At 44.0% G+C, this 72,089-nt stretch overlaps 2 protein-coding genes across 2 annotated transcripts; one reads left to right on the top strand and one right to left on the bottom strand.

Moving 5' to 3' along the window:
- Positions 1-31,480: 31,480 nt before the first annotated feature.
- Positions 31,481-32,396, top strand: LOC123427632 (36.4 kDa proline-rich protein-like). The gene has a single exon (XM_045111713.1). It carries the CDS (start codon positions 31,573-31,575, stop codon positions 32,050-32,052), a length of 480 nt encoding a protein of 159 aa, XP_044967648.1. The 5' UTR covers positions 31,481-31,572; the 3' UTR covers positions 32,053-32,396.
- Positions 32,397-35,051: 2,655 nt separating this feature from the next.
- LOC123427630 (coatomer subunit epsilon-1) lies at positions 35,052-39,068 on the bottom strand. The gene is made up of 7 exons (XM_045111711.1): positions 38,789-39,068; positions 38,619-38,702; positions 37,565-37,716; positions 36,983-37,118; positions 36,729-36,884; positions 36,547-36,626; positions 35,052-35,350 (listed from the first exon to the last, which is right to left on the bottom strand). The coding sequence occupies exons 1-7, from the start codon at positions 38,948-38,950 to the stop codon at positions 35,257-35,259; spliced, it is 864 nt and encodes a 287-aa protein (XP_044967646.1). The 5' UTR covers positions 38,951-39,068; the 3' UTR covers positions 35,052-35,256.
- Positions 39,069-72,089: the final 33,021 nt, after the last annotated feature.

The following is a 72,089-nucleotide window of genomic DNA, read 5'->3' as shown; positions in this document are numbered from 1 at the left end:
AACGAGGGGGACTAACACTTGTTTATAAGCCCCGTCGCAGCTACTCCATCGAGCTCCTCTCTAAAGCAGGCTTACGGGCCTAAACTGACTATAAATTTAAAAATTGAAACTATATTTGAAATTGTGGAGAAAATTAAACCTGAATTCAAAGTGAGCTCACTTTGAATTTAGGTTTAAGTTTCTTTACAAATTCTCATATAGTTTCAATTTTTTTCTATTTTCAAAATTAACTATTTTGTTATTTTCAATTAAAAACTATGTTTATTAAAATTCTTTTTGCATATTTGAGAATTTGACAAAACTATGATAATGAAAAGTGTTTGAAATTGAATAAATAATTTAAAACTATTTTCTATTTTCAAAAGTAATTATTTTGACTATCCAAACTATTAACTATTTTGTTATTTTCAATTAAAAACTATGTTTATTAAAATTCTTTTTGCATATTTGAGAATTTGACAAAACTATGATAATGAAAAGTGTTTGAAATTGAATAAATAATTCAAAACTATTTTCTATTTTCAAAAGTAATTATTTTGACTATCCAAACTATTAACTATTTTGTTATTTTCAATTAAAAACTATGTTTATTAAAATTCTTTTTGCATATTTGAGAATTTGACAAAACTACGATAATGAAAAGTGTTTGAAATTGAATAAATAATTCAAAACTATTTTCTATTTTTAAAAGTAATTATTTTGACTATCCAAACTATTAACTATTTTGTTATTTTCAATTGAAAAGTGTTTGAAATTGAAAAGCACAACAAATGAACTCTGAAAATGTTGAAAGTTGGCATACTATCATCATTTCACCCACATAGCATGTGTTAAAAAGTTGAGAGGGCTACGACAAAAACTGGATGCACTTCGTGTACAAAACGAACAATCTCTCTCGAAGTATCAGGGTTTCGAACGAGAACTCGTCTCTTACAAAGGGATTTCATTTTTTGAACTTATTTGAACTCCATACTTTTTGTGTGTTCAAAATGCACCATTCAAAGGCACATCAGAAAACTTCAACAATTTCTTACTTCATTTGGTATGCTTCGTGCATTTACTTATTATTTTTTTGAGCTAGTTGACCCTGAAATTGAAAAGCACTACAAATGAACTCTGAAAATGTTGAAAGTTGGCATGCTATCATCATTTCACCCACATAGCATGTGTTAAAAAGTTGAGAGGGCTACGACAAAAACTGGATGCACTTCGTGTACAAAACAGACAATCTCTCTCGAAGTATTAGGGTTTCGAATGAGAACTCATCTCTTACAAAGGGATTTCATTTTTTTGAAATTATTTGAACTCCATACTTTTTGTGTGTTCAAAATGCACCATTCAAAGGCACATCACAAAATTTCAACAATTTCTAACTTCATTTGGTATTCTTCGTGCATTTACTTTTTTTTTTGAGCTAGTTGACCCTGAAATTGAAAAGCACTACAAATGAACTCTGAAAATGTTGAAAGTTGGCATGCTATCATCATTTCACCCACATAGCATGTGTTAAAAAGTTGAGAGGGCTACGACAAAAGCTGGATGCACTTCGTGTACAAAACGGGCAATCTCTCTCGAAGTATCAGGGTTTCGAACGAGAACTCATCTCTTACAAAGGGATTTCATTTTTTTGAACTTATTTGAACTCCATAATTTTTGTGTGTTCAAAATGCACCATTCAAAGGCACATCACAAAATTTCAACAATTTCTGACTTCATTTGGTATTCTTCGTGCATTTACTTTTTTTTTTGAGCTAGTTGACCCTGAAATTGAAAAGCACTACAAATGAACTCTGAAAATGTTGAAAGTTGGCATGCTATCATCATTTCACCCACATAGCATGTGTTGAAAAGTTGAGAGGGCTACGACAAGAACTGGATGCACTTTGTCTACAAAACGGATAATCTCTCTCGAAGTATCAGGGTTTCAAATGAGAACTCATCTCTTACAAAGGGATTTCATTTTTTTGAACTTATTTAAACTCCATACTTTTTGTGTGTTCAAAATGCACCATTCAAAGGCACATCACAAAATTTCAACAATTTCTGACTTCATTTGGTATTCTTCGTGCATTTACTTATTATTTTTTTTTGAGCTAGTTGACCCTAAAATTGAAAAGCACTACAAATGAACTCTGAAAATGTTGAAAGTTGGCATGCTATCATCATTTCACCCACATAGCATGTGTTAAAAAGTTGAGAGGGCTACGACAAAAACTGGATGCACTTCGTGTACAAAGTGGACAATCTCTCTCGAAGTATCAGCGTTTCGAACGAGAACTCATCTCTTACAAAGGGATTTCATTTTTTTGAACTTATTTAAACTCCATACTTTTTGTGTGATCAAAATGCACCATTCAAAGGCACATCACAAAATTTCAACAATTTCTCACTTCATTTGGTATTCTTCGTGCATTTACTTATTTTTTTTTGAGCTAGTTGACCCTGAAATTGAAAAGCACTACAAATGAACTTTGAAAATGTTGAAAGTTGGCATGCTATCATAATTTCACCCACATAGCATGTGTTGAAAAGTTGATAGGGCTACGACAAAAAATGGATGCACTTCGTGTACAAAACGGACAATCTCTCTCGAAGTATCACGGTTTCGAACGAGAACTCATCTCTTACAAAGGGATTTCATTTTTTTGAACTTATTTAAACTCCATACTTTTTGTGTGTTCAAAATGCACCATTCAAAGGCACATCACAAAATTTTAGCAATTTCTGACTTCATTTGGTATTCTTCGTGCATTTTTTTTGAGCTAGTTGACCCTGAAATTGAAAAGCACTACAAATGAACTCTGAAAATGTTGAAAGTTGGCATGCTATCATCATTTCACCCACATAGCATGCACTACTGGAATCTGCTGGTTTGCCAACAGCGAGAGCTGACGGCAAAGGACAGTTTAACTGATGGCAAAGGCTTTGCCGTCAGTGAGCTGTCGGCAAAGGTGCCGGCCAAGATTTTATCGGCAATCACCTTCTTTGCCGACAGCCGGAGCTCCACCGACGGCAAAGACTTTGCCATCAGCTTTGTGGCACGGGCTGACGGCAAAGAGCAGTGGCGGGAACGGCACAGGCCGAGCTCCTTAGAAGGTTAACGGCAGGCTTTGCCCACAGCCGTAGCAAAGCTGACGGCAAAGCCTATCCTCTTTGCCCACAGCCATAGCAAAGCTGAAGGCAAAGCCGAAACCCCTAGGCCCCCTAGGTCCCCTCTTTGTGTTGGGGAACGTCGCATGGGAAACAAAAATTTTCCTATGCGCACGAAGACCTATCATGGTGATGTCCATCTACGAGAGGGGATGAGTGATCTACGTACCCTTGTAGATCGTACAGCAGAAGCGTTAGAGAACGCGGTTGATGTAGTGGAACGTCCTCACATCCCTCGATCCGCCCCGCGAACAATCCCGCGATCAGTCCCACGATCTAGTACCGAACGGACGGCACCTCCGCGTTCAGCACACGTACAACTCGACGATGATCTCGGCCTTCTTGATCCAGCAAGAGAGACGGAGAGGTAGAAGAGTTCTCCGGCAGCGTGACGGCGCTCTGGAGGTTGGTGATGATCTTGTCTCAGCAGGGCTCCGCCCGAGCTCCGCAGAAACGCGATCTAGAGGAAAAACTATGGAGGTATGTGGTCGGGCAGCCGTGAGAAAGTCGTCTCAAATCAGCCCTAATTGCTCCATATATATAGGAGGAGGGAGGGGGACCTTGCCTTGGGGTCCAAGGGACCCTCAAGGGGTCGGCCGAGCCAAGGGGGGGAGGACTCCTCCCCCCCCAAACCGAGTTGGACTTGGTTTGGTGGGAGGAGTCCCCCTCCCTTCCCACTTCCTCCCTCTTTTTTTTTCTTTTCCTTTGATTTCCTTCTCTTGGCGCATAGGCCCCCTTGGGGCTGTCCCACCAGCCCACTAAGGGCTGGTGTGTCTCCCCAAAGCCTATGGGCTTCCCCGGGGTGGGTTGCCCCCCCGGTGAACTCCCGGAACCCATTCGTCATTCCCGGTACATTCCCGGTAACTCCGAAAACCTTCCGGTAATCAAATGAGGTCATCCTATATATCAATCTTCGTTTCCGGACCATTCCGGAAACCCTCGTGACGTCTGTGATCTCATCCGGGACTCCGAACAACATTCGGTAACCAACCATATAACTCAAATACGCATAAAACAACGTCGAACCTTAAGTGTGCAGACCCTGCGGGTTCGAGAACTATGTAGACATGACCCGAGAGACTCCTCGGTCAATATCCAATAGCGGGACCTGGATGCCCATATTGGATACTACATATTCTACGAAGATCTTATCGTTTGAACCTCAGTGCCAAGGATTCGTACAATCCCGTATGTCATTCCCTTTGTCCTTCGGTATGTTACTTGCCCGAGATTCGATCGTCACTATCCGCATACCTATTTCAATCTCGTTTACCGGCAAGTCCCTTTACTCGTTCCTTAATACAAGATCCCGCAACTTACACTAAGTTACATTGCTTGCAAGGCTTGTGTGTGATGTTGTATTACCGAGTGGGCCCCGAGATACCTCTCCGTCACACGGAGTGACAAATCCCAGTCTTGATCCATACTAACTCAACTAACACCTTCGGAGATACCTGTAGAGCATCTTTATAGTCACCCAGTTACGTTGCGACGTTTGATACACACAAAGCATTCCTCCGGTGTCAGTGAGTTATATGATCTCATGGTCATAGGAATAAATACTTGACACGCAGAAAACAGTAGCAACAAAATTACACGATCAACATGCTACGTCTATTAGTTTGGGTCTAGTCCATCGCGTGATTCTCCCAATGAGGTGATCCAGTTATCAAGCAACAACACCTTGTTCATAATCAGAAGACACTGACTATCATCGATCAACTGGCTAGCCAACTGGAGGCATGCTAGGGACGGTGTTTTGTCTATGTATCCACACATGTAAATGAGTCTTCATTCAATACAATTATAGCATGGATAATAAACTATTATCTTGATACAGGAATTATAATAATAACTATATTTATTATTGCCTCTAGGGCATAATTCCAACAGTCTCCCACTTGCACTAGAGTCAATAATCTAGCCCTCACATCACCATGTGAATTACATTGTAATAAATCTAACACCCATACAGTTCTGGTGTCGATCATGTTTTGGCCGTGGAAGAGGTTTAGTCAGCGGGTCTGCTACATTCAGATCCGTGTGCACTTTGCATATATTTACGTCCTCCTCCTCGACGTAGTCGCGGATGAGGTTGAAGCGTCGTTTGATGTGTCTGGTCTTCTTGTGAAACCTTGGTTCCTTTGCCAGGGCAATGGCACCAGTGTTGTCACAGAACAAGGTTATTGGACCCAGTGCACTTGGCACCACTCCAAGATCCGTCATGAACTGCTTCATCCAGACACCCTCCTTAGCCGCCTCCGAGGCAGCCATGTACTCTGCTTCACATGTAGAATCTGCTACAACGCTTTCCTTGGAACTGCACCAGCTTATTGCACCCCCATTTAGAATAAATACGTATCCGGTTTGCGACTTAGAGTCGTCCGGATCTGTGTCAAAGCTTGCATCGACGTAACCTTTTACGGCGAGCTCTTCGTCACCTCCATACACGAGAAACATCTCCTTAGTCCTTTTCAGGTACTTCAGGATATTCTTGACCGCTGTCCAGTGATCCACTCCTGGATTACTCTGGAACCTACCTGCCATACTTATGGCCAGGCTAACATCCGGTCTAGTTCACATCATCGCATACATGATAGAACCTATGGCTGAAGCATAGGGGACGGAGCGCATATGCTCTCTATCTTCATCAGTTGCTGGGAACTGAGTCTTACTCAATCTCGTATCTTGTAAAACTGGCAAGAACCCTTTCTTGGACTGTTCCATTTTGAACCTCTTCAAAACTTTATCAAGGTATGTGCTTTGTGAAAGTCCTATCAGGCGTTTCGATCTATCCCTATAGATCTTAATGCCTAGAATGTAAGCAGCTTCTCCTAGGTCCTTCATAGAGAAACTTTTATTCAAGTAACCTTTTATGCTCTCCAAAAGCTCTACGTTGTTTCCAATCAGTAATATGTCATCCACATATAATATTAGAAACGCCACAGAGCTCCCACTCACTTTCTTGTAAATACAAGATTCTCCAACCACTTGTATAAACCCAAATGCTTTGATCACCTCATCAAAGCGTTTGTTCCAACTCCGAGATGCTTGCACCAGTCCATAAATGGATCGCTGGAGCTTGCACACCTTGTCAGCATTTTTAGGATCGACAAAACCTTCGGGTTGCATCATATACAACTCTTCCTTAAGGAAACCGTTAAGGAACGCCGTTTTGACATCCATCTGCCAGATTTCATAATCGAAAAATGCAGCTATTGCTAACATGATTCTGACGGACTTAAGCATCGCTACGGGTGAGAAGGTCTCATCGTAGTCAACTCCTGGAACTTGTGAAAAACCCTTTGCCACAAGTCGAGCTTTATAAACGGTCACATTACCGTCAGCGTCCGTCTTCTTCTTAAAGATCCATTTGTTCTGAATAGCCTTGCGGCCCTCAGGTAGTATCTCCAAAGTCCACACTTTGTTCTCATACATGGATCCTATCTCGGATTTCATGGCTTCTAGCCATTTGTTGGAATCTGGGCCCACAATTGCTTCTTCATAATTTGCAGGTTCATTGTTGTCTAACAACATGATTGATAAGACGGGATTACCGTACCACTCTGGAGCAGCGCGTGATCTCGTCGACCTGCGTGGTTCAACAGAAACTTGAACTGGAGTTTCATGATCATCATCATTAACTTCCTCCTCAACCGGTGTCGCAACGACAGAGGCTTCCCCTTGCCCTGCGCCACCATCCAGAGGGATGAGAGGTTCCACAACCTCGTCAAGTTCTATCTTCCTCCCACTCAATTCTCTCGAGAGAAACTCCTTCTCGAGAAAAGTTCCGTTCTTAGCAACAAACACTTTGCCCTCGGATTTGAGATAGAAGGTGTACCCAACTGTCTCTTTTGGGTAACCTATGAAGACGCATTTTTCCGCTTTGGGTTCCAGCTTTTCAGGCTGAAGCTTTTTGACATAAGCATCACATCCCCAAACTTTAAGAAACGACAACTTTGGCCTTTTGCCATACCACAGTTCGTATGGTGTCGTCTCAACGGATTTTGATGGTGCCCTATTTAAAGTGAATGCAGCTGTTTCTAATGCATAACCCCAAAATGATAACGGCAAATCAGTAAGAGACATCATAGATCGCACCATCTCTAACAAAGTACGATTACGACATTCGGACACACCATTACGCTGTGGTGTTCCAGGCGGTGTTACCTGCGAAACAATTCCACATTGTCTTAAGTGAGCACCAAACTCGAAACTCAGATATTCACCCCCACGATCAGACCGTAGGAACTTGATCTTCTTGTTACGATGATTTTCCACTTCACTCTGAAATTGCTTGAGCTTTTCAAATGTTTCAGACTTGTGCTTCATCAAGTAGACATAACCATATCTACTTAAATCCTCAGTGAAGGTGAGAAAATAACGATATCCGCCGCGTGCCTCTACGCTCATTGGACCACACACATCGGTATGTATGATTTCCAACAAGTCACTTGCACGCTCCATTGTTCCGGAGAACGGAGTCTTAGTCATCTTGCCCATGAGGCATGGTTCGCACGTGTCAAGTGAATCAAAGTCAAGTGACTCCAAAAGTCCATCAGCATGGAGTTTCTTCATGCGCTTTACACCAATATGACCCAAGCGGCAGTGCCACAAAAATATGGCGCTATCATTGTTTACTCTAACTCTTTTGGTCTCAATGTTATGTACATGCGTATCGCTATCAAGATTCAATATGAACAATCCTCTCACATTCGGTGCATGGCCATAAAAGATGTTACTCATAGAAATTGAACAACCATTATTCTCAGACTTAAAAGAGTAACCGTCTCGCAATAAACAAGATCCAGATATAATGTTCATGCTCAACGCAGGCACTAAATAACAATGATTTAAGTTCATCACTAATCCCGATGGTAGCTGAAGTGACACTGTGCCGACGGCGATTGCATCAACCTTGGAACCGTTTCCTACGCGCATCGTCACTTCATCTTTCGCCAGCCTTCGTCTATTCCGCAGTTCCTGTTTCGAGTTGCAAATATGAGCAACAGAACCGGTATCGAATACCCAGGCACTACTACGAGAGCCGGTTAAGTACACATCAATAACATGTATATCAAATATACCTGATTTTTCTTTGCCCGCCTTCTTATCTGCCAGATACTTGGGGCAATTGCGCTTCCAGTGACCCATACCCTTGCAATAGAAGCACTCTATTTCAGGCTTAGGTCCAGCCTTGGGTTTCTTCGGCGGATTGGCAACAGGCTTGCCGCTCTTCTTCGAATTGCCCTTCTTGCCTTTGCCGTTTCTCTTGAAACTAGTGGTCTTGCTCACCATCAACACTTGATGCTCTTTACGGAGTTCAGACTCTGCGACTTTCAGCATCGCAAACAACTCGCCGGGAGACTTGTTCATCCCTTGCATGTTGTAGTTCAACACAAAGCCTTTATAGCTTGGCGGCAGTGATTGAAGGATTCTGTCAGTGATAGCTTCTTGCGGGAGTTCAATCCCCAGTTCAGCTAGATGGTTTGAGTACCCAGACATTTTGAGCACATGTTCACTGACAGACGAGTTTTCCTCCATCTTGCAAGCACAGAATTTATCGGAGGTCTCACACCTCTCGATCCGGGCGTTCTTCTGAAAGATAAACTCCAACTCCTGGAACATCTCAAATGCTCCATGACGCTCAAAGCGACGTTGAAGTCCCGGTTCTAAGCCATACAAGACTGCACATTGAACTATTGAGTAGTCCTCCTTACGTGCTAACCAAGCGTTCTTAACATCCTGATCAGCCGTAGCGGGTGGTTCATCTACTAGCGCAGCATTAAGGACATAATCCTTCTTCCCAGCTTGTAAGATTAGCTAAAGATTACGAGCCCATTCTACAAAGTTGCTTCCATCATCTTTCAACTTAGCTTTCTCTAGGAACGTATTAAAATTCAGGATGACTGTCGCGTGAGCCATGATCTACAACACAAATATATTCAAAGTGGACTTAGACTATGTTCAAGATAATTAGAGTTTAACTTAATCAAATTATATGCTAAACTCCCACTCAAAAAGTACATCTCTCTAGTCATTCGAGTGGTTCATGATCCACTTACACTATCCCAAGTCCGATCATCACGTGAGTCGAGAGTAGTTTCAGTGGTAAGCATCCCTATGCTAATCATATCAACTATATGATTCATGATCGACCTTTCGGTCTCATGTGTTCCGAGGCCATGTCTGCACATGCTAGGCTCGTCAAGCTTAACCCGAGTGTTCCGCATGCGCAACTGTTTTGCACCCGTTGTATGTGAACGTTGAGTCTATCACACCCGATCATCACGTGGTGTCTCGAAACGACGAACTGTAGCAACGGTGCACAGTCGGGGAGAACACAATTTCGTCTTGAAATTTTAGTGAGAGATCACCTCATAATGCTACCGTCGTTCTAAGCAAAATAAGGTGCATAAAAGGATTAACATCACATGCAATTCATAAGTGACATGATATGGCCATCATCACGTGCTTCTTGATCTCCATCACCAAAGCACCGGCACGATCTTCTTGTCACCGGCGCCACACCATGATCATCCATCAACGTGTTGCCATCGGGGTTGTCGTGCTACTTATGCTATTACTACTACAGCTACTTCCTAGCAAAATAGTAAACGCATCTGCAAGCACAAACGTTAGTATAAAGACAACCCTAGGGCTCCTGCCGGTTGCCGTACCATCGACGTGCAAGTCGATATTTCTATTACAACATGATCATCTCATACATCCAATATATCACATCACATCGTTGGCCATATCACATCACAATCATACCCTACAAAAACAAGTTAGACGTCCTCTAATTTTGTTGTTGCATGTTTTACGTGGTGACCAAGGGTATCTAGTAGGATCGCATCTTACTTACGCAAACACCACAACGAAGATATATGAGTTGCTATTTAACCTCATCCAAGGACCTCCTCGGTCAAATCCGATTCAACTAAAGTTGGAGAAACCGTCACTTTCCAGTCATCTTTGAGCAAAGGGGGTTACTCGTAACGATGAAACCAGTCTCTCGTAAGCGTACGAGTAATGTCGGTCCAAGCCGCTTCAATCCAACAATACCGCGGAATCAAGAAAAGACTAAGGAGGGCAGAAAAACGCACATCACCGCCCACAAAAACTTTTGTGTTCTACTCGAGAAGACATCTACGCATGAACCTAGCTCATGATGCCACTGTTGGGGAACGTCGCATGGGAAACAAAAATTTTCCTATGCGCACGAAGACCTATCATGGTGATGTCCATCTACGAGAGGGGATGAGTGATCTACGTACCCTTGTAGATCGTACAGCAGAAGCGTTAGAGAACGCGGTTGATGTAGTGGAACGTCCTCACGTCCCTCGATCCGCCCCGCGAACAATCCCGCGATCAGTCCCACGATCTAGTACCGAACGGACGGCACCTCCGCGTTCAGCACACGTACAACTCGACGATGATCTCGGCCTTCTTGATCCAGCAAGAGAGACGGAGAGGTAGAAGAGTTCTCCGGCAGCGTGACGGCGCTCCGGAGGTTGGTGATGATCTTGTCTCAGCAGGGCTCCGCCCGAGCTCCGCAAAAACGCGATCTAGAGGAAAAACTATGGAGGTATGTGGTCGGGCAGCCGTGGGAAAGTCGTCTCAAATCAGCCCTAATTGCTCCATATATATAGGAGGAGGGAGGGGGACCTTGCCTTGGGGTCCAAGGGACCCTCAAGGGGTCGGCCGAGCCAAGGGGGGGAGGACTCCCCCCCCAAACCGAGTTGGACTTGGTTTGGTGGGAGGAGTCCCCCTCCCTTCCCACTTCCTCCCTCTTTTTTTTCTTTTCCTTTGATTTCCTTCTCTTGGCGCATAGGCCCCCTTGGGGCTGTCCCACCAGCCCACTAAGGGCTGGTGTGTCTCCCCAAAGCCTATGGGCTTCCCCGGGGTGGGTTGCCCCCCCGGTGAACTCCCGGAACCCATTCGTCATTCCCGGTACATTCCCGGTAACTCCGAAAACCTTCCGGTAATCAAATGAGGTCATCCTATATATCAATCTTCGTTTCCGGACCATTCCGGAAACCCTCGTGACGTCCGTGATCTCATCCGGGACTCCGAACAACATTCGGTAACCAACCATATAACTCAAATACGCATAAAACAACGTCGAACCTTAAGTGTGCAGACCCTGCGGGTTCGAGAACTATGTAGACATGACCCGAGAGACTCCTCGGTCAATATCCAATAGCGGGACCTGGATGCCCATATTGGATCCTACATATTCTACGAAGATCTTATCGTTTGAACCTCAGTGCCAAGGATTCGTAGTATCCCGTATGTCATTCCCTTTGTCCTTCGGTATGTTACTTGCCCGAGATTCGATCGTCAGTATCCGCATACCTATTTCAATCTCGTTTACCGGCAAGTCTCTTTACTCGTTCCGTAATACAAGATCCCGCAACTTACACTAAGTTACATTGCTTGCAAGGCTTGTGTGTGATGTTGTATTACCGAGTGGGCCCCGAGATACCTCTCCGTCACACGGAGTGACAAATCCCAGTCTTGATCCATACTAACTCAACTAACACCTTCGGAGATACCTGTAGAGCATCTTTATAGTCACCCAGTTACGTTGCGACGTTTGATACACACAAAGCATTCCTCCGGTGTCAGTGAGTTATATGATCTCATGGTCATAGGAATAAATACTTGACACGCAGAAAACAGTAGCAACAAAATGACACGATCAACATGCTACGTCTATTAGTTTGGGTCTAGTCCATCACGTGATTCTCCCAATGACGTGATCCAGTTATCAAGCAACAACACCTTGTTCATAATCAGAAGACACTGACTATCATCGATCAACTGGCTAGCCAACTAGAGGCATGCTAGGGACGGTGTTTTGTCTATGTATCCACACATGTAAATGAGTCTTCATTCAATACAATTATAGCATGGATAATAAACTATTATCTTGATACAGGAATTATAATAATAACTATATTTATTATTGCCTCTAGGGCATAATTCCAACACTTTGCCCACAGCCTTAGCAGAGCTGACGGCAAAGCCGAAACAACTGGGCCTTGGCCGCCTCTTTGCCGACAGCTGGAGCCCAGCTGATGGCAAAGCCGAGAATTTGGTATTGCCGGGATACACAGGCTACCGCCACGTGTCTTCTTTGCCGTCAGTCCACCGATGGCAAAGCCTTTGCCGTCAGTGAGCTGTAGGCAAAGACCCTCTTTGCTTTTTTCATATTTGTTTTCTGTTAATTCCCTGCATTTGCAAAACATAGATACAAACAGCAACATATATATATTGAATCTGCCCCTAAACAGCACCACAAGTGCATCACAAAGTGCAAAGAGCACAACACAAGTGCAAACAACACGAATATATGTCATTAAAGTGCAAACAAGATCACAAAGTATTACAAAGCATCACAAGTGCATCCACAAATACAATTGCATTACAAAGTTCATCTAGGACTACACAAGTGCATTACAAAGTCTCGAGCATCCATCCATGTGCCATGCTGCTTTATCAAAATCTGCATAATGAGAAAGAATTTAGAAGAAGAATAAAATAAGAAAGAAGTTATCTAAATTAAACTAAGCAATTAGAAGAAGAAGTGGAAGAAGAAGAAGAAGAACAAGAAGAAGAAGTGGAAGAAGTGGAAGAAGAAGAAGAAGAAGATAGAGAAAAAGAAAGAAGAGAAGTTATCTTTTTCTCCTCTTTCTTCTTATCTTATTTCTTCATCTCTTGTTTGTTCTTCTCTTCTGGTTTCTTTTAAAACTTTCTAAACTAATTATGTCATTTTTGAGCTCTAATATCAACTAGAATTTACTAAGCTAACTAAACCATGGCTAATATCAACTAGAATTTACTAAGCTAACTAAAGCCTGGCATAATCTAAGTTGATCTAAACAATAGGAAGAATAAGAAGGAGAGGAATAACTTACCAAATGCCAGCAAACAAAGGAGAAGCTGCATCTCCGTTGGTCGCTGGGTTGCTAGGGCTCTCACCAGGAGAAGTAAAGGGATCGTGGGATTCAACTCTTGAATGATGCTGCAACAAGGCAAGAGTTAAAATATGTGGTTAGCACGGCAACAGACAATGGTATAAGACCGTGCAAGGTTGGTCATTGAAAGGGAACTCACCGTTCCCACCGGAGAAGGCATCGGCGGAGGGGGCGGCAAACCTTGCTTCTCACACATAGCCTGCAAATTAGTTTTCGAGGAGTCAAAGAAATAGCCTTGTTGCGTCTCACACATGGCCTTGCTTCTCACACAACTGACTTACCGCAACGAAGTTGTGCATGGCCTTCGCATGGGCATTATTGCGTGCCCTCTCCTCGTCAAGCAACCTCTGCGTATTATACTAACTTTAAAATTTGTACAAAGTTGAGTCACTTATTTTGGGATGGGGGAGTAGTAAACAAGTAGCATGCCTCTTACATAACATATTAACACACTAACTTCACGTATCATATCATGTCACAATGATGAGCGAACAATTTAATACAACAGAAAATATAAATAAATGTAACCACTATGAAACAAACAGTACTGGAATGAACCATGTATCTATTTGACTGGAGTGATACATGAACATGCTACAGTAGACAATATTTCTTATCATATATTTCAACACTAATTTTCCATACTGTAAGCAGCTACCTATAATAGAAAAATAAACAAAAATGATGTTTTTTTGGCAACAACACCTTGAGATCACCGCATTGGCATGGATGACTTTCTAGTGCAATGATTATAAAGAGTTCTTTTAGTGATTATGCACACCGAAAGCAGTCTCGGCCAATATAAATTAAAACCAAGCCACGATCATTTAGATATTAATATGCACAAACCTATCTGGAGCGTGGAAAACTCCCTGTGGCTGTGTAGAGGTGCATTTTTGTGTTTGTTAAAGCTGATGAAAGATATTTATTTCACTGTAACTAAAGAGGGCCTAATTTGCAACTTGTAAGCAGTAGAACCTGAAAAACTTGTGCCCTGATTCCTTGCAAGCTGGGATGGCAAGACTAATATTGGTGGAGATCTGTTCATTACATGCAACAATGGTTGGTTCCAGAAAACGAAAGCCTCATAATTTATTAATATTTAGACCTATAATATTTAAAAGAAAACTGCTATCAAAACATAAACGAACGTTGGTTCAAGCCTCTAAGATGCAAGGATTTACTGGGAGAAGCATATAGATTTCCAAAGGAAAGAACGGAGCTCCATGTCTCTCTCATGCATTATTTGTTTTCATTACATTCAAAGAAAATGATTGCTGGGAATGTATGTTACGTTGTTTTGTGGCACGTAAGACTTCTCTGCTCAGACCTTGTAGACCAAAGCGTAAAATCTGAGATAGTGTTCCGAATAGTATCTAGGGGGGAGTGCATCTCGTTACAGAATACAAGCTTCTAGAGGATGGCGAGGGTGACGGTAGACCAAGTGTTGACGTAATATGACTAAAGAAGTAGGGATATATCAATAGAAACATATATAAAGCCAAATTGGAACAACATCGAGTGAGACATCAACATGTTGCGATCATAGTGCGGGGAGGAGCTCAACACCGTACCAAGGAGGGCGAAAGTGGGAGAGCCGGTCTTGCGGCACCATGAGGAGGGGAACAGAACTCGGAGATGACATTAGCGGCTTTGGCATGGGATCTACGGATGCAGCTAGGGAGGCGTACAGGAGGGGGAGAGACGGACGTGCGTGGGCCTCTAACGGATCGATCGTGGGCGGCATGAAGAAAAAAAATAGATCATGGGAGCATCCGTACCGAGAAAACCGATGTGCGAGACGAGGCGTACGTGCTCAAAAGGAGGTCGAACCATCACGACGGCTCGTATGTTGCCACGGGATGAAAAAAATCCTAGATCAAATAATTATGTTAGTTCAGAAATGTGTTGATTATGATGGCATGTTGTCACTTCTCCCCCCACGTAATTGTCATTTCATTGTAACCATTGTCAACTTGCAAGAAGACAAAGTAATATGTAATCTTCTTATGTTATCATTCCTTACCTTCATTTTCGATATTGTATTTCTATGAATATATATATTTATCAAATCAAAATATTTTTTGATTTGTATACCTGATGTGCGAACAACGAAGGATGTACTCAGTGAAAAAAAATGTTTGCCCCACCTTGAACTCAAAAGAATGTGCGGCTTATTTTTATTCAAGGACAATCACTTCAGAAACCAAATGTCTGCTAACTTCAACTATACACTTTAGAAAAGAGAGAGTTTGGAGCTACATCTGCAACATGAGGAATTTTTTTTCTTTATTATTTGAAAAAGGGAGAGACCTGCCCTGTTTTTATTGTATGAAGCAATATAGATATACTTGTGATCTACCTACAACACTAACCAAAAGGCACTATCAAACCGTAATATCGCTTATGATCATCTAACAAAGTAAAATCAACCGGAAACACTGAAAGCTACACAACGACATAAAAAGATATGGAAGAAATATGTACCTTTTTGTAGATAATAAAAGAGATAGTGCTCCTAGCCTCTTCATCGCGATCATATGAAAACTAAGAAATTACCCTGGCAGGTCTTATGTGCCTCAAAGAAGAATCAAGTTTCTTTTAAAGCTCCTCGGGCTGTTTTGAGTTTGTGATGCCGAGTGATCCAAGACCTTCATCAAGAAAATTTATGCAATTGTCCTCAAATTAGAAGATCTTTGAATTTTTTTCTCTAAACACATCTCATGTATTCTCAATACTAACTGCATTCACACATGAAGTAGAAAAAGAGGCGCAATACTGAAGTTGCTACAGTACATGTATCTTAGGAATACCAGTTTCAAACAGTATAGTTCCCCTTTTCCTTAATAAAAATTAAGTCAAGGCAACAATATGAAGAACCATCAGTATATCTATCAATTGGATGTGTATTTCATACTGTCGTGAAATAAATATTCTGTGAAGATAAAGAGGCAAACATGAGAAAATAAGAAGACTGGATAAAAAACATATGATGACTGGAAAACCCAAATTCATATTCCATGTCCTCACCATAATGTGATGGTTTTCAACGATACTGCTAGAGCATAATGGTTATAGGCATCCGAATGTTCTGATGCATTGTCAAGCTGCACAGAATCTCTGCTGACTTTGCTTCTAGAAAATAGCTACCAAATAGTATACTTCCGCTCCTTTCCTTTATAAAACTTTAGGCAAGGAAGTCACCGAGCTACATGTTGTTGGACTTTCATTTTTAAAATAGAGAGACCTAAAATTATCCTGGTTGTACGCAAGTTCCACCAGGTCAAGATAGATGAAAACATGAATCAAATTCTAATACACCAATAAAACTCATGTGTGTGTTTTGATTGCTTCAAGTAACACAATGTCTATATGGATGGTGCATATTTGTTTTCCAATGAAGATTACCCCACGAAATAGACAAAGTATTCGCAAGGCAGTGCATTTTCACAGAAATAAACATGCGCAAAATGTTGTTGTGGTCTACGGATGCTAGTATCTCATCTTCTCGAAAACTAATTTACTCCTGTACGTAGGGCTTGCCACTTTTGATCTGACAACGACTTTAGATCACAAATGCAACGGGGAAAGTAAATTTTGGTTTTCTAACACAAGCACTACTCCAAGACAAATGCAATCTTTCAGATCATACGTACACATGATTTTTCTGAAAATAATGGATGGAACAGAGGGACCAATGATGTGATTATTTACCGAGTAAGAGACTGACCAATCAGATGGTCAAAGCGAGAGGTGTGAGAGACGGAGAGCGTTGTATGCCGCCTCTTCCTAGCTTTCCACCAGTGACCATGTCAGGCTAGCTGCTCCTGCTCCTCTCATGGTCCCACCGCCTCTCGCCATCCAAAGGCACCAGCCAATCTCCCCAGGGCAATACACTCCCCTGCAAAACAGCAAAAGAAGGCAAATTTGTGAGCAGCAGGAGCAGGCATGCTACAAATTCCACGATCTGCAGAGAGAGAGAGGTCAAGAAGTACACGCAGAGCGGTACCAACTTGTGGAGACGAACACCAAAATTTCAACGCATCCATGTAACAAGTTGTGATCTTGGGTGCATCTGGGTTCCATGTCCCGTGAACACGGGGAGAAATTACAGAGACGAGCGATAGGGGGGAGTGGGCGTGCGGGGGGTTGGACCTGGAGCAGGAGAGGGGGCGGCGCAGGGCGGCGCGGGGCGGCGCAGGGCCGGGGCGGGCGGCGCCTCGTCGTCCGGCGGCTGGCGGCGGGCACGCGTCCGGGCGGAGCGGCGAGGGCCCGAGCCGGAGGGGGCGGCGCAGGGCGGCGCGGGCGGGGCGGCGCAGTGCGGGGGAGAGCAGTATGCGTGGGAGGGTGAGAGAGAGAACGGTGAGAGAGAGAAGAGGTAGGCACGGGGGGATAAGGCAGTTTTCTTTTTCTTTGCCCTGAGCCAGCTGTCGGCAAAGACAGCCGTTAGTCTTTGCCCTCAGCTGGCTGTCGGCAAAGAGAGCCCCCGTTTTTTTTCTGGTCGAGGCGGCGACTGTGTTAGCCCCTATGCCGTCAGCCTTTCTATGCCGACAGCTTTTTTGTCCTTTGCCGTCAGCTGGCTACCGGCTTAGATAAAGCGGACGGCAGAGATTTTATTTGCCGTCAGCCCCCCCCCTATGCCGTCAGCTTTTATTTTGGCTGAGGGCAAAGTCTCTTTGCCGTCAGCCCCGTGAAATTGCTGACGGCAAAGCCTAAAGTTGTCGGCAAACTAGCAGATTCCAGTAGTGATGTGTTAAAAAGTTGAGAGGGCTACGACAAAAACTGGATGCACTTCGTGTACAAAACGGACAATCTCTCTCGAAGTATCAGTGTTTCGAACGAGAACTCATCTCTTACAAAGGGATTTGATTTTTTTGAACTTATTTAAACTCCATACTTTTTGTGTGTTCAAAATACACCATTCAAAGGCACATCACAAAATTTCAACAATTTCTGACTTCATTTGGTATTCTTCGTGTATTTACTTATTTTTTTGAGCTAGTTGACCCTGAAATTAAAAAGCACTACAAATGAACTCTGAAAATGTTGAAAGTTGGCATGCTATCATCATTTTACCCACATAGCATGTGTTAAAAAGTTGAGAGGGCTACGACAAAAACTGGATGCACTTCGTATAGAAAACGGACAATCTCTCTCGAAGTATCAGGGTTTCGAACGAAAACTCATCTCTTACAAAGGGATTTCATTTTTTTGAACTTATTTAAACTCCATACTTGTTGTGTGTTCAAAATGCACCATTCAAAGGCACATCACAAAATTTCAACAATTTCTGACTTCATTTGGTATTCTTCGTGCATTTACTTATTTTTTTTGAGCTAGTTGACCCTGAAATTGAAAAGCACTACAAATGAACTCTGAAAATGTTGAAAGTTGGCATGCTATCATCATTTCACCCACATAGCATGTGTTAAAAAGTTTAGAGGGCTACGACAAAAACTGGATGCACTTCGCGTACAAAACGGACAATCTCTCTCGAAGTATCAGCGTTTCGAACGAGAACTCATCTCTTACAAAGGTTTATTAAAATTCTTTTTGCATATTCAAGAATTTAACAAAACTATGAAAAAGAAAAGTGTTTGAAATTTAGTACATTCCATACATGCATTACATAAAAGGTTTAATACATTATTACATTATTGCACCAATATTCCTATCTATTATTTCTGTTTTCTTCTGGGTCGTAGCCATGGAGAATCTTCATCATTTAGTAGGATGCTTGGGTCAGATTTCACTTTGAATGACGGAATTTCATGAAACTTATTATAATCTTCTGACATGTCTGTCTTGTCATCTACTCCCACGATGTTTCTTTTCCCTGAAAGAACTATGTGGCGTTTTGGCTCATCGGACGATATCTTCTTTTGCTGATTTCTTTTTCTCGTTTTTGTAGACATGTCCTTCACATAGAAAACCTGAGCGACATCATTGGCTAGGACAAATGGTTCGTCCATGTACGCAAGATTGTTGAGATCCACTGTTGTCATGCCGTACTTTTGGTCTACAACTACCCCGCCTCCTGTCAGCTTCACCCATTTGCACCGAAACAAAGGGATCTTAAAAGTAGGTCCATAGTCAAGTTCCCATATCTCCTCTATGTACCTGTAATACGTTTCTAAACAGTGCTCATTCTCGTCTGTTGCATCAAAGCGTACACCACTATTTTGGTTGGTGCTCTTTTTATCTTGAGCAACCGTGTAAAATGTATTCCCATTTATCTCATACCCTTGGAAAGTACATATAGTCGAAGATGGTGGCCTGGTCAAACAGTACAGCTGATCTCCAACGGTGTCGTCATTCATGAGATGTGTCTACAACCAACTGCCGAAAGTCTTCTCGTGTTCCCCTCTAATCCAAGAGTCAACCTTCCCCGGGTTTTCGGAGCGTAGAATATTCTTGTGTCTCACGATATACGGAGCCACCACGGTGGAATTGTGTAGAACTGTGTAGTGTGCTTGAGAGAAAGAATGCCCGTCCATACATACTTTTGCTTTCCTTCCTAGTGTGCCTTTTCCTGTCAGCGTACCCTCATACCGAGATTCAGGAACACCAATCGGCTTAAGGTCAGGAAGAAAGTCCACACAAAACTCAATGACCTCCTTTGTTCCATAGCCCTTGGAGATGCTTCCTTCTGGCCTAGCACGGTTACGAACATATTTCTTTAAGACTCCCATGAACCTCTCGAAGGGGAACATATTGTGTAGAAACACAGGACCGAGAATTCTAATCTCTTCGACTAGGTGAACTAGGAGGTGTGTCATTATATTGAAGAAGGATGGCGGGAACAACAACTCAAAGCTGACCAGACATTGGACCACATCAATCTGTAACCCTGATAGACTTTCTCGATCGATTACCTTCTAAGAAATTGCATTGAGGAATGCACATACCTTCACAATTGCCAGGCGAACATTTTTCGGTAGAATTCCCCTCAATGCAACCGGAAGCAATTGCGTCATAAGCACGTGGCAGTCATGAGACTTTTAGTTTTGGAATTTTTTGTCTTTCATATTTACGATTCCCTTTATATTCGACGAGAAGCCAGTCGGGACCTTGATACTGAAAAGGACTTCAAAGAAGATTTCCTTCTCTTCCTTAGTAAGAGTGTAGCTGGCACGCCCTTGAAACTGCCCTGGATGCATGCCATCTCTTCCTTTATGACTTTCCTGGTCCTCCCGTGCTTCCGGTGTATATTTTGACTTCCCATACAAGCCCGGGAAGCCTAGAATATTCACGCACAGATTCTTCGTCAGGTGCATCACGTCGATTGCCGAGCGGACCTCATGGACTTCCCAGTAGGGTAGCTCCCAAAATATAGATTTCTTCTTCCACATGGGTACGCACTTATCAGGGCCGTTAGGAACAGGTTGGCTGCCAGGACCCTTTCCAAAGATTACTTTTTAATCTTTGACCATATCAAATACTTCAGCACCAGTACGGATGACAGGCTTCCCCCGGGTTTCTACCTTGCCATTGAAATGCTTGCCTTTTTTCTTTAAGGGATGCTTGGGCGGAAGAAAACGACGATTGTACGGGTACACATTCTTCCTACATTTGTCCAGATATATACTTTCTGTCTGATCCAAACAGTGCGTGCATGCATTGTATCCCTTGTTTGACTGTCCTGAAATGTTACTAAGAGCAGGCCAATCATTGATGGTTACGAAAAGCAACGCTTGAAGGTCAAATTCCTCTTGTTTGTGCTCTTCCCACACACGTACACCTGGTTCGGCCCACAGCTGTAAAAGTTCATCAACTAATGGCCTTAGGTACACATCAATATCGTTGTCGGGTTGCTTTGGACCTTGGATAAGCACTGGCATCATAATGAACTTCTGCTTCATGCACAACCAAGGAGGAAGGTTGTAGATACATAGAGTAACGGGCCAGGTGCTGTGACTGCAACTCTGCTCCCCAAAAGGATTCATGCCATCTGTACTCAGACCTAACCATAAGTTCCTTGCGTCAGCTGCAAATCTCGGGAACTCTCTCTCGATTTTTCTCCACTGCCGATCATCAGCGGTGTGCCTCAACTTATCGTCTTTCATACGATCTTCCATGTGCCATCGCAACAACTTCGCATGATCTTTATTTCTGAACAGACGTTTCAACCGTGGTATTATAGGAGCATACCACATCACCTTGGCAGGAACCCTCTTCCTGGGTGGCTCACCCTCAATATCACTAGGGTCATCTTTTCTGATCTCATACCGCAATGCAGTGCATACCGGGCATTTATCCATATTCTCCTACTTCTCACCGTGGTAGAGGATGCAGTCATTAGGGCATGCATGTATCTTCTACACGTCTAATCCTAGAGGGCAGACAAGTTTATTTGCTTCGTACGTGCTTGCGGGCAATTCGTTCTTTCTTGGAAGCATCTTCTTCATCAGTACCAGCAACTTTTCGAATGACGAGTCAGTCGCACCGGTCTCTGCCTTCCACTTCAGCAATTCCAGTGTGCTACCCAGCTTCTTCTGGCCATCTTCACAAGTTGGGTACAACAATTTGTTGTGGTCCTGTAACATCTGCTCGAACTGCAACCTCTCCTTTTCTATGTCGCAACCTCGCCGTGCATCAGAAATGACCCGGCCAAGATCATTAGCGGGCTCATCTGGTTCCCGTTCTTCATCCTGATCTTCTTCTTCATTGTCTTCCATTGCGGTATCAGCATACTCAGGGAACATAGATCGGTAGTTGTCATCATCGTTCTCTTCTTCTTCATCGTCGTCTTCCATCATAACCCCTCTTTCTCCGTGCTTGGTCCAAACATTATAGTCCGACATAAAACCGGACCGAAGCAGGTGGCTCTGAATGACTCTTGAGGAAGTGTAATCCTTCTCATTCCGACATTCAACACATGGACAAAACATATAGCCACCACCATGCTTGTTCGCATCGGCTGCATCTCGAAAAGAATGCACGCCTTCTCTGTAAGCGGCTGTGCGTTGATCACCGTACATCCATGGATGGCTCATCTGTGTTATACGACGGTATATCAAATACAATCACGATCCTGAAAATTAGTACCGCACGGTCTAAACGAGGAAATATAGTTGCTAACCTTTTAGAATAAGTAGAAATAAAGAGGAAGAGGTTTAAGCATGGCTCAGGCATCTCATATCGTAGTTGTGTTCAGTGAACTGAAGCGGCATCGCTCTAACACACATTTCAACAAACACCTCTAGTGCATCAAAAAAAGTGGAGAGCTAGCACACACCCACAATCCTCCATCCAAGAAAAATGCAAGGAAGAGGGGAGAGGGGGGTTGTGCTATATATAGGCAGAGGACTTTAGTCCCAGTTTGAGACACAAACCGGGACTAAAGGTGGCGCACATGCGGGCTGCACACCGCGTAGCCCTTTAGTCCCGGTTTGGGACACCAACCGGGACTAAAGGCTCCTTACGCGTCGGGACTAAAGCCTCGAGGGAGGCATTGCGATTTGGGGCGACGTGGCCGGGCCTTTAGTCCCGGCCCAGAGGCAGGCCGGGACTAAAGGGTCCCGGCCAAAGGCCCGTTTTCCACTAGTGCTATCTTGGTCTAAATGAAATGTATTATTTCTTGTAAAACCTACGGTAAGTGTACTACCCTCACGTCTCACGAGGAGGGTCGCGTTGTATTTATTGAAGGATGGGGTGTGTCCCATAACCGGCATACATATCTTGTACAAGGCAGTGATGAATCTGGAAAGAAAACGGAGGAGGGCTTAATGTTAACGGTGTGAAGAAAAAGACACTAACTCTTAATGTTAAATTTATTATATGAGGCTGGATAAATACTAGTACTTTTTTCCTATTTTTGAAAGAGGGGAGGGGGGGGTCAAGCATGTTGAAGCATCCCCTTAGATTCACCATTGGTACACGGTATGTGGAGATAGAGATGAACTTAAACTAGTTCACAAGATTTTATTTTTAAGCAATAATCTCTAACTGCTTCCTGTATGCACTCGGATAGGAGTCTTGAATATCTTCAACACGCCTCCTTAATCATAACTTGGCCAAGTTGAGATTATGTCTGAATTTCTTGAACTTTCTTGTAGTCAATGCTTTGGTGAAGCCATCTACAATCTGATCTCTTGAATGAATAAACCCAATGTCCAACTGTTTGTTGGCAGCACGTTCTCGCACAAAATGAAAATATATTTCAACGTGTTTTATCCTACCATGAAATACTTGGTTAGGAGAAAGATAAGTGGCCTCAATATTATCACACCACAAACAAGGAGTTTGAACTGGCTTTACTCCAAGTTCCTTAAGCTTAGAATGTAACCATATAATCTCTATAGTAGCATTAGTCAATGTCTTGTATTCAGCTTCTACACTTGTCTACGGAGACAGTTGCTTGTTCCTTTGCACACCATGATATTAAGTTAGGAGCAAAGTATACTGCAAAGCCACCTGTGGACCTTCTGCCATGTATACTACCACTCCAGTGAGCATCACTGAAAGCACTAATAAGAGTGGAATGTCACTGGTAGAAAACAGACCTTTCATCCGTAGCATTAATCCCGGTTGGGTTTCGGACCGGGACTAATGTGACCATTAGTACTGGTTCCAATGGCTGGGAGCGGTCGTGGGCACGACCAAGATTTGTCCCGATTCATTTTTGACCTTTAGTCCCGGTTGGTATTACAAACCAGGATTAAAGAAGTGGTGGCAGACTCGTGGCAGGCTAGGGGCCCAGCGAACCCATTTCGTCCTGATTGGTATTACTAACCGGGACTAGAGGTGGACCTTTAGTCCCGGTTTGTATCAACAATCGGGACTAAATATGTCCCTATATAAACCACTCCGTTCAGCCCGAGCTCGAGCACATCCTCTTTGTTTTCCCCATTGCTCGAGCTCTCATCCTCCATTTTTGCTAACATTTGTCAAGATTTGACGCACTCCTTCTATCCAAGGATTGTCAAAGGTTAGCAACTTCATGCTTTCACCTCTCATTGCTAGTTTAGCTTGTTTCATGCTCTATAAGTATAGTGAGTTGTGGGTTTTAGTTTGGGAGTAATTATGTGGGAGTTTATTTGATTAATATGCAATTTGAGCTCAAATTAACTTCTTAATTTGCGTATATATAGGTGTGGTTTACTTAGTGCCTTCTCGTTCCCATCCTCACCGTCGTCGATCACCCGCGCCGGCACCACCTTGGTGAGGCTCTTGTTCTTATCCTTTTCGTGAAAAAATATATTATTTGTATGATTTAGATAGTTGCTTGTATAATTTTCTAACTTGTACGATTGTTTGTTCTACGTACTGCCATGTTTTTTATATCTGTCTCTATCGGCCCTCGTCCGGTTTATGATTTGGATGTGGTATAATATATTTTATAACTATTTGTTGCATTTCGTGTTTATGACAATTATGCCCATCAAGTTGACATATATAATTTATCAAGGAGGTATTTGAAATGGAAATTGCAACCGACCCTCTTGTCGAGAAGTTAAATTTAGTTAAAAAAGAAAACGAGTATTTGAAAGAAAAATTGAAAATAATTGAAGAAGAGAAGATGAAATTGAAGTTGTATGTTGCCGATGTCATCGATGATCACAAGATCAAGATGGATGCAATGCGCTTGAAGATTAGAAAGATTAGAAAATATGTCATTAATAAAGAGGCTTGGTATCAAGGGCATAATTTTTAATCCTTCTAATCTTCAAGCGCATTGCATCCGTCTTGATCTTGTGATCATTGACGACTTCGGCAACATACAACTCTAATTTCATCTTCTCTTCTTCAATTCTTTTCAATTTTTATTTCAAATACTCATTTTCTTTTTCAACTAAATTTAACTTATCGACAAGAGGGTCGAATGCAATTTCCACTTCACACACCTCCTAGATAAAAATATCTATGTCAATTTGATGGGCATGATTGTCATATAAACGTGACATGCAATAAATAGTTATAAAAGAGAATATACCACATCCGAATCATAAACCGGACAAGGGCCGATGGGGACGGATATCAAGACCATGACACTATCTATAACAAAATCATACATGTAAGAAAACTATATAAATCATACAAAAATAAGATTTTTTGGAATAAAAAGGATAAGAAAAAGAGGATCACCAAGGTGAAGCCGGCGACAGGACGGTGCGGACGATCGACGGTGGTTAGGACGGAGACGGGAAGGCACTAAGTAAACCACACCTACACATATGCAAACTAAGAAGTTAATTTAAGCCCAAATTGCATATAAATCAAATAAACTTCCACATAATTACTCCCAAACTAAAACCAACATATCACTATACTTACAGAGCACTGCACGAGCCGATCTAGCAATGAGAGATGAAAGGACAAAGTTGCTAACCTTTGTGACCACTTGGAGAGATGGGATGCCTCAAATCTTCACAAATCTTGGTGAAAATTGGAGGGTGAGCTCGAGCAAGGGGAAAAACAAAGGAGAGAGTGGAGAAAATAGAGCAATGAGTTTGGGCTGGACGAAGGGTTTATATAGGAAACTCTTTAGTCCCGGTTTGTATAATGAACCGGGACTAAACGTCCACATATAGCCTCGGTTTGTGATACAAACCGGGACTAAAGGTGCTAGTGAGGGCCCCAGCCTGACAGATCACTGTCACTAACTTCAGCTTCCAACTTCTGAGTAAAAAAGTTAGGATCTGAACCAAATGGGGTTGACTCAGAAGCAACTTCTCCGTAAGTTGTAACTTCTGCTAGCGCAATTTTCACAACCGGTCTACCTCAACTTCTCCAGCTTCTAAACCAATCAATTTTGCATGCCCCCTGGAAGTTCTGATGTATTTACCCAACATGGCACTCCCTAGTGAAAACGATTCGCATCTATTCCCTGGCTAACCAGCCCGAGCTCGCTCGCTCGTCCCCTTCCACCGCTCGAGTCACGCAGACTAGGGTTCCTGCCCAGCCGCCGCCGCCGCCGAGCAGGCCGTCCGCCGCAACCGCCTAGAATTCACCAGCAAGGTAGTTCCTCCTCCCTCCACCCCTTTGTCCTCCCTCCTCCCATTTGTTTGTCTCTGTCCTGCTTGCCGGAGCACCGCCGGCTGGCCAGCATACCCGGCTCCGTCCGGCCCCCTCCCTCCTCCCTCCTCCCCCTCCCCCCCACCCCGCCCCAACTCCCTCATAGGGGACGCCCATCCCCACCCCATCCTGGCCCTGTCGTCCAGGGTCGGTCGGCCGATGGCCCAGATTCGGCTGGAGACCGGCCCTCCTTCACCCCACCACCCAGTGCAACAGCCTCCTTCCTTCTCCCTCCTCCTCCCTCACCCCCTTTCTCCCTCATCCCATGTTAACATTCAGATTTTCATTCATCCTGATTCATATTTAGAGTCATCCCATGTTAATATTCAGATTTGCAGAAGATAAAGGACAATTGTTGCTATTAATGTCGCATTTGTATTACTTGATACATTCAGACCCTGCAGATCATGTGTAATATTCAGATTTGCAGAAGATAGAAGATTGTGTACATTTGAGATCATTACTTGATGCATCTTGCTATCATTCATACCCTGCACATTTGATATCATTACTTGATGCATATTGCTATCATTCATACCCTGCACATTTGATAACATTACTTGATGCATATTGCTATGTGATTGTGCTATGCTCCTCAATTGAATTTGATTTTACTTGATTGAAGAATGACTGATAAAGCGGTGTGGGATGATGCACATGTGAAGAAACTCATAGAAATATTCAAAGAAGAGGTTGAAAATAGGAATAGGCCCTTAGATTATTTTTCTAAGAAGGGTTGGAAAGAAATATCCCAAGGATAAATTCAAGAATAAATGGGATGCAATAAAAAATGACTATGTGTTTTTTATGGAGTTGAAAAATGAAGCTACCGGGCTTGGATGGGATGATGCAAAAAGAACCGTTGTTTGCTCTCAAGAATGGTGGAATGAACATGTTGCGGCAAGTGTAGCAACTTTTTAATTTGGCATGCTTTTAAATGATTTCATTATCTCATTTGTACATTCATTTTCAGAGATGCCAAGAGAAGACAGGGAAGAAATGCAATCATTTGAAGTGATGAAATATCCTCTGATGAATCAAGTGATGATAATGCGGCTATGAAACCCGATGATAGCGATGAAATGTAGTTGGCATCTTTGAAGAAACAAAAAACAAGCAAGAAGCGCAAGCAATCTTCACACAAAAATGAGGAGAAGGAAGAGAAGAGTCCTTTCTTGCGATTGTACAAGCAGACATGTGAGAAGATAGAAAGTGGAGTGGAGAAGATAACCTCTAGTGTTCAAGCATCATCAGCTCCTCCTGCAACCAACCTTGTCCCTACCATCTCAGAGATCATGAAGTTGGTGAAAGATTGTGGTGCGAAAGAAAAAACTTCTCTCATGCACACAACCCTCACTCTTATAGTGAAGCGTGAGTTTAGGGAAATATTCGATGTTCTTGAAACAAATGAAGGGAGGCTTGATTTTCTGGAAAGGGAGCATGAGAAGGAGATGTTGAAGCGCACGCTGTGAACCTTATTTTCTCGTGTTGTACAAATACATTTGCTTCCACTGTAAAACCTTATTTGCTTATGTTGTAGAACCTTATTTCCTTATATCAATCATATTTGCTTGTGTTGTGAACTATATATGTTGTGCGAAATATCTATGTTGTGCCAAATATTTTTCTATATTGTTAACATTATTACATTCTTGTGTAGATGGATGGAAAGATGGAAGAAGTAGCCAGAAAGGGACAAGAGGGAATGAAACTTCTTGCTAAACTTGCATATCATGCTGCTATCATGGTAAAACTAGGTAACCTCTATGTTCAATGGTACTTGAATAAAACATACAGAGATGCCAAACAAACTGGACTTGAATGGGTCATGGAGTGTTATGGTCGGCCCAGATGCTTCTATAAAATGTTTCGTTTGAGTCCAGAAGTTTTCATGGCACTTCATGATTTGCTTGTTTCTACATATGGTTTGACGTCAACTAGTAATGTCTCATCAATCGAGTTGTTGGCCATGTTCTTATGGATTGTTGGAGGTCCTCAAGCATTTGCTCAAGCAGAAAACCATTTTGTATGCTCGCTTTGGACGGTTCACACAAAGTTCAAGGAGGTTTTGTTATGTTTGCGCAAATTGGCGAAAGATATCATCAAACCAAGCGATCCTACATTTAGCAATGAGCATGAAAGTATAAGAGAAGAATGCTTTTGGCCTCATTTCAAAGGCGCTATTGGTGCCATAGATGGATCCATGTGCCAGTGATAGTGCCAGCAGATGACGCGGTTGACCATAGATGTCGGCATGGTTTTACATCACAAAATGTGCTTGCATTATGTGACTTTGACATGAGGTTTACCTTTGTGGTTGCGGGTTGGCCAGGTTCTGCACATGATTCAAGGGTCCTAAATCATGCATTAGCACACTTCTCTTCATTTCCTGTACCTCCCAAAGGTATAACATCAAAACTCATGTAATTATTCATTATATTATTATGTGAGACACACACTGCGTGATTTAATTTTTTGTTTTTACGGAAATACTATCTTGTTGACTCTCGATATGCAAACCGAATAGGCTATCTTGCTCCTTTTAAAGGGAGTACGTACCATCTACCAGAATTTCGACTTCGTCGTCACCGTCCAGCTCAAGGGAAATATGAGTTGTTCAACTTTTCACATTCCTCTCTTCGCAATGTCATTGATCGTGCTTTTGGGGTGCTCAAGCAGAAATGACGCATATTGAAAGGGGTCCCAAGTTTCTCACCTCGTACGCAAAAGCATATCATCATTGCTTGCATGGCATTGCACAACTTTATTCGTGCTAGCAAGTTAAGTGACAATTTTTTTGATAAATGTGATGTCGATGATGAGTATGTACCTCCGGTCCTACGACAGGAAGTAATACCAACACAAGCAGATCCCGTTGAAGAGGATGATAATGAAGAGACCATGGATACTATTCGTAGTAGGATAGCAGATGGTTGTCTTGCGATGGCAACATAGGTTAGTTATCTTTGATGGAGGTTATCATCATGTGAACCATATGTATATTTTATGGTATATTTTATGGTGCATGTCTTTTGTAATATTATTACAGGATCAATATCTATTTATGGGAGGCAACATGAAGTATATTTGTTGAATCTGTATATGTTAGTCATAATTGTTCTCTGCAAAACGGTCGTTCAATTGCCTACTACCAATGTAAACATCACAATTTTACGATCAAGTTGCACATAAAAAAATGACTCATTGTCCAGGGTCATTACACACAATTCATAGTGAAATCTACAGTTTCACAGTTGTTTCAGCTAAATAGCTTCCAGATTTTCCACAACTAAAAGTTCACAACAGTTTTTTCACAACTCACAGCTCACAGCTCACAGCAGCTTTTACAGAATCTGCAGTTCAACCAAACACAGCCTTAGTCCCGGTTTGTGACACAAAACAGGACTATAGGTCTAAATCGAACCGGGACTAATGATGCTCGTGCCCACCGGCGGCTCCTAGCCGTTGGAACCGGGACTAATGGTTATATTAGTCCCACTTCAAAACCAATCCGTGACTAAAGGGTCAAACGAAAGGCCTGTTTTCTACTAGTGATTACAAGGCAATTAATGCTAATAAACGGGGAAGTTACTAGAAACGGCAACTTTAACCATCGGCGTTACTGGTAACGTGAGTCTTCAATGCTCTTCATGTGATGGGTTAAGTCCTTAGCCGTTGCAGCCTCTTCGGTGCCTTCTCCTCGCTGTAGTCCGAGTGTCATGATGTATCCGACTGGCGCGAGGGGATCCAAGTGACTCTAGACAGGCCGAGTGACGGTTGCTGAACCGAGTGAGGTCGAGGCTGTCTTGGTGACTTTAAAGACAATGATGTTCGTAAGGGGTCATAGGTAAACCTAAGGAAGCACGTTTGTAGGACTACCCTAATATCCAACCCCATCACTTGGCGTCTAGCCCTTTGTCACGTCAGGTAGGCAACGGTTAGCTGGTCATGCAGGCCACGGACTAGAGCGACCGTGACGTTTTTTTGTGCAAACCAGCACTAGAGATTTTGACGCATAAAAAAAAGCTAGATTCAGATTTATCATACCTACTAATAAAGCAAATAGTGCTTCTTCCGTACGTCATCCAAATTACCCTTAAAGTTGACTAAAATTACCCACCAATGCCACCTATAAGTCATAAAAAACGTTTCAAACAGGAAAATCTTCGGACTGGGCCTGCCCATGTAGGCACCTCCTATATTACGCTCTGTGCTTTGGAAAAAGATGCAGCACACATGTTTGGGCCGGCCCATGTGTGGGTGCCTGTTTTTTTAGTTTAGTTTTTTTATTTTTATTTTCAGTTCCATTTTGTTTTTCTACTTTAAATAATTTAGAACTTCAAACAACTTTTCTCAATTTTAAGAAACTGAGAATTTTGAAATAAAATATTCAAAAAAACATAATTTTTTTGAGAATTCAAAAACTACTCAGGAGTTTTGAAAAATGTTTGCGTATAAAAAATGTTTAAACTTTGAGAAAATGTACATAAAATAAAAAAAGTCAATGATTTTAAACAAAAGTCCGTGTAAAAATCTTAAAAACAGTTCGTGCCTCTGTTTTTAGTCTCATTTTTTATTTTCATTTTTCTGTTCCATTTTTTAGTTTAAATAATTTAGAACTTTGAATTTTTTTTGCAATTTATAAAAATGGGAAATTTGAAATAAAAGTTTGAAGAAATAATAAAATGCTTGTGAATTCAAAAAATGCTCAGGATTTTTGTAAAAATATTCGCATATTCAGAAAAATGTTCATAATTTTGAGAACAATGTTGGTGAAAACAATAAAAGTCCATGATTTTGAAAAAAAGTTTGTGTGTTATTTTTTGAGTGCAATTGAAAAAAATGTTTGCTAATTCAAAAAATCTTGATGCATTTCAAGAAATGTCCAAAAAATTTAAAGACATAATATGATCAGCATTATTGGAGATTATAATTGTTTTTCTCCCGTTGCAACGCACGGGTTCTTTTGCTAGTTTATTTTAAATAAAGTTGATTCCGGAATTTGTTAGCCTAAAGGATCAAAAATAAAAAATTCTCCGGCACCACATGATCGTAGATCTTTCCCCTACACGCATGACTCCATAAACGAAACGACAAATCTCCAATACTACCTTGGTCGTCGGAAGCGGCCGTAGACGGATTCATCCAAGTCCACGCCAGCCACAATCTCTCTGCCAGTGTACTACCGGGTACTGAGTACTGACTACTGAGACAATACGCGACCCACCCTTCGCCGTGTCCACCGAGCCGGGACCGACGTACGCACACCAGCAGTTCGTCCGTCGCACCACGACCTCACGCTCGCCTATATAGGCACGCCCCCACTTCTTCTTCTTCCCTCAGACCAGCGAACGCCAGCCACGAGCGAGAAGCTAGCTAGAGCGCTTCAACGTACCTCGAAGCTAGCTAGCCAGGCACCATGGCCCGCATTGCGCCGCTCGTGCTGGTGGCGCTGCTCTCCGTGCTGGCCGCGCCGTCGTCGGCGTGCCCCAGCTGCCCTACCCCGGCGACGCCTCCCCCGCCGCCGCCGCCGAAGGCGACTCCCCCGCCGTCGTCCGTGCCGTGCCCTCCGCCGCCGTACTCCCCCGCGCCGACGCCCCCGACGCCGGCCACGCCGACGCCGTCGTCGCCGACGGGCAAGTGCCCCGTGGACGTGCTGAAGCTGGTGGCGTGCGTGGACGCGCTCAACGGGGTGGTGCACGCGGTGGTGGGCGCCAACGCCAGCGAGACCTGCTGCCCGCTGCTGTCCGGCGTGGCCGACCTCGACGCCGCGCTCTGCCTCTGCACCACCATCAAGGCCAAGGCGCTCAACGTCAGCCTCGTGCTCCCCGTCGCCATCTCGGTGCTCGTCAACCAGTGCGGCAAGCACGTGCCGTCCTCCTTTCAGTGCCCTTCATAATCCGCTCCATCCATTGCAACCACCACCTGCATCCTCATGCATGCGGCTCGGATGTGTATCTACTTCGTATGTATGGATGCCTGAGGGTGCACCGCATCAAGGTAAGTTCGTATACGGAATATGTTATGTGGCATGTGTAATCTATGTATGCATGGCTGGCTAACTTCGGTGTGGAGCTGCGGACAAACATTGTATAATTGTGTATCAAATACTAGTATATACTAGTACCGTGCATAATTGCATATACATATATATATGTATGTATACACGTGTGAGTTGTGGTGTTGGGTGTGTAGCATTCGTTTTAACAGTTATGAACAATATAAAGTGATTGTAATGTGTAATGTGTATGGAGCTTTTTTGTTTGTTTGTTTGATTGTGTATGGAGCTTCTAGCATGTATGCATGTCTTCCTTTTTGTGGAAAATGTTACGACCCCAAATCTTCTTCGGCATGAAAACTCACCATCGACTCCATGTGGTCGTATTTGTACTTTTCATCCCTTGATAGGCTGGTTTCATGACCGAGTCAATGACGTTGGCAGCGATATGATTTTTCCTCGCGTTCATATGAAAAAGTCTAATTTAAACCTTGAAGTTGTATTCATCGGCGTAATGAACCCAAATCAATATCCCAATCGATTGCGTCCTAAATTATACAAATTCACTCTAAATCGAACACTCACATCGTGTCAACTGTGATTCGTCTGGTGCGCCGGCCCGTTACAGAATTTCATAATTTGTACATATATTAAAAAAATGTTCCTGTTGCCAAAAATTCTTTAGAAATTGAGAAAATGTCTGCAGTTACAAAATTTTGTTTGGAATATCAGGAAATGTTCCATTTTTCAAATGTGTTTTCAAAAATTCAAAAAATGTTTACGGTTTCAAAATTTATTCAGAACTTTATAATTTGTACATATATTAAAAAAATGTTCCTATTGCCGACGGGCAGCTCATCCCCACCGTTTGACACGTATCGGTACAGTTATAAATTTTAAAAAAATGTTTCAAAATTTATGTCGAGCTACAACATCCCCACATGCGGTCGCGGGCATGGCACTGCCGCACTGCACGGCTTGTCCTTGGAGCTTCATCCAGTCTGGTGTCAACGGCTTGGTCGAACTCTCTATCGGTACAGCCGCACAGAGCGCCGACATGGTCGTCTGTCTCTAGCGTCGACTGTCGGCTGACTTGGATTAAACGAGATGAGTTGTCTCTCGCGCATGAGGCTGGCCATAGTGAAAGTATCGTAGCTAGTATCATAATCTTAAGACTAACAAACATGCTGATGTGACATATAAGTAAAGAAGACAGAGATGGTTAGAGTAACATAGGTAGATATCGTATCATGTTAAATGCTATGCTAGTATGTGTCATGCATGTCAATAAATGAGATCATTTATGATACTAGTCTATGATATTATGCACTATAAAGTTAGTATCATACCATAGTATCATATGCATGATACTACTATATGATACTCTCCACTATGAATAGCCTAAAGGATCTAGACTCCATGAAGTGGCGGGTTGCTGATCGATCCTGGGCTGCGTAGTAGTCTCAGTCAGGTACATGTCTATATTTTTGTTTGTAGAAAATTTTGGATGTACATTTGTACACCCATGACCTGTGCTGGATCCGCCCCTGTCCTGCAGTACAGATCAATGGGCCTCCTAGCACGCAAAACATTTTCTAAATATATAATAAACATTTTGACAACACACAGTGAACTTTGTATAATATTGGAGAAAATAAAGAGTAACAAAAAGAAAAATAAATCAGAAAATATTCAAGCATTACAAAAAATAGTATGTGGCATTTCAAAATATATTTGTGTGTAATTTTAAAATGTATGTTGCATTTGGAAAATAATCACACATTTTAAAAAAATGTTTGGGATATTTCTAAAAATGTATACGATGTATTCAATCAAAAATTGAGGGAACGTTATTTTTTAGTGATGTAATTTCGTCTCTATTTTTCGGTTTGTACTATATAAAGAATGGGCCTGACTGGACGGACTGGGCTGGCCCAGTCTTTTTCGCGCGTGCACCTCGCTACGCAGCCCAAACCCGGTCACGTCAACAATTCTGGTTTGGCAAACGAACTCAGGGTTTTTTTTAGACCGGAATTGTATTGTTCAGTATGCAATGGACAGGGATTTTAACGTGAGGGTTCGTTTGGCCGAACTTCTATAAATTCAGGATTTAACTTGAACTTTTTACGTCTTCGTACCATCGGGGGCCTTTTTGTATTGGAATGCAAGAAGTAGGAAACGTAAAAAATACGACAACATTCGCCTTAAAAGCAGAATGATGACAAAACCAGGATCCAGACATCATGAATATCTATGGATTGCTACTGGGTAAAATTCTAAAGCTTGGAATCCTCAAAACTTTTCATGAATATCTTACGGTCGAAAGGCAAAGAGGCCCTAGACAAGAAAAATGATGACAGGAGACAATAGGGGCTGGCATATAGCTGTCACAACTCACTGCAGTGAAACGTCCATGATCCATGTACACACAGATGTCGCATCGACAACAAGTCATGACATTTTTTTTTCCTTTTTTTTCAAATGTTGCCATGACGTCCATGATCCATGTACACACAGATGTCACGTTAAAAGTTTTCACTTGTTTCTGAACGGCCTGGAGTTGAAGTGAGCAGGTTATCTATCTAGATCCCACATCTTGTTCTGGGATGGGAAAGGGAAAACCCCGATATTTTGAAGAATCACCGACGAAGCTCGTACACATCACCATCTGTTTCCCCCCAAAAATATTGAAGGGCACAGAAAATTGATTTATCAAACTTTTCATTCAACAAGATCGGGCTGAGCCAGCACGTAGATACGGCAATAAAGAATGTAAAACAGATCTGCAACGTCCATGCAGGCATCACAGAGAGCACGATGTTTTACATGTCCACGACACGTGGCTCTCACTGGCAGCAAATACTGGCAGTCCACAAAATCCAGCAGAACGTAACAAGATATGGATGCTGACAACAAATGCCACGATTGGAGATTCTACATATATATCCGTTCATACAGCGGATGTTTTGAGTACAGGGTTGGCAGACCAGTGTGTTACCATATAGAACAATATAAAGCAAAAACCAATACAATTCACTCTGTTAAGGCACTTCAAAACGGAACAGGGGAGGCTCAACGCGCTAACTGCAATCAGGCAAGGATGTTTCAGGCGACAGCTTGGAGCGCCCTTTCGAAGTTATCCTCCGCCGACGTGGTGGTCTTAACTAGCACGTGATCAGGGTGCGACAGCTTCAGCTGGCTGCACAGGCATAGAAAGATACAACTTAGGAACAAGATATACTTGGTTCAGTTCATACATAATATAGTAGGTGCCCTGAACTCTGAACAGTTTTAACTTAACAGTCTCGATGTGATAACCCAACCAGTCATGATGATAGATTGGCAGCATCTAAGAAAACTAGTGGTTTTCTGGAATCCATGTGGAAGAACAGTTGGACTGCAGGACACAGCCAATGTAGGTCATTCTCAAGTTGCTGAGACGGCCTAGTCAGGATATGTCCGATCAGGAACAAGTGGCCACAACATGACCCCAGATATGCAAAATCAGGATAAGAGGCCAAAGACATGGCAATACTGCAAAAGACTAGACAGACAAATATTCATCCAACGCAAAAAAGAAGTATCTCGTATCAATCACTCTGTGGTCCTACTCTTAACACGTCTTGCAACTAGTACAGTTCATGGTCCTATGCTAGCTGGAGCCAGTCGTACAATTGCTAGCACTTGAATAGAAGGTTGAGTTATTACTGTTTACAGAAGATGATACTAACCAAAATTCAACGTCGAAATGATTGTGCACAAGAACATTAGATCACCAGAATCGTATTTTATGATGCTTACTTCCATTCTCGATGAATTATTTGCAAGTACTAGTCATGAACTTTTAGTAAGTACCAATGCACAACTTTACCCTCTAACACAAGTAGGTAGAAACTATAATAAGCATGAATTCTGAAGGGTTGCAGTATCTAATGTTAATTATATGCTCCCTCCGTCCCAAAATAACTGTCTTAACTTTACACTAGCTCTAGTATAAAATTGTACTAAGTTTAAGACGCTTATTTTGGGACGGAGGGAGTATTTCTTAATGTTATTTGCTAATAGAATTCCCACTTTATAACTTCTAAAAAATCGAATATGTAATCTGCATGCATCCATCAAGTAGTATTTTGCAAAACCACTTCAACTTGCATATAGAATAACCCGCTTGGCATGGTATCAGCCAAATAAAAATTTCCGACACCGATCACCTAAACAGCATCAGAAAGAGGCACAAACTGTGCAGCGGATTTTGTAAAACCACTTCAACTAGCATATAGAATAACCCACTTGGCACGGTATCAGCCAAATACCAATTTCCGATACCAATCACCTAAACAGCATCAGAAAGGGGCACAAACTGTGCAGTGGATGCCTGGATGGTCACATTCTTACCTGAAGTATCGGGACGACGGTTTGCCAAGGTGGAGATTACATACAATAAGATTGGCAAGAGTTTCAGGATCCTTTGCGTCCTACAACAATTTAAGCTGTCATTTGAGTATTTATCTTGCATACTTCTGAAATTCACATGTGTTGCAGCTTGTCCTTCACTTGGAAGGAGGATCAGTACTAACCTTGTTTAGGGCTTCAAGCAATAGAGTTTCAGCCTCCTCAAAGCTCCCCATATGCATACAGCAAACTGCCTTGCCATTAAGAACCATTCCTGTCATAGGGTACTTCTCAGCAAAGTCCTGGAATATGAGATAAGCTTCCCGGATCTTAGAGCCGCCCTGCACCATAGAATAAAATGATGATACTCCTGTTTCCATAGACCAATACAATTTCAACACTTCACCGCACTGGATTGTGAAATACTGAAATTACTTACAACAGCGATATCAAGCCAAGCATTTGCTAGTTGTGTCAGTGTATGGTCCTCGTCAGTTTGTTGCATGATCTTCAGTTGCTTGTCAGCATAATCTGAGCGGTGCATCTTAAGGAAGATCTGGACGTTCAGTGCATGCCTGAAACCAACCAAGCATCAACAAACAATATTAACTTTCAAGTATGCAGAAGCCTAACAATCACAACACATAACAGAAAATAATGATCTGTGGATCTTGGAAGAAGTAAGCAAATTAAAGATACAAGGAAATAAGCTCTAAAAAATTCACATTTTAGCATGATACACACATATGCTACAGGTGATGGAAGGATGTAACATAATATGGAAAACAGTGTTCAACTACATAACTGAAGAAATAAATAGTACAAACAAGATTTCAGAATATGCACTTATATAAAAAAATGAATTTTCAGATTGGAAACCAAATAAAATAGTTTGCCACTATCATAGGGTGATCAAAAAAAAAACATGTACTGATGTTCACTCTTGAGTACAGTTTTGCAACAATCAATTCACTAAAGGAAGGCTGAACCATCTAAAGGCATAGGGAAAAAAGAAACTAACAGGTCCAGAGTTCCCCCAGTATGTGTGTGCTTGAGAGCCTCGTTGTAGTCTTGCTCATGCATAAATATAATTCCAGCAATCAATCGCAGAACAGGATTGCTTCCTATGGCTGAATCACTCAACCATTCCTTCAAGCTGGAGATCGCACCTTCCTTCAAAGTTGCAGAAAGTAATAATAATGCATAAGCATTTCAGTGTATCCAAAGAAATCTAAGAGAACGGAAAAAAGTTATTAGGGTAACACACATTACCACTCATTTTCTTATGTTTAGCGCCAGCAAAAAAAAAATTAGTGTGGCATGCAACAAATAATTCAAGCGTTCAAATGGTTAAGTACTTCCTCAGTCCCATAATGTAGGACGTTTTTTAGCACTACACTAGCGTCAATAAACGTCTTACGTTATGAGACCGAGGGAGTACATTAGAAGTATATTATCATTTTATTCACTGGAACCTTGGTATCTGCGTCCATGCTTTAACTTTCCTGGAATGGTGATTATTTTTGCTTCTGATTTGAGGAGAAGATGAATTCAAAGATAAGAAATACCCCATGCAATATTATCTGACCCAACAACATAAATGCGACAACATTCAATATCAGACTAGTCATTTGGGCGTTGGTAAGAAGAAAAGGTATCTGGAAATGGTTATTTTATACCGTTAAATTGCCCTCATATAACAGCAGGACTGAATCTAACAAGTTCATTCCTCGTCAAACATTTAAACAGAACATTTATATTCTTCTAATTAAAGGTCGTGCAGCTTAGCTGCACTTCATATTATATCAAACTTCTGCAACACTCATCAGAGCTAATAGGTCTTGCCAAAAATTGAGGTTGCACTAGCAATTCTACGAGGCAGCATGTATAAATTCTATCCTCATGAGTCATCGCCCTATGTCAGTGGAAATGGCGCCACCGGATCTCTATCCCCAGATCAGATCACTGACTGTAACCGTGACAGATCTAACCAGGCCTCAACGTCCCAGATCCAACCCCATAAAACAACGATCAGGAACAGATCAGGGGCGACAGATCAGATCCAGCGCGCTAACCTTGTCTCCGGTGAGGTAGAGCGCGAGCAGCTTGACGGCCTGCAGCGACGTCGCCGCCGACGAGTCGATCTCGCTGATCACCAGCTGCACAGCATAACCACCCGCCGATCAGAGGCGGTCACGGAGACGCAAGGGGCGGCGAGCGCCATTGGTAGGTATTTCCTACTAACCTGGTAGGATCCGAGGGCGATGTAGGAGCGGAAGACGATGACGTCGCGCTCGGCCGCGGCGTCGGCGTCGAGGCCCGGGACGTCGCTGTTGTTGATGGCGGACTGGTAGGCGCCGAGGTAGAAGAGGTTGCGCAGGTTGAAGAGGAGGTCGGGGGTGGCCATCGCGGGGAGTGGGGGCGCTGCCGGCGACGGGGTGGGTTCGACGGCGACGCGGGGAGGCGGAGTGGGAGATCTCGAGAAAGAAGAATGAGTTGCTTGGGTTCGGTCTACGGGTTTGGTACTGTGAATGAGGACGAATATGGGGAAGGTTATAACTGGGCTCTAATTTCGGGCCTAGAGTGGGCACGTAGAGGCCCGTGTGCAATCTGATAGATAGGCCGGAGTTTCACTTATTTGGAGGAGTCGGGCCGCAGAAACTAGAACGTGGCCCAGCCCGATATGAATCCAGTTCCATGACGGACTCCATACCGACCACGAAGAGCTAGACCTACTAAAGCCTACAAGTTTACTAAACCTTCCAACTAATCTAAACATGCCCCCTCTGATTTTCAGGGACTAGTAAGTATGCACGTGCAACACGTCTCGATCAAAGCAGTGTGTGGAATTCATGTGGTATTGAATTCTGAATTTGGTTTAAGATTAATTAACTTTCATGTAACAAAGTTATCCTGCTTGAAATTTCAAGCTTACTGTGTACTACCCCCTTCGTTTACAAAAAAGATCAGTATAGAGGGAGTTCTGTATACAACTAATACATATGTCCGTGCGTTGCAACGGGCTCCTCATCTCTGTTGTAACGTCCCCAAGGACACGGCAGCCTCGATGAGATTAGAGCAGAATACAAAATAAATGTTGTATGGCTCGTATAACATATATAATATTTTAGATCATGAATAAGTTAATAGATCCATTTCCTAACTTTATGTAAGAATCATATCTGATGTTGTATGGCTCGTATGTCAATAGTAGTTTGTGTTCTTTACTTGGTATACATATCAATGCATATTTGAAATTCGAATGCTATTAAACAAACAACATTGCAGAAACGAAAATCTTACCAAGCCACCAGGGAAGATGAAGACTGAAAAGTCTGAGAAAATAAAATAGTTTTTGGATATCAACCTTTTTCTTATCTTTCACTCGAGCAAACGTTTTGAGAAGCACTGGAATGATGTAGATAGGGACTTTGATTCCAAAGTACTGCAGTAAACATATGTCGTATATTCTAAGGTTGCACCACAGGTATTCAAAGTAGAAGTTCCAATATTACACTCTGTTTTTTTAATAAAAAAATATGTCATTTGGTCTCTTCACATCAAAAAATGCCTGGCTTGGCTTCAAACTGCATTTCTGCATGCATGATACAAATACTTTATTTTTGATATATAGACACAGTTATTTTCAACGACATCTGAAGGAAAGTCTACAACAAAAACAAAGACAACTTGGAGACAGTTTTAGATAAATACACGGTTGATTCATTCAAAGTAACTGAATGAAACACCGAAAGAAGGGGAAAATATCGACACAACCAATCCCATTGAGCAACATGTGCCCTGTTTAAATATCCTCTCTCTAGTCAAACAGTGAGCACACCAAGCAACGATGAAGATTCCATGAATCTGGAGTAGAAGCAACTTCTAGATAGTATTCATCGGCTAATTGTTTTACCTAAACAATCAAAGCATAGTACTTAGAAATAAGCCAACAAATGTTGACGTGTTGGCTTTCTAGCTCCACGCCACCGCTTGTGACCTTGCGGCTACCAGAAGCATATGGACACAACGTTTGCGGCCGGAGGCGCTTTTCGAGCGATTATGCCATAGTAGAACAGGTGGATGCCTGAAGTGTGGAGGAGTAGCAACATGGAGCAGGCACGGCCCAGCCGAAGCATAGACGGATGCGCACCCGGGGGCATCGGGGCTTAGCGGCACGCGCGCGCATGGCAAAGTGTTCGGCGTCATGGGAGAAGCAGTAGCTTTTAAGCAATAGCTGCCTCCACTCCACCTGTCGCTCCCACTGCGCATGTACTCCACGTACAGCCACACTGTTATCGCCATAGTCTTCTTCCCTGCCGGTGGATGAACTGGCGGATCTGACGGCTTTGGCGGCTGGCGCGCTTGCGTTGGGGCAAGCTCATCCCCTACCGTGTCGCCTTCTTCTCTTGCTGACCGCCGCCAGAACAACGTGTTGTCCCTTAGTCGCCTCCTCTCCTTCTGCGAGCGGTAGGGTGCGGCGGCCTGCGGTATGGGCGTCCGGCGGCCATCGGCGGGGAGGCGGCGGCGGCATGCGGCAGGTTGCGGCAGGCGTCCATCGGCGGGAAGGCGGCGGCTGCGTGCGGCAGGCGGCCACCGGCGGCGGCGTGCGGCAGGCTGCCGGCGGGGAGGCGGCGGCGGCAGCGTGCGGCAGGGTGCGGCAGGCGGCCACCGGTGGGGAGGCGGCGGCAACATGCAGCAGGGCGCGTCGGCGACCGGCGGCGCGCAGTGAGGCGCGGCGGACGACGGGCTGGAGGTGACAGCGGACTCGAGGTCTAGATGGGATCGGGAGGCAGGCTTGTGCGAGTTTTTTTTTCTTTTCTATTCGACATACCTGTTCAGGTTGACTTAGTATGAGGACTGCGGGTTAAATACCTAAACCTTCAGGGGCCTTTCTGCAAAACAGCCACGGTGGGTTTTCCGACAGAAGCGATAGCCTCTTTATTATTAGGTAAAGATAACACGTGAAAAATAGTGATAATTTCATATAATAGCAACTATGAAAACCATAGAGTTTCGAATAACAAAAAAGAATGATAAAAAGGGAGGTGAACGACGGCAGGGAGGAGACCGATGCTCCGCGTGCACGACCTAGTTTGCCAGTGACCGACCACCCCACGTGCGTCCATGTCCCCCGCGACAGCAACTTGACAGAGGACGGAGCGGTTGATCTCCTGTCGGTGTCACACGCAAAACTAAATCGCGGAAAGAATCAGGACGGGAAGTTGTAGTTTAAGGACTCGTTCGGTAATTCACGAGCTTCTTAAAATTTAAGAATCTACGGAGCATCTATGCAGCCGCTCCTCAAATTTGAACTACAACTGTGTCCGCTCCGGGAGCGGAGCCGAGGGATGGTGAACGGGCCATAAATAGAAGAATAACTTAATAAAACATCCGACCAACCAACACAACACTCCTGGTTTCACTTCCAGAGGCATCATCTTTCATAGCATTTGCAGAGTATGTCCATGCAAGGGCAAAATGATAAGTAAAAAGCTCAATAACATCATACCTTCTTTGAGCAGGTCTTTGAGATAATTCCAGTTATGCCCTCTAAAGTCATGAAGAGGAAAATAGGTTCACCTCTTTCCCAAAGATATCACACTTGTACTCCTTTCTAGAGTAGCACCAAGAACAGTGACCCTATTGCAACCGACCATTGAAGAGCAAGAACAGTTGCCCTTGCATCAACATCCTATACATAAAAAAGAGCAAACATACATAAGTGCTTAGTGCATTGCTGCATGTCTTCACACCAAATCGATAGTTGGGGAGTGTTCAAAATACCATACCCAGTAAACAACAAGGTTAGTATTAATGCCAGCACCATTTCTTTGCCCTGAACATACAGTCTCTGAACGGACGGGCCATTCCCTTCAGGCATACAACAATGTAGCTGTTGTTCTTTGGGAAATCAAGGTCATGCAATTGCAAATGTGCAAGAAATCCATGAGATAAACCAAGAATATTGTTTGATTTCTTGTGAGAGAAGATTTTATCATAGTTGTCTGCCTGTAGAAAGTAGATGAAAACTTCAGTTACAAGGATAGAATAAAGTGATGGCGGAACTTGACAAATGTATCATGCAGTGAATGATTCATATAGGCTCTAGACAAATTAAACCAACATGATGCAAGGAAACATCATCCTGAAACTGACCCTGATCTAAACAAACACTTGGCTAAAGAAAGCCTGAAATCATGCAGAAATCTAGTGCTTATGATGCGCACCTATGTAGAATCTGAGATCAACTGGTAGTATTAATGGTATGGATCAGGGATTTAGGTAATAATACAGTGAGAGACAAGAATAACTAATCATGTATCATCATCATGTGTGTTCATAGGATCTGTTTTGAAGATTCATGAATACGAACGCAGATCTTTATGTAAGCTATTGATCTAACAGCAAGGACAATAAAATAAAAAGATGCAATGTTGGCCGAAAATGGGCTGCGACAAATACAAATCCACCTACATTCTGCTAGATCATCCCAATCTCCATTACCCTACATAAGACAACATGCCACGTATATTAGCTTATACTAATAATTTGTGCCACAAATACTGAATTAAATGCTTCACATAGATCGCTGCAAACATAGTAGATTCGGTATCGGTCTAAATAATTACAACATTTATAACCTAGAACTAATTGCGGAATAAAGGTTTACCATTTCTTAGTAATGAGATCACACAACATGTTTAATCAAAGCAAAGCATCCCCCGTTAGGAACATTGTGAAATAGCACCTCATTTCATCAAAATAATGAGATAATAAGAGAACTGCTTGACATACATAAATAAGCAAAATGACAACATTTCTTTCTTTCTTTATGATATGTTATATAAAATATGAATATATTAACTTCTATAAAGATGACGGGTATCCATTCGCCGTTGGTTCATATCTCAATCAAACGGCTTCACATTCCTCTTACACTCTTGTCCGTTGCCTGCCCCAGCCTTCCAGCTCAGGCACCACATGTCCGTTGCTCCGGGTTCCCGGTTCCCTCGCGCCTCCGCCGCGCCCCCATGAACGGTACCAATCTCCACCGCATGCAGCAGCTACAAGTTGATGCACCAGTACCATCGCTCACATGACAACCCACTCACTCACTCACTCGCACCAGGAGCATCAAAGTGTATCGTGGGTGTATGCATGCATGACAGCCAAAACCCAATAAGAAACACAGAGTTCATCAGTGATCTAATACAGGAGAAGTTGTTGTTGTTGCTGCTGCTGCTTCAGTGACTGCAAAGGTAAGAGAATTCAGCTAGTTTTTGTTTAGTTTCTGTCAAGTATACCATGAAGTTTTTGCGCAAAGTGGTAGCTCAGCACGCCGATCCTTTTTTGTGTCTCTTTTCGTTAGTTGTTGAGCAAGTATATATTGTAAGGTTGTTGCAGTCCGCACTCTGCATCAGGGTTCTCTACTGGTGCTAATGCTGGGTGGGGATGCATCATGCATGGGACGAAAGCAATAGTCTAGTGTCTACTCTAGTCTCTGGTGCCAACAAAATCTCCATTAGAGATTACTTTGGACGCCATTCTACTTCTGCACACAAGCACATTGTTGTTGTTGTTGTCCGGTCACCACTCACGAGTACCTGTCGCTCAGGCGGCTTTGCCGCTTTACATCCAAGCCTCTGAGTTCTCCCTGTACCCACAACCCGCAATCAAAAGCTCGATTCCACAGCTGTTGTCGGTACAGTCCTCGATCACGAAAGCCAGAAAGGAATCGCCAAAGGAGGTTGGCTTGTGCAGTACACATTCTTAATCCCATCATCTTTGTGCTCCGCCAGTTCTTGCCGATCAAAGGAATCGTCTTCGCCGGCAATGGAGGCAACTAGTGCTAGCCGTCTGCTGGCGTTGGTCTTCTTGCGTCCCAGACCTGGACTCTGCTCAAGGTGCAGCAGCTACTGGGCCTGCCGCCGGTGCTCCAGCACCGGCGCTGCACCACCGACTTCTGCGGCGGCGCCGGTACCGTCGCCCCCTCCGCCTCCGTCGTCCGCTACGGGGACACCGTCACGCAGCTCCACGTCGTCGGGAGCGTTTAATTGTACCCAAATAATTAGAAGCGTTTGCAGCATTTCCACCATCCACATGCATATGCTCCTTACTCCTGCCTCCTCCCTTATTCAACCCCAGCATTGCCACCGTCTTCCTCTTCCACCTCAGCAGTACCAGCAGTCCAGCAGCATCACCATTAGCACTAAACAAACCCTCGTCGCCTCGTCCTCACCCGGCGCCGCCAAGGAGCGCCTCATCCACCCGGATCAGCGGGTCCATGATGCCATACACCAACGCCTCATCGACCCGGGTCAACGCATCCATGATGCCATACACCTTGGTGTTGAGCTCTGCGGGGAGCCCTACCCTCCTTCTGGCAGCGGCGCCCATGCGCCAGTGCCCACCCCCGGTCCTCGCCTCCCAGCGCCGCACTGCCCCGTACTCGGACACGAGCGCCTCATACATCTGCTTGCACTCGGCGACTGCCCTCCCCCTGTGCCTCGAGGGCACCCATCCGGCCTCGGAGAAGGCGATGTTCTCCGCGTCGAATTGTCCGGATCTTGTCAGGGGCATCGGCCATGAGGAAGAAAGGAGGCGGCGGCGAGCCGGGACTACGGGGCGGATGAGATAGGAGATTCGGCGACGGCGAGCTGGGACTGCAGGGCGGGTGAGATATGAGATTCGGTGGCGGCGCTCGATGAGGAGAAGTTTGGGGGAGGGATTGACGAAGGGCGCGGGCGTGGACGACGCTCGGTGCGTGGTTCGCCCGATGTAAAATATCTGGTGGAGCCGGGGGCGTCCTCTGGCGGCAGAGCGTCGTCTGCTCTAGGTAATTGCTATGTGCACATCTAACTTGGGATTAGAATAATCTAGACGGTTAGATCTAATTAAGCAAGGTGATCTGATGGTGTTGTATTCTTGTGTATGTTTTATGGGGTGTCCGTAAGAAAAAAAATGTTGGCTTGTTTATTAGTAGTATAGATGGGTGGGCCTCATCCTCCTTTTAATCCAATCAGTTATTGCAAAGTCAGACTATTATGTAAACGTACGTAAACATTTACGTAGATGTAGCATTGCTCTTTAAGCTGAGCGAGCCGCCCCACGCGACTCGAAAATCCAATCTCTCGGCGAGTTGAGTTGCGGCGGGTCAGAACTCAGATCTTACCAATGGCTGACGAAAAAAACGGTGGTCGAGAAGGCGGTGGCGGCTGACAAGACGACGGAGCAAGTAGGACAGGAGGAGGAGGAGGAGGAGGAGGAGGAGGAGATGGACTTCAACAAGCTCTATGAAGAAGCTAAAGCAGAATACGCTCAACTTATGGACAAGTTTTTGGGAGCTGACCCGCCAATCGTGAAGTTGGTAGAATATCCCTCGTGCATGTGGTATCCGGGTATCGAGGCCGACATGGAGGCTGATGGTCTCAAATTTGGTGAGGAGGTTAAGCGATCATGAGATTTTACTTCATGTCCGCCAGTGATGGGTTGTGCTATGTTATCTATGTAATTCGTCTAGTGTCCATGTGGACATGTATGTTTGATCAAGTGCCTACCGCTCCAACTATTCGTTCTCGCCTTCTAGGCCTATAGTACCAGGGTAGGCCGGGGGTAGGGGCGGCCCTCCCGGGCCCCACCTTTACAGGGGCCCCGATGCCTAGTGTACTACTCCCTCCGTTCCTAAATATAAGTTTTTTTAGATGTTTCACTAAAAGACTACATACGGATGTATATAGACATACTTTAGAGTGTACATTCACTCATTTTGCTCCTTACGTAGTCTCCTAATGAAATCTCTAAAAAAACTTATATTTAGAAACGAAGGGAGTAGTGTGCATGCATGTGGCCGGTAGCCCATGGCCCAATTTTTGGCTGCTGCGACGTACGATATCAGCCTATGGATATCGCGTAGTCAAAGGGCACACGTTATGTCGGGAGCGTGGGCAGCAACTTACGGTCGTCCTCTCATCTTCTTTTGCTTGTTTCCTAAGATTTTCCTCCGCTCGTTGTCAGGGTCGGGCCCACAATGGTGCCAGATGTGCGGCCCGCACAAGGCCCATAATTCTAGGGGGCCAAAATTTTAAGGTTTTTTCCATTATTAAAGACATAAAAAATGTGCACTATCTGGGGATCGAACACTCAACACGGTGTTACGAGCAATCATCTCCAACCATCAAGACACAACCTCCCGTTTGTTTGTACAAGTACTTCGTTTCGTATTATAGTTTGCACTTCCGTTCGGTTTATCATTTATCCTTTTTTCCTTATTATTTTTCGTTTTTAATGTGTGATTTCTTTAAAATTCGTGAACTGTTTTTAAAGAGATGAACATTTTTAATTGGATCAATGCTTTTTCATAATTGATGAACTTTTCCAATTTTAATGAACTTTATAAAATTTGGCTAATTGTTTTTTCTAAAATTAATGATTTTCCAAAAAAATGGTGAACTTTTTCATAATGATTAAAGCTATTGCAATCCTATATGGGTACTACTATGACACAACAAAGTCTCAATAATTTGACCATAATAGCACTTGAGAGTGAAATGTCGGAGAAGATTGACTATGAGGATATCATTGAAGATTTCATTTCAAAGAATACTAAAAGAACGAGGATATTCAAATAAATAGCAACCGGAAGTTCGATAGGTATGACTTTTTTATATGTCCAATTGTTATGTAAGACATTATATTATATACATTATAATTTTTTCTGTGAGATATATGTACATTATAGTTGCTCGTTAGTTTTTTTTATGAGAGAGGGTCTCATTTTTTAGTTTCGCATAGGGCCAGATTTTACCGGCCCGCCCTGCTCGTTGCCTACCAATGAAACTATGCAAGTACGATATACATGTATGCGGTGAAAGCGGCAACTGACGGCGGCTATGATGTAGAGATTGGTGAGTGATGACCAACCGAGAGATTGCAACTCTAGGGTTCCTACTTGGCGTCTCTTTGTGTGATCTGATCGCTGCTCTAATGTTGTGCCTAAGGATTTAGGGGGGCCTCCTTCTTGGATCCAACCAGGGCATCATTCGATCAGGTAACCACTCCTTGTCTTGCCGGCTGGAACCTTTGTAAGTGCACAATATACCATCAATCACTAATTTTTTATCCATATAGATCAATTATATAAAGATATTTTGTTAAAATTGATTTGTCGCTCTTGTGTATTTATTTGAATTTCAAAACTATGAAAAAGGATTTGTGGATGAGTTGATAAAATCGTAAAGAGGAGTCATGATATTTTTTTAACAATAATACAGACGCTTCAACGAATACAGAGTTTGCAACAGTAGCTATGGATGGACCAGCTAATAGAATACAGGTAGAAAAAATGAATGTAAGTGACCCTCAGAACACTCTTAAAGCATTGGATGCAGGCCACAGTATGCTGGTTAATTTTGCATCAAGGAATGTAGAATTATATTAAGGTAATATGTACAGGTTATGTGATATCACTATACTACAACACCACATCCCCAACACACAGTCTGAAAAACAGCGTCTGCCGACACACAGTCGGTCGGAAAAAAGTATTGTCGACCGATAGGGTCTGTTGAGGAAAGTCCATACGGAAAAGCCTTTTCCCGACCGAAAGTTGGACGAATATAAGACGAATTGCCGGCCGACTTTCTGATGGCCTACTCGGAATCTTTCCCGACCGACTGTCCAATGGCAGTACCTTTGCCGACCGATTCTCAACTGACGTTGTTGTTGTAGCTTTCCCGACCGACTGTCCGACGGCAGTACTTTTGCTGGTCGATTCCCAGCTAACATTGTTGTCGAAGCTTTCCCAACCGACCGTTTGACAGTACAGTCTTTGCCGACCTACTTTCTGCTGCCCCTATCCTGAACCTTTCCCGACCATCTGTGCGATGGTGTCCTTTTTGACGACCTACTTTCTGCTGCCCCTATCCTGAACCTTTCCCGACCATCTGTGCGATGGTGTCCTTTTTGCCGACCGACTTTCTGTTGCTCCTAACATGAGCCTTTGCCGACCAACAATAGGATGTTGTTTAGTTTTGCCAACCAATAATTTGACAACATTTTGCTTAGCTGAGCAGTATATATGTTTAATACCCACGTACCCTTGATTTCACATTTGTCTTACAATACAATGTCAATCAAGTTGCATATCTCATTACAATATGATATTAGTCAAGTTACAGTAACTTGCATGTACTCCGAAAATATTAAATCATGACCAAAGAAGGATAACATATTAATTACTTCTCACAAGTAAAGAAAATATTTATGGTTCAACGGTCGAATCACCCAACAGGTTTACAGAATCATACTGAAAAAGCATGGCAAAAGAGACTTACAATTGTTGCTGCTGCCTACGGCACATAACTCCCTTTCCTTTCCCCTTTCTTGCATGTATGTGTCTCGATATAAACTTCATATCTTCGAGGATCATGCCCAACTTTGACAGCCTACGACCATTTATTTATTTAACTATGCATTAGTCACTCAAACACAGTGTGTATCATTTTTAATTGGGTAATTGTTTTTACCATTTCATCGGCAACACGAGCATGACTCTTGCTGCCAAATGTCTGAGGTACTGCATTGACACGATTCTTTTTTGCGATAGCACTACGAGACTACAAGCAAACAGTAAAGGAGATTTATCACATATATTGTTTTGAGAATCATTACTTGCATATTTCTTTATCCATGTCTAGAACACAGTGTGCTGCAAGGATAACTTACTTCAAATGCCGAAGATCTCCAATAAGCAATAAGGGTCTTCCAGTCAGCTTCACTAATTCTGTTGTCACGTCTTTTCATAAGTTGTGCATCAGTGAGCGCAGCATAAAACTTGTGCCTCTTTAAATCTGACTTCTAATCCTTCCATTTTATATGTGAAGTGTTGATAATATAGCTCAAAGCGGTTGAGTCCAGATCATAAAATACCTATCAAAATGAGAGGAAGCGGGACACTCAATGAGACGACATTAAAAAAGAGTGTGCAAGTTGTAGACTATGCTCATTTATACCTTCAAGGCCTCCCACACTAACAGCTTTTTATCTACATCAACATCTCGCCAATCTAACTCTGCAGATGGTATATGCTTCCTCACCAAAGTACGAATGGAATTGGTAAATTCAGTTGCATCTGGTGTTGGAAATATGCCCTAGAGGCAATAATAAATTAGTTATTATTATATTTCTTTGTTCATAATAATCGTTTATTATCCATGCTAGAATTGTATTGATTGGAAACTCAAGTACATGTGTGGATACATAGACAACACACTGTCCCTAGTGAGCCTCTAGTTGACTAGTTTGTTGATCAAAGATGGTCAAGGTTTCCTGACCATAGGCAAGTGTTGTCACTTGATAACGGGATCACATCATTAAGAGAATCATGTGATGGACAAGACCTAAACTATGAACGTAGCATATTGATCGTGTCGTTTTATTGCTATTGTTTTCTGCGTGTCAAGTATTTCTTCCTATGACCATGAGATCATATAACTCACTGGCACCGGAGGAATACCTTGTGTGCATCAAACATCACAACGTAACTGGTGACTATAAAGGTCTTCTACAGGTATCTCCGAAGGTGTCCGTTGAGTTAGTATGGATCAAGACTGGGATTTGTCACTCCGTGTGACGAAGAGGTATCTCGGGGCCCACTCGGTAATACAACATCACACACAAGCCTTGCAAGCAATGTGACTAAGTGTAAGTCACGGGATCTTGTATTACTGAACGAGTAAAGAGACTTGCCGGTAACGAGATTGAAATAGGTATGCGGATGCCGATGATTGAATCTCGGGCAAGTAACATACTGAAGGACAATGGGAATGACATACGAGATTATATGAATCCTTGGCACTGAGATTCAACCGATAACATCTTCAGAGAATATGTAGGATCCAATATGGGCATCCAGGTCCCGCTGTTGGATATTGACCGAGGAGTGTCTCGGGTCATGTCTGCATAGTTCTCGAACCCGCAGGGTCTGCACACTTAAGGTTCGGTGACGTTTCGGTATAGTTGAGTTATAGGTGTTGGTAACCGAAAGTTGTTCAGAGTCCTGGATGAGATCCAGGACATCACGAGGAGCTCCGGAATGGTTTGGAGGTAAATATTGATATATAGAAGTTCTATTTTTGTCACCGGAAAAGTGTCGGGCTCATCGGTAGTGTACCGGGAGTGCCGGGAGGGGTGCCGGGGACCATCGGGAGGGGTGTCATGGCCCAAGGGGTCTCATGGGCTATGGGAAGAGATAAACCAGCCCCTAGTTTGTTGGAATAAGTTCCCACTAAGGCCCATAAGGTTTGAGAAGGAAAAACACAAGGTGGAAAGAGTTTCCAAGTGGGTAGGTGGAATCCTACTCCAAGTAGGATTGGAGTAGGACTCCTCCACCTCCAATTTCGGCCAAACCTTGAGGGTTTGAGGCTGCCTCCTCCCCTCCCTCCCTCCCTCCTATATATACTAGAGGCATTGAGGGTTTTTGAGACACAACTTTGCCACGTGCTGCTCGACCCTATACCACGCAATTTTTCCTCTAGATCGTACTTCTGCGGAGCTTAGGCGAAGCCCTGCCGGAGTAGATCATCACCACCACCGGCGTGCCGTCACGCTGCCGGAGTACTCTTCTACCTCTCCGCCCCCTCTTGATGGATCAAGAAGGTGGAGATCGTCATCGAGCTGTATGTGTGCTGAACGCGGAGGTGCCATCCGTTCGGCACTAGATCGGAGCGGATCGTGGGACGGATCGCGGGACGGTTCATGGGACGGTTCGCGGGGCGGATTGAGGGACGTGAGGACGTTCCACTACATCAACCGCGTTTCTTAACGCTTCTTGTTGTGCGATCTACAAGGGTACGTAGATCCAAATCTCCTCTCGTAGATGGACATTGATACGTCCATTTTGCATCATGCTTTCATGTTGATATTTATTGCTTTTTGGGCTGTTATATTACTTGTGGTACCATATTTATGCCTTTTCTCTCTTATTTTGCAAGGTTTATTTGAAGAGGGAGAATTCAGGCAGCTGGAATTCTGGACTGGAAAAGGAGCAAATCTTAGTCCACTATTCTGCACATCTCCAAATGCCCTAAAAAGTTACGTGGATTTTTTTGGGATTATATAAAAAATACTGGGTGAAAGAACTACCGGAGGGGGGCTGCCAGGGCGCCACAAGCCCTGACACCGCCACCCCCTAGTGGCGGAGTGGGGGCTTGTGGGCTCCCTGACGGCCCACTAGCCCCCCTCTTTTGCTATATGAAGCGTCTTGGTCCAGAAAAAATCAGACATGAGCTTTTTCGTGGTTTCGCCGCCGCCACGAGCGGAACTTGAGCAGATCCAATCTAGAGCTCCGGCAGGACGATCCTGCTGGGGAAACTTCCCTCCCGGAGGGGGAAATCGTCGCCATCGTCATCACCAACACTCCTCTCGTCGGAGGGGAGGCATCTTCATCAACATCTTCATCAACACCATCTCTTCTCCAATCCCTAGTTCATCTCTTGTAACCAATCTTCGTCTCACGACTCCAATTGGTACTTGTAAGGTTACTAGTAGTGTTGATTACTCTTTGTAGTTGATGTGTGACAGCCCGAGACCGACGTCCCAGAAGATTCCCCTTCATTTCCGTTTCCATCGTGTGGCTATTTTATTTTGTTGGTTGCATCATCATTTAGTTTGCATCGTCGCATCATGCATGGCATCATGTCAACTGTGTTTTGTCGTTGTTGCTTGTTGCTCCGTGTTGTTGCTTGTGAGTGCCTTGTGAGTGGCGTCGTTTGTTGACGTGCTGAGAGTGGGTGCGTGAGGGCCACCTCTAAACCCTGTTGCACCGCCGACCTAAACCTTCTCTCCCCTCTCTTTTATTTTTGCAGTTTTGCTAAGTTTCCGTTTTAACCTCCTTTAAAAAAGCGTCTTCTTTTAAAAAGTCCTTTTATTAAATGCAGGGGCAACCCTTGGGTTTTCTTTATTTTCTCCTTTGGTTTTATTTTAAAACCGTCTCATTTTACTTTTCTCCTTTAAAGAGCTTTTATTTTATTCTTTAAATAAAAGTGGTTTTATTTATTTCTTCAAAAGGTTTCATTTTGTATCTTTTAACAAAAGATGCCCAACTATTTCTTATAGTTGGGGTGTGGGTTTTTAAAGGAGCTCAAAAACGTTTATTTTATTTTCTTATGTTTGAACCTTTTTCTTTTGCGGTGTTTCCCTGTTTTAAAAAGAAAAGGAAAAAACGAAAGGTTGAGAGGGAACCAGCCCAGCCGGCCAGGCCAAGGCGCAGTCACCGCCCAACCCTAGCGAGCTAGCCCCCTCTGTCCCGATCGCTCCCCTCGCGCAGCCTCCTTCTCGTGCAGCCTCTCCTCCCCCGATCCATCTGTTTCTCCCTCGCCTCAACATGGCCTCGCCTCTCTAGCCTCCCTCGGCCTCGCCTGCTCACAGCCCCGCCGCCTCTCGGCTCTCCCGCGCGCCAGGGTCCCCCTCGCTTCCCGTGCTTCCCCGCTGCTAGCAGCTGGTCCCCTCGCCGCGCCGCTTCATTGCCCGCCGCCGCCGGCCGTTCCCGTGGGATGCGATCCTCCTTTGCTCCCCTGCGCCGTGGCACCTCCCTCTCCCCGTCGGTGCCGTCCTCGCGCCGCCTGTAGGCCTCCGCCGGCGCCGCCCCGCCTGCTCCGCGCTGGCCTCACCTCCCTGCTCGAGCCGGTCGTCGCCCTCGCCCTCGGCCTCGCCCTGTCGTGGCCTCGCTGGCCGTCGTCCGCTCGCCGGTGCCGCACCGCCATGGAGATGTTGTTGCCTGCTGTTATGTTGCCTTGCTATGTCGCTACATGTTGTTGCTGCTTTTCTTACTGTGGCCGAAGCTGTAGCCGCTGCTGCTCGCTTGCCTGGTGCGTCACTGCCCTGTTGCCTGATGTCGTTTGATGTCGTTGCTGCTGCCATGTATTGCTGCTTGTGGTTTTGTTGTGCCGCTGCTCTTGCTGCTAGCTGAATCTTGCCTGCTGCCGAGTTGCTGTTGCATGTGCTGCTGGTGCCTTGTTGTTGCTGTTGAGCTGTTGTAGTTGTTGGCCGATGCATGGTGCTGTTGTAGCTGCTTGCGTGCTTGTTGCCTGATGCTTTGCAAGCTACTTTGCTGCTAATGCTAGCCGATGCTAGTTTGCCTTGCTGTTGCCACAAGATGTTGCTGCCGCCTGATGCCGATTGATGTAGGTTGCTACTGCTTGATGCCGTTGCTATGTTGTTGCTAGTTGCTAGGCTTGCTGATAGATGCTAGCGATGTCGTAGCTGCTGTAGTTGTGTTGCCGCTGTCGCTGGTTCCCGTCGCCGCGTGCACCATCCCCACCTGCCGTGAGTCTCGACAAATTCGTGAGTACAACGTCGTCCTCGACGACCCTCGGAACGTGTTCGGCTACCGACGCAAAGACCCGAGAACCACGACGCCGAGTGAACGACTACCGTCCACGAGACCGGTACCACGACTTCCACGACGTCCACGACGATCGTTGTTCCCCTTCACCGAACCGAACCGCTCCGATTGCACGCTTCGAAGGTATACCGATGAGACGTGGCTGAGAACCGTATGCATGTGTTGTATGAGTTGAATGTATGTTGCATCGTATGTTGCCGTTGCACGTTGTCCTTCTTTTGTTGTGCCTCGACACATGGGAACCCGGTAACCAGGATCACCCCATTCTTTGTTTAACGTTCCCACACACGCTTCATATATGTTGGCACGATATCTCGACGAGTTATCGGGATAGGAACGTTGCCGTGGCATCGTTTCCGAGTTGCCGCCATGGTTCCCTCTCGCTCGCCGTGGCGACACCTTGTTTCTTTTCCTTCTTGCCCGTGTTGTTTGAACTTGCATTCATGACGCATTCATGGCATATATCATGTATTGCATGCCTCTTGTGCCGTAGCTCCGTTCTATGTTTCGCGAGTTAACCGACTAGTATGACAGGTAGAATCATCGCTTCACCCTTGCCATGTTAACAACAATTTAATATTGCCGTGTAAATAATCGGGACTGAATTAAATAATTAAACGTGGAGTTTCGTCGGTATGCAACTCGTTGCATATCGAGCTTCACTTAATGTGTAGAGTTTGTGTGAGGTGAATTGCCATGCCATCCCTTGCATTTTGATCTGATCATGCATCATATTAGGGTTTGCATCATGTCTTGCTTTTGTCGTGGTGAATATTTGTGTTGATGTTTGTTTCCGGTTTGCCCGTCTCGATAGAGTTCCGCAAGCGTGTCGGAATGTGAGGACCCGTTCGACTACGTTGGTTCGCCGACTTCTCCGAGTTGTTCTTCTTCCAAGCGGGATCTCACGCAAGATGACCATTTCCCTAGATACCATTACTATCATTGCCATGCTAGTTTTATCGCTTCTATCGATTATGTCTCGTTGCCTACCACATGTTAAATATCAGCCTCTCAACAATGCCATGATCACCTTCAACCTGTACGACCTAGCAAACCACTGATTGGCTATGTTACTGCTTGCTTAACCCTGTTGTTAGCGTTGCTAGTTGCAGGTGCAGATGCTTCCATGTGATAACATGGGTCCCTTGTCATATCACCATATATTGATGCTATTTAATTTAATGCACCTATATACTTGGTAAGAGGTGGAAGGCTCGGCCTTTCTAGCCTGGTGTTTTGTTCCACCTTTGCCCCCTTAGTTTCGGCTACCGGTGTTATGTTCCATAAATGAGCGATCCTAACACGATTGGGGTTGTTATGGGGACCACCTTGACAATTCGTTTTAGATTAAAGCTGGTCTGGCAAGGCCCAACTTTGGTACTACATTTGCCTAATAACTAATGAACTGCATAGGGAGTAATTAACCCGAGGATAATTTAATCAACCCCGGGGCCAGTGCTCCTCATGAGTGTTGGTCCAAAACAGAGCACCGTGCGGGGCCACCGCAAGGAAACTCGAGGTTTGGCACTCGTACGCTTCGCTTATCCGTCGTGTCCTGAGAACGAGATACACGGCTCCTATCGGGATCGTTGACACGCTGGGCGGCCTTGCTGGATTAGTTTTACCTTTGACGAGATATCTTGTGCATCGAGATTCCGGTGATGCTTTGGGTAATCTCAGAGTTGAGGTTTTCCACTAGGGAATCCGACGAGATCGCGAGCTTCGCGATTGAGGATTTCTATGCGGCTTGTGGTAATTTGTGATGGACTAGTTGGAGCACCCCTGCAGGGTTAAATCTTTTTGGAAAGACGTGCCCGCGGTTATGTGGCAACGTGGAAACTTTGTTTAACACTGGTTCTAGATAACTTGAAGTTAACTTGATTAAAATATGCCAACTGTGTGCGTAACCGTGACTGTCTCTTTCGTGAGTTCCTTCTCCGATCGAGGACACGGTGGGGTTATGTCTGACGTAGGTAGGTGTTCAGGATCATTCTTTTGATCATCAGTAGTTCACGTCCGCTATGCGTAGATCTTCCCCCTCTTAATTATTGTACTCGTAAGTTTAGCCACCAAATATATGCTTAGCCGCTGCTGCAACCTCACCACTTAACCATACCTCACCCATTAAGCTTTACTAGTCTTGATACCTTTGGAAATGAGATTGTTGAGTCCCCTGTGGCTCACAGATTACTACAACACCAGTTGCAGGTACATGTAAAGGTTACTTGACGCGAGCGCGTTGATTGTTCATTTGGAGTTGCTTCTTCTTCTTCTTCTTCATCGATCTAGGATGGGTTCCAGGCCGGCAGCCTGGGATAGCAAGGATGGACGTCGTTCTTATTTTCTCGTTTGTTTCCGTCCGTAGTCGGACCCTGCTCTTACTCTTTATGATTATGTAATGTACTGTTGTGATTCTGATGTAGCTTGTGGCGAGTGTAAGCCAACTCTCTATATATATCTCTTCTTTTCAGTACATGTACTTGTAACGATATCCATTCTTGCGACACGACGAGATGCGCTTATATCCCTGATGAGGCCCCCGTGCCAAATTAAGGATAGGGTCGCATCTTGGGCGTGACAAGTTGGTATCAGAGCAGTACCGACCTAGGAGCCCCCTTGATTGATCGAACTTGGCCGAGTCGAGTCTAGTGAAAAACTGTTTTGAGTCTAGTTATATATCGGAGAGTATGATTCTTTTTTCTCCTCTTCTATGCTCTGGTGAGCAATCTTGACGTAATAATTTATTCTACTCCTCTTCTCACTCAAATTTTTTTTAGGATCACGCGGATATTCTTAGGATCTATATGATGCCGATGTGACGGAGTTCTGTCTTGGTGCCTCCTATCTGCTTTGAGTTTCAGGGGAGTTGAGCTCCAGGGGATTCTCGAGCACATCGTTATCATTCAGATTTCTTAGTATCTCAGAACGAAGGATGTTCGTAATTGCTTCAATACTAGTAGTGGCGAGATAACCCCGATGTCCTCAGTACTGGTGCAGATTGTTCGGGAGTACTGTCATACTTTGTATCATTGTGATCACGAGGGTCTATTGTAGATGAAGGTCCGAGATTCTGGTCGTGTGTTGTCGGATGTGATACAGGTGACGGGTTAGTATAGGAGTTGTGTGATATTACTCCTTGTATCTGTGTACCAGATTGCATTACCAGAAACTTCGGGAATTCATAGGTGGGAATTCAAGTAGTTACTTATAGGACATTCTTCCAACAAATGCATGATGTTAGGTTGGGGTTCGACATCTAGTGGATTCGTTTGTTCACGATCGACTTACAGCGGTACACGTTGTGTCTTAAAGAGTCCTTGTAGCTTGCTACGACTCGGGGACGCTTCGTATGTCGGGTGCACTGCCTTGCACTTGATGGCTATTGTAAGGATCGAGCCTGTGCGATCCTATCCACGAAAATATCGGATGTAATCTTTCTGATGAGTTTGTTCTGGCTTGTTTCATAAGCCTCTCCCTTTGTTTTGTTGATTATGGTAATTTGTGTTGCTTCGATGTCAAGTGGTGATTTCAGATCTTTTCTAAGAGGTGTTCTCATATTTTTATGAGAGTATGAATTCTTTTGCTTTATCGATTGTCATTTCAATTCCTTTTAAGCCGGAGTCATCGTATCAATTCCATTCAACCGGTGTGCTTCTCTTCAGTGAATCCAATCCTCTCCTATTTTGCAAGATCTTTCTCTGAATTCTTTCCGGAGTTTGTCTCATCTGTCCCAAGTTGTCTTTATTTTTCCTCGCCCTCCCACCCCTTTTCTTCAGTGATTGAATTTTCATCCAAGAGTTTTATTTTCATTGTGCTTCCGCTGTTCGTTCTTTTCTCTCTTACCCGGTGATTCGTTGTGAAGATTCTCAGGAGCTTCATGTTCATCTTTATTCATTCTTGTCATACTTACCGGTGAATTTAATTTAGTTGTCCATGTCATCATATCCTTTTCATCATTGTAATTTTTTCCTATGTTGGAAATTTTTATCAGTCTATCTTCTTGTTGTCATTTCTCTCTATTCTATCCGGAGCGTTGAAGTTATCTCAGAATTCTTGTTCTCAATTCTTTAATTATTTCGAGGTTCTCAACCTCATCTAGTTCTCTTCATACCGGTGCAATATCTCTCTTCCAAGCAATCTTTTCCAATGGTGGTTTCTTTGAGTGGGCCCATAACCCACATGTTCTTTCCCAGGATCTCTCCTGGCTCTTTTAATTTTTTCCCGGAGATCTCTAATTATTTCAACTATGACGTAAGTATGATTTCCATCAGTCATATTCCTTCTTCAAGATCGCTTCAAATTTATTTTCGTCATTGGCTGAACCTTTCATTCTTCTTTATTCCGGAGTGTCTCAGTTAATTCTTGGTGGTGTTCTTCTCATCATTCTCTTCTTTCAAGACCGAAGGAGTGTTTCTCTCAATCTTGGTCTATTCTCTTGGATATTTGTCATTTCAGCTTCATGTTATCATCTTGAATTTGTTCCAATCATGAGAATCCATTTCTTGCTATCCGGTGCATTCCTGAGTTGTTTTCATTCTCGTTCCTCCGAAGGCCATCATTTTAGAAGATTCTTCGTTCTCAGCTTTCAGCTTTCATCCTCAAATCTTCCTAATTGTTGCCTCTTCGTTCGTCTCTCAATTATTCCGGTGCCTTGTTCTAGTTTTCTCTCAGGTGGCTCATGATCTCTTCATTCTCATGTATCTCCATTGATTCGTGGTGTTCCCATTCAATTGTGAATTCTTACCGGTGCTTTCTTCAATTATGCTTCAAGTGGTGCTTATCTCTGTGTCTCTTCAAGATTCTTTAAAGAGGAATAAGTTGTATGCTAAATTCGTTGCTTGTCATCAATTTAACTTGATGAAGGATAAGCATAACTTAATTCTTATTCTTGTTCATAGTAATCTGAATTCTTCTCCCGGAGTGGCTCATGATATCAATTCTTTTCTCAAGTGCTTATCTTTCTTTTCCGGAGTTCTAAGTTTATCAAGTATCTCTTTGTGAAGCTTCATCTAAATCTTGGCAAGGTCATAATCTTATTCTTTTCTACCTTGTTATCTTTGCATCATTCATTCGTATACGGAGGTCCTTCATGGTGGTTCATCAAGATTTCAATTCTTTCTCAAGTGTTCTTCAAGATTCTTGTTGGAGTACCTCAAGCATTCTTTCCCTTGCATTTCAGGGCATTTGTCTTCCTTTATCCTTTGAGGTGGTATTATAGCATTCTTGTTAGTGTAGGAGCCTCGAAGAGTTTTCCTTTCAAAAATGAGATAATTAAACCCACCAATTCTATGATCATGAGATATTTCCAATCCATGATTTCTTCATTGAGCTATCTTGATTTGGATTTCACCTAAAGCTTTTCCTATGGATTGTTGCTATTATGGTGCTTGTCATTAATCCAAGTTCTCAATGGATCCTCTTGGTGTAATAAATTGTTCATATCTTGTTTCTCCAAATCTATCCTTGTTTCTTTTAGTGGTTGGTTGTCACCTCATATTTGTTGAGATGATTTTCATAAACCGTCTCATTTTACTTTTCTCCTTTAAAGAGCTTTTATTTTATTCTTTAAATAAAAGTGGTTTTATTTATTTCTTCAAAAGGTTTCATTTTGTATCTTTTAATAAAAGATGCCCAACTATTTCTTATAGTTTGGGTGTGGGTTTTTAAAGGAGCTCAAAAACGTTTATTTTATTTTCTTATGTTTGAACCTTTTTCTTTTGCGGTGTTTACCTGTTTTAAAAAGAAAAGGAAAAAAACAAAAGGTTGAGAGGGAACTAGCCCAGTCGGCCAGGCCAAGGCCCAGTCACCGCCCAACCCTAGCGAGCTAGCCCCCTCTGTCCCGATCGCTCCCCTTGCGCAACCTCCTTCTCGAGCAGCCTCTCCTCCCCCGATCCCTCTGTTTCTCCCTCGCCTCACCATGGCCTCGCCTCCCTCGGCCTCGCCTGCTCGCAGCCCCGCCGCCTCTCGGCTCTCCCTCGCGCCAGGGTCCCCCTCGCTTCCCGTGCTTCCCCGCTGCTAGAACCTGGCCCCCTCGCCGCGCCGCTTCGTTGCCCGCCGCCGCCGGCCGTTCCCCTGGGATGCGATCCCCCTCTGCTCCCCTGCGCCGTGGCACCTCCCTCTCCCCATCGGTGCCGTCCCCGCGCCGCCTGTAGGCCTCCGCCGGCGCCGCCCCGCCTGCTCCGCGCTGGCCTCACCTCCCTGCTCGAGCCGGTCGTCGCCCTCGCCCTCGACCTCGCCGTGTCGTGGCCTCGCTGGCCGTCGTCCGCTCGCCGGTGCCGCGCCACCATGGAGATGTTGTTGCTTGCTGTTATGTTGCCTTGCTATGTCGCTACATGTTGTTGCTGCTTTTCTTACTGTGGCCGAAGTTGTAGCCGCTGCTGCTCGCTTGCCTGATGCGCCACTGCCCTGTTGTCTGATGTCGCTTGATGCCGTTGCTGCTGCCATGTATTGCTGCTTGTGGTTTGTTGTGCCGCTGCTCTTGCTGCTAGCTGAATCTTGCCTGATGCCGAGTTGTTGTTGCATGTGCCGCTGGTGCCTTGCTGTTGCTGTTTGAGCTGTTGTAGTTGTTGGCCGATGCATGGTGCTGTTGTAGCTGCTTGCGTGCTTGTTGCCTGATGCTTTGCAAGCTACTTTGCTGCTAATGCTAGCCGATGCTAGTTTGCCTTGCTGTTGCCACATGCTGTTGCTGCCGCCTGATGCCGATTGATGTAGGTTGCTACTGCTTGATGCCGTTGCTATGTTGTTGCTAGTTGCTAGGCTTGCTGATAGATGCTAGCGATGTCGTAGCTGCTGTAGTCGTGTTGCCGCTGTCGCTGGTTGCCGTCGCCGCGTGCACCATCCCCACCTGCTGTGAGTCTCGACAAATTTGCGAGTACAACGTCGTCCTGGACGACCCCCGGAACGTGTTCGGCTACCGACGCAAAGACTCGAGAACCACGACGCCGAGTGAACGACTACCGTCGACGAGACCGGTACCACGACTTCCACGACGTCCACAACGACCGTTGTTCCCCTTCACCAAACCAAACCGCTCCGATTGCACGCTTCGAAGGTATACCGATGAGACATGGCCGAGAACCGTATGCATGTGTTGTATGAGTTGAATGTATGTTGCATCGTATGTTGCCCATTGCACGTTGTCCTTCTTTTGTTGTGCCTCGACACATGGGAACCCGGTAACCAGGATCACCCCATTCTTTGTTTAACGTTCCCACACACGCTTCATATACGTTGGCACGATATCTCGACGAGTTATCGGGATCGGAACGTTGTCGTGGCATCGTTTCCGAGTTGCCGCCATGGTTCCCTCTCGCTCGCCGTGGCGACACCTTGTTTTTTTCCTTCTTGGCCGTGTTGTTTTGAACTTGCATTCATGACGCATTCATGGCATATATCATGTGTTGCATGCCTCTTGTGCCGTAGCTCCGTTCTATGTTTCGCGAGTTAACCGACTAGTATGACAGGTAGAATCATCGCTTCACCCTTGCCATGTTAACAACAATTTAATATTGCCGTGTAAATAATCGGGAGTGAATTAAATAATTAAACGTGGAACGTTGCATGGGAAACAAAAAATTTCCTACGCGCACGAAGACCTATCATGGTGATGTCCATCTACGAGAGGGGATATTCGATCTACGTACCCTTGTAGATCGCACAGCAGAAGCGTTAGTGAACGCGGTTGATGTAGTGGAACGTCCTCACGTCCCTCGATCCGCCCCGCGAACCGTCCCGCGATCAGTCCCACGATCTAGTGTCGAACGGACGACACCTCCGCGTTCAGCAAACGTACAGCTCGACGATGATCTCGGCCTTCTTGATCCAGAAAGAGAGACGGAGAGGTAGATGAGTTCTCCGGCAGCATGACGGCACTCCGGCGGTTGGTGGTGATCTAATCTCAGCAGGGCTCCGCCCGAGCTCCGCAGAAACGCGATCTAGAGGTAAAACCGTGGAGATATGTGGTCGGGCTGCCGTGGCAAAGTTGGCTCAAATCAGCCCTAAAACCTCCGTATATATAGGGGGAAGAGGGGGAGCCTTGCCTTCGGGCTCAAGAGGCCCCAAGGGGGTCGGCCGAGCCAAGGGGGGGAGTCCTCCCCTTCCAAACCGAATCCAACTAGGTTTGGAAGGAGGAGTCCTTCCCCCTTTTCCCACCTCCGCTTTTTTTTTCTTTTTCTCTTTGATTTTCTTCGTATGGCGCATAGGGCCTTCTTAGGCTGTCCCACCAGCCCACTAAGGGCTTGTGCGCCACCCCCAAGGCCTATGGGTTTCCCCGGGGTGGGTTGCCCCCCCGGTGAACACCCGGAACCCATTCGTCATTCCCGGTACATTCCCGGTAACTCCGAAAACCTTCCGGTAATCAAATGAGGTCATCCTATATATCAATCTTTGTTTCCGGACCATTCTCGAAACCCTCGTGACGTCCGTGATCTCATCCGGGACTCCGAACAATATTCGATAACCAACCATATAACTCAAATACGCATAAAACAACGTCGAACCTTAAGTGTGCAGACCCTGCGGGTTCGAGAACTATGTAGACATGACCCGAGTGACTCCTCGGTCAATATCCAATAGCGGGACCTGGATGCCCATATTGGATCCTACATATTCTACGAAGATATTATTGTTTGAACCTCAGTGCCAAGGATTCATATAATCCCGTATGTCATTCCCTTTTTCCTTCGGTATGTTACTTGCCCGAGATTCGATCGTCAGTATCCGCATACCTATTTCAATCTCGTTTACCGACAAGACTCTTTACTCGTTCCGTAATACAAGATCCCGCAACTTACACTAAGTCACATTGCTTGCAAGGCTTGTGTGTGATGTTGTATTACCAAGTGGGCCCCGAGATACCTCTCCGTCACACGGAGTGACAAATCCCAGTCTCGATCCATACTAACTCATCGAACACCTTCGGAGATACCTGTAGAGAATCTTTATAGTCACCCAGTTACGTTGCGACGTTTGATACACACAAAGCATTCCTCCGGTGTCAGTGAGTTATATGATCTCATGGTCATAGGAACAAATACTTGACACGCTGAAAACAGTATCAACAAAATGACACGATCAACATCCTACGTCTATTAGTTTGGGTCTAGTCCATCACATGATTCTCCTAATGATGTGATCCCGTTATCAAGTGACAACACTTGCCTATGGTCAGGAAACCTTGACCATCTTTGATCAACGAGCTAGTCAACTAGAGGCTTACTAGGGACAGTGTTTTGTCTATGTATCCACACATGCACTGTGTTTCCAATCAATACAATTATAGCATGGATAATAAACGATTATCATGAACAAAGAAATATAATAATAACTAATTTATTATTGCCTCTAGGGCATATTTCCAACAGTCTCCCACTTGCACTAGAGTCAATAATCTAGTTCACATCACCATGTGATTCCAACGAATCAAACACCCATATAGTTATGGGGTGTGATCACGTCTTGCTCGTGTGAGAGGTTTCAGTCAACCGTTCTGAAACTTTCAGATCCGTGTGTTCTTTACAAATCTTTATGTCATCTTATAGATGCTGCTACTATGTGCTATTCGGAAATACTCCAAATATCTACTCTACTATACGAATCCGTTTCACTACTCATAGTTATTCAGATTAGTGTCCAAGCTTGCATCGACGTAACCCTTTATGACGAACTCTTTAACCACCTCCATAATCGAGAAAAATTCCTTAGTCTATTTAGTTACTAAGGATAACTTTGACCGATGATCAGTGATTCAATCCTGGATCACTCTGTGTACCTCTTAACAGACTTGCTGCAAGGCACACATGAGGTGTGGTACTCAGCATGGCATACTTTAGAGTCTACGGCTAAGGCATAGAAGACGACCTTCGTCTATTCTCTTTATTCTGCCGTGGTCAGGTTTTGAGTCTCACTCAAATTCACACCTTACAACGCAACCAAGAACTCCTTCTTTGCTGATCTATTTTGAACTCCTTCAAAAACTTGTCAAGGCATGCATCTTGTTGAAACTTCCATTAAGCGCTTTTGATCTATCTCCATAGATCTTTGATGCTCAATGTTCAAGTAGCGCAATCCAGGTATTCCTTTGAAAACTCCTTTCAAACAACCTTGTATGCTTTACAGAAATTCTACATTACTTCTGATCCACAATATGTCAACCACATATACTTATTAGAAATTCTATAGTGCTCCCACTCACTTCTTTGGAAATACAAGTTTCTCATAAACCTTGTACAAACCCAAAATCTTTGATCATCTCATCAAAGTGTATATCCCAACTCCGAGATGCTTGCACCAGTCCATTGAAGGATCGCTGGAGCTTGCATACTTTTTAGTATCTTTAGGATCGACAAAACCTTCTGGTTGTATCACATACAATGTTTGCTCAAGGAAACCGTCGAGGAAACAATGTTTTGACATCCTATGTGCAATATTTCAAAAATAATGCAACAACTACTAACATAATTCTAACAGACTTTCAGCATCGCTATGAGTGAGAAAGTCTCATCATAGTCAACTGTTTGATCTTGTCGGAAACATCTTTGCGACAAGTCGAGCTTTTCTTAATAGTGACTTATCACCATCATCGTCTGTCTTCCTTTTAAAGATCCATCGTTACTCAATAGTCCTATGACCATCAAGTAGTTCTTCCAAAGTCTACACTTTGTTTTCATACATGGATCCTCTCTCGGATTTCATGGCCTCCAGCCATTTGTCGGAATCCGGGCCCACCATTGCTTTCTTCATAACTCGTAGGTTCACTGTTGCTCAACAACATGACCTCCAAGACAGGGTTACCGTACCACTCTGCAGTAGTACGCGACCTTGTCAACCTACGAGGTTTGTAGTAACTTGATCCGATGCTCGATGATCACCATCATCAGCTTTCACTTCAATTGGTGTAGGCGCCACAGGAACAACTTCCTGCGCCCTGCTACACACTGGTTGAAGTGATGGTTCAAATAACCTCATCAAGTTCCACCACCCTCCCACTCAATTCTTTCGGGAGAAACCTTTCCTCGAGAAAGGATCCGTTTCTAGAAACAAACACTTTGCTTTCGGATCTGAGATAGGAGATGTACCCAACTGTTTTGGATATCCTATGAAGATGCATTTATCCGTTTTGGGTTCGAGCTTATCAGACTGAAACTTTTTCACATAAGTGTCGAAGCCCCAAACTTTCAAGAAACGATAGTTTAGATTTCTCTAAACCTCAGTCTATACTGTGTCATCTCAATGGAAATACGCGGTGCCCTATTGAAAGTGAATGCGGTTGTCTCTAATGCATAACCCATAAACGATAGTGGTAATTCGATAAGAGACATCATAGCATGCACCATACCAAATAGTGCATGGCTATGACGTTCAGACACATCATCACACTATGATGTTCCAGGTGGCATGAACTGCGAAACAATTTCCACATTGTCTTAACTGCGTACAAAATTCGTAACTCAGATATTCATTTCTATGACCATATCGTAGATCGTTTATCCTCTTGTTACGACGAACTTCACTCTGAAACAGAATTGAACTTTTTCAATATTTCAGACTTGTGATTCATTAAGTAAATACTCTTGTATCTACTCAAATCGTCATTGAAGTAAGAACATAATGATATCCACTGCGTGCCTCAGCACCCATTGGACTGCATACATCAAATGTATCACTTCCAACAAGTTACTATCTTGTTTCATTTCAATGAAAACAAGGCTTTGCTCATGTGGTATGATTTGCATGTCACTAGTGATTCAAAATCAAGTGAGTATAAAGATCCATCAGTATGGAGCCTCTTCATGCAATTTATACCAACATGACTCAAGCGGCAGTGCCACAAGTAAGTGGTACTATCATCATTACCTCGTATCTTTTGGCACCAATACCATGAACATGTGTAACACTACAATCGAGATTAATTAACCATTGAAGGTGATTATTCAAGAAAATAGAGTAACCATTATTCTCTTTAAATGGATAATCGTATTGCAATAAACACGATCCAATCATGTTCATGCTTAACGCAAGCACCAAATAACAATTATTTAGGTTTAACACCAATCCCGATGGTAGAGGGAGCGTGCGACGTTTGATCATATCAACCTTGGAAACACTTCCAACACGTATCGTCACCTCGCCTTTAGCTAATCTCTGTTTATGCCGTAGCTTTCATTTCGTGTTACTAATCACTTAGCAACCGAACCGGTATCCAATACCCTTGTGCTACTAGGAGTACTAGTAAAGTACACATCAACATCATGTATATCAAATATACTTCTTTCGACTTTTGCCAGCCTTCTTATCTACCAAGTATCTAGAGTTGCTCCGCCTCAGTGACTGTTCCCCTCATTACAGAAGCACTTAGCCTCGGGTTTGGGTTTAATCTTGGGTCTCTTCATTAGTGCAGCAACTGTTTTGCCGTTTCACGAAGTATCCCTTCTAGCCCTTGCCTTTCTTGAAACTTAGTGGTTTTACTAACCATCAACTATTGATGCTCCTTCTTGATTTCTACTTTCGCAGTGTCAAACATCGCGAATCTCTCAAGGATCATTGTATCTATCCTTGATATGTTATAGTTCATCACGAAGCTCTCACAGCTTGGTGGCAGTGACTTTGGAGAACCATCACTATCTTATCTGGAAGATCAACTCCCAGTTGATTCAAGCGATTGACGTACTCAGACAATCTGAGCACACGCTCAACGACTGAGCTTTTCTCCTTTACTTTGTGGACAAAGAATCTTGTTGGAGGTCTCGTACCTCTTAACAAGGGCACAAGCATGAAATCACAATTTCATCTCTTTAGAACATCACTTATGTTTCGTGACGTTTCAAAACGTCTTCGGCGCCTTGCTTCTAAGCCATTAAGTATTTTGCACTGAACTATCGTGTATGTCGTATGTTCACAGCATCCACAGACGACGCTCGAGGTGCAGCACACCGAGTGGTGCATTAGGGACATAAGCCTTCTGCGCAGCAACGAGGACAATCCTCTGCAAAGTTTGCTACTTTCAACTTTCAACTAAATTTTCTCTAGGAACATATAAAACAGTAGTGCTATAGCGCAAGCTACATCATAATTCGCAAAGACCATTAGACTATGTTCATGACAATTAGTTCAATTAATCATATTACTTAAGAACTCCCACTCAAAAAGTACATCTCTCTAGTCATTTGAGTGGTACATGATCCAAATCCACTATCTCAAGTCCGATCATCACGTGAGTCGAGAATAGTTTTCAGTGGTAAGCATCTCTATGCTAATCATATCAACTATACGATTCATGCTCGACCTTTCGGTCTCATGTGTTCCGAGGCCATGTCTGCACATGCTAGGCTCGTCAAGCTTAACCCGAGTGTTCCGCGTGTGCAACTGTTTTGCACCCGTTGTATGTGAACGTTGAGTCTATCACACCCGATCATCACGTGGTGTCTCGAAACGACGAATTGTAGCAACGGTGCACAGTCGGGGAGAACACAATTTCGTCTTGAAATTTTAGTGAGAGATCACCTCATAATGCTACCGTCGTTCTAAGCAAAATAAGGTGCATAAAAGGATTAACATCACATGCAATTCATAAGTGACATGATATGGCCATCATTACGTGCTCCTTGATCTCCATCACCAAAGCACCGACACGATCTTCTTGTCACCGACGTCACACCATGATCTCCATCATCATGATCTCCATCAACGTGTCGTCATCGGGGTTGTCGTGCTACTCATGCTATTACTACTAAAGCTACGTCCTAGCAATATAGTAAACGCATCTGCAAGCACAAATGTTAGTTTAAAGACAACCCTATGGCTCCTGTCGGTTGCCGTACCATCGACGTGCAAGTCGATATTATCTATTACAACATGATCATCTCATACATCCAATATATCACATCACATCGTTGGCCATATCACATCACAAGCATACCCTGTAAAAACAAGTTAGACGTCCTCTAATTTTGTTGTTGCATGTTTTACGTGGTGACCATGGGTATCTAGTAGGATCGCATCTTACTTACGCAAACACCACAATGGAGATATATGAATTGCTATTTAACCTTATACAAGGACCTCCTCGGTCAAATCCGATTCAACTAAAGTTGGAGAAACTGACACTTGCCAGTCATCTTTGAGCAAAGTGGGTTACTCGTAGCGATGAAACCAGTCTCTCGTAAGCGTACGAGTAATGTCGGTCCAAGCCGCTTCAATCCAACAATACCACGGAATCAAGAAAAGACTAAGGAGGGCAGAAAAACGCACATCACCACCCACAAAAACTTTTGTGTTCTACTCGAGAAGACATCTACGCATGAACCTAGCTCCGATACCACTGAAGGGGAACGTTGCATGGGAAACAAAAAATTTCCTACGTGCACGAAGACCTATCATGGTGATGTCCATCTACGAGAGGGGATATTCGATCTACGTACCCTTGTAGATCGCACAACAGAAGCGTTAGTGAACGCGGTTGATGTAGTGGAACATCCTCACGTCCCTCGATCCGCCCCGCGAACCGTACCGCGATCAGTCCCACGATCTAGTGCCGAACGGACGGCACCTCCGCGTTCAGCACACGTACAGCTCGACGATGATCTCGGCCTTCTTGATCCAGCAAGAGAGACGGAGAGGTAGATGAGTTCTCCGGCAGCGTGACGGCGCTCCGGCGGTTGGTGGTGATCTAATCTCAGCAAGGCTCCGTCCGAGCTCCGCAGAAACGCGATCTAGAGGTAAAACCGTGGAGATATGTGGTCGGGCTGCCGTGGCAAAGTTGTCTCAAATCAGCCCTAAAACCTCCGTATATATAGGGGGAAGAGGGGGAGCCTTGCCTTCGGGCTCAAGAGGCCCCAAGGGGGTCGGCCGAGCCAAGGGGGGGAGTCCTCCCCTTCCAAACCGAATCCAACTAGGTTTGGAAGGAGGAGTCCTTCCCCCTTTTCCCACCTCCGCTTTTTTTTTCTTTTTCTCTTTGATTTTCTTCGTATGGCGCATAGGGCCTTCTTAGGCTGTCCCACCAGCCCACTAAGGGCTGGTGCGCCACCCCCAAGGCCTATGGGCTTCCCCGGGGTGGGTTGCCCCCCCGGTGAACACCCGGAACCCATTCGTCATTCCCGGTACATTCCTGGTAACTCCGAAAACCTTCCGGTAATCAAATGAGGTAATCCTATATATCAATCTTTGTTTCCGGACCATTCCAGAAACCCTCGTGACGTCCGTGATCTCATCCGGGACTCCGAATAACATTCGGTAACCAACAATATAACTCAAATACGCATAAAACAACGTCGAACCTTAAGTGTGCACACCCTGCGGGTTCGAGAACTATGTAGACATGACCCGAGTGACTCCTCGGTCAATATCCAATAGCAGGACCTGGATGCCCATATTGGATCCTACATATTCTACGAAGATCTTATTGTTTGAGCCTCAGTGCCAAGGATTCATATAATCCCGTATGTCATTCCCTTTTTCCTTCGGTATGTTACTTGCCCGAGATTCGATCGTCAGTATCCTCATACCTATTTCAATCTCGTTTACCGGCAAGTCTCTTTACTCGTTCCGTAATACAAGATCCCGCAACTTACACTAAGTCACATTGCTTGCAAGGCTTGTGTGTGATGTTGTATTACCGAGTGGGCCCCGAGATACCTCTCCGTCACACGGAGTGATAAATCCAGTCTCGATCCAAACTAACTTAACGAACACCTTCGGAGATACCTGTAGAGCATCTTTATAGTCACCCAGTTACGTTGCGACGTTTGATACACACAAAGCATTCCTCCGGTGTCAGTGAGTTATATGATCTCATGGTCATAGGAACAAATACTTGACACGCAGAAAACAGTAGCAACAAAATGACACAATCAACATGCTATGTCTATTATTTTGGGTCTAGTCCATCACAGGATTCTCCTAATGATGTGATCCCGTTATCAAGTGACAACACTTGCCTATGGTCAGGAAACCTTGACCATCTTTGATCAACGAGCTAGTCAACTAGAGGCTTACTAGGGACAGTGTTTTGTCTATGTATCCACACATGCACTGTGTTTCCAATCAACACAATTATAGCATGGATAATAAACGATTATCATGAACAAAGAAATATAATAATAACTAATTTATTATTGCCTCTAGGGCATATTTCCAACAGTTTCGTCGGTATGCAACTCGTTGCATATCGAGCTTCACTTAATGTGTAGAGTTTGTGTGAGGTGAATTGCCATGCCATCCCTTGCATTTTGATCTGATCATGCATCATATTAGGGTTTGCATCATGTCTTGCTTTTGTCGTGGTGAATATTTCTGTTGATGTTTGTTTCCGGTTTGCCCGTCTCGATAGAGTTCCGCAAGCGTGTCGGAATGTGAGGACCCGTTCGACCACGTTGGTTCGCCGACTTCTCCGAGTTGTTCCTCTTCCAAGCGGGATCTCACGCAAGATGACCATTTCCCTAGATACCATTACTATCATTGCCATGCTAGTTTTATCGCTTTTATCGATTATGTCTCGTTGCCTACCACATGTTAAATATCAGCCTCTCAACAATGCCATGATCACCTTCAACCTGTACGACCTAGCAAACCACTGATTGGCTATGTTACTGCTTGCTTAACCCTGTTGTTAGAGTTGCTAGTTGCAGGTGCAGATGCTTTCATGTGATAACATGGGTCCCTCGTCATATCACCATATATTAATGCTATTTAATTTAATGCACCTATATACTTGGTAAAAGGTGGAAGGCTCGGCTTTTCTAGCCTGGTGTTTTGTTCCACCTTTGCCCCCTTAGTTTCGGCTACCGGTGTTATGTTCCATAAATGAGCGCTCCTAACACGATCGGGGTTGTTATGGGGACCCCCTTGATAATTCGTTTTAGATTAAAACTGGTCTGGCAAGGCCCAACTTTGGTACTACATTTGCCTAATAACTAATGAACTGCATAGGGAGTAATTAACCCGAGGATAATTTAATCAACCCCCGGGCCAGTGCTCCTCATGAGTGTTGGTCCAAAATAGAGCACCGTGCGGGGCCACCGCGAGGAAACTCGAGGTTTGGCACTCGTACGCTTCGCTTATCCGTCGTGTCCTGAGAACGAGATACGCGGCTCCTATCGGGATCGTCGACACGCCGGGCGGCCTTGCTGGATTAGTTTTACCTTTGGCGAGGTATCTTGTGCGTCGGGATTCCGGTGATGCTTTGGGTAATCTCAGAGTTGAGGTTTTCCACTACGGAATCCGACGAGATCGCGAGCTTCGTGATTGAGGATTTCTATGTGGCTTGTGGTAATTTGTGATGGACTAGTTGGAGCACCCCTGCAGGGTTAAATCTTTTCGGAAAGTCGTGCCCGCGGTTATGTGGCAACATGGAAACTTTGTTTAACACTGGTTCTAGATAACTTGAAGTTAACTTGATTAAAATATTCCAACTGTGTGCGTAACCGTGACTGTCTCTTTCGTGAGTTCCTTCTCCGATCGAGGACACGGTGGGGTTATGTCTGACGTAGGTAGGTGTTCAGGATCATTCTTTTGATCATCAGTAGTTCACGTCCGCTATGCGTAGATCTTCCCCCTCTTAATTCTTGTACTCTTAAGTTTAGCCACCAAATATATGCTTAGCCGCTGCTGCAACCACACCACTTAACCATACCTCACCCATTAAGCTTTGCTAGTCTTGATACCTTTGGAAATGAGATTGCTGAGTCCCCTGTGGCTGACATATTACTACAACACCAGTTGCAGGTACAGGTAAAGGTTACTTGACGCGAGCGCGTTGATTGTTCATTTGGAGTTGCTTCTTCTTCTTCTTCTTCTTCATCGATCTAGGATGGGTTCCAGGCCGGCAGCCTGGGATAGCAAGGATGGACGTCGTTCTTATTTTCTCGTTTGTTTCCGTCCGTAGTCGGACCCTGCTCTTACTCTTGATGATTATGTAATGTACTGTTGTGACTCTGATGTAGCTTGTGGCGAGTGTAAGCCAACTCTCTCTATATATCTCTTCTTTTCAGTACTGTACTTGTAACGATATCCAGTCTTGCGACATGACGAGATGCGCTTCTATCCCTAACGAGGCCCCCGTGCCAAATTGAGGATAGGGTCGCATCATGGGCGTGACATGATGCTAGTTGGATTACTTGGTGGAAGAGTTTATGTTCAGATCCTTGAT

The sequence above is a fragment of the Hordeum vulgare genome, chromosome 2H, assembly GCF_904849725.1.
Source record: "Hordeum vulgare subsp. vulgare chromosome 2H, MorexV3_pseudomolecules_assembly, whole genome shotgun sequence".
NCBI lineage: Eukaryota > Viridiplantae > Streptophyta > Magnoliopsida > Poales > Poaceae > Hordeum > Hordeum vulgare.
The sequence above is the reverse complement of the archived record's forward strand: the minus strand, read 5'-3'. Positions and strand labels throughout refer to the sequence as shown.

What these genes read in the sequence shown, in the direction of transcription:
- LOC123427630 (XM_045111711.1), bottom strand. Translation starts at nt 38,950, where the DNA reads ATGGCCACCCCCGACCTCCTCTTCAACCTGCGCAACCTCTTCTACCTC. An exon ending in CTTGGCTTGATATCGCTGTT is followed by an intron (nt 36,885 to 36,982) that starts GTAAGTAATTTC and finishes TCTATGGTGCAG; the next exon opens with GGCGGCTCTAAGATCCGGGA. An exon ending in CCGTCGTCCCGATACTTCAG is followed by an intron (nt 35,351 to 36,546) that starts GTAAGAATGTGA and finishes ATGCCTGTGCAG; the next exon opens with CCAGCTGAAGCTGTCGCACC.
- LOC123427632 (XM_045111713.1), top strand. Translation starts at nt 31,573, where the DNA reads ATGGCCCGCATTGCGCCGCTCGTGCTGGTGGCGCTGCTCTCCGTGCTG.